The sequence below is a fragment of the Eurytemora carolleeae genome, unplaced genomic scaffold, assembly GCF_000591075.1.
Source record: "Eurytemora carolleeae unplaced genomic scaffold, Eaff_2.0 scaffold65, whole genome shotgun sequence".
In the NCBI taxonomy this organism is placed as follows: Eukaryota; Metazoa; Arthropoda; class Copepoda; order Calanoida; family Temoridae; genus Eurytemora; species Eurytemora carolleeae.
Genome location: NW_019396032.1, coordinates 451,620 through 523,708, shown reverse-complemented (window position 1 = coordinate 523,708; position 72,089 = coordinate 451,620). Strand labels below are relative to the sequence as shown.

Below are 72,089 nucleotides of genomic sequence, written 5' to 3'. Positions count from 1 at the left end.
CAAGATTGGGATGGCTACAGGAGCTAACTGAAAAGGCCACTCGAACCTGTGGTTCCCGAATTGTAGAGGAATAACACGAGAACCCAAGCATGAGAGAGATGAACCATCTGCAGTCAGTAGTTTTACTCCTGAAGAGCTGGATGAAGATCTTGGAGCAGGAAAAACGGATACAGAGGCACCAGAGTTGATGAAAAACCTCCTTGAACTCAGAGAATCCTGTAGGTAAATTAAAGGAGACAAGGTCCAGCAGGTAGAGTAAGAACATCCTCCTGCCGGTGAACAAGTTTCCCGACCAGGAACAAGGAGCTCTGCATTTCTTGGCTTTGGAACTATAAGTACGATGGTAATAACACATAGTAGGAGACAAGGACCTGTTATCCTGGCGTCCGCCGTCGTGAGGAGTACCTGAACGGCGGGGACGGTTGCCAGCTGGGGATCTAACGGTGTTGACAGAAACCTCTGGAGTGCTGGAAACAGCATAAACAGGTGAAGAGGAAACTCTGCTCTTATAGATTTTGTCTGCCTTCAGGGCTAAGGATATAGGATCAGAAAAATCATCCCTGAGTAGATGTGCTCGAACATCGGTGGGCAATCTCTTGAGGAACGATCCATGGAGAAAAAAACATGGTTTGTGATCGACAGGCAGCAGAGCTAGCATGCTTGACATGAGCTTAGACGGTTTCATGTCACCGGAGAGAGGGAGGTTAGAAATTGCTTTGTACCTCTGATAGTCATCAAGAGCAAACAGCTTCAATAACCGGTTCTTCAAAGCTTCGTAGGGTTCAGAGGACGGAGGAGATTTGATAAGATCTAGAACCTGGTTAGCAGTCTCCTGATTGAATGATGAGACGCAGTAGTAGAACTTGGTGAGGCTGGCAGTCACTCCCTTGAGGGCGAACTGGGCCTCAACTTGAACGAACCAGGTCTCCACAGAATCAGGCCAAAAGGCTGGAACCTTCACAGAAACTGTGTTTAATAGGTCCAGCGAGCTGGGTTCAGCTTGGACTCGGACATTATCACTGTCCTTAGGCATTATCACGTGAGCGTGTATCCTTTAAAGTTAATAACAGACAAAGAGTTCTTTTAAAGTTTATAACGGACAAAAAGTAACTTGGAAGCCTATAGTGTTCAAAACTCTGGGCACCAATTTGGATACGCTCAGATTTAAACAATGACGGTTTAAATAATTACTTTATTAACTAACTTATTTTACTTTATCAATTTAAGAAATCAAAAATATGTCTATTCATGGTGACGTGGCAGATCTGTGTTCCTCTTGCCGCGTCTCTCTATCTGGCTTAGACTTGGATCATCTTCTGCCACAACATCATTGGAAAGCTCTTGTGCTCTACTTTTAAAATCTGCAAAAAGAATTGCAAATTTGCAAAAATTAAATTTTTGATCGCAAAATCCAGTTACATAGTAAAAATGTTTGCAAAAAAAATTTGTCCAAAAAATAAAAAATTATAAATTTTTGAAAAGCCCTTGACCATGCCATTTCAACTTTACAAAAATTTTTGAAAATTTTAAATAACCTGATTTTTGATGAAGAAAAACTACAAATGTGCTAATTTACTTTGACAGGTTGTTTGCAAAAAATTTGCAATTTTTTTTCGCAAAACTTGTGCAATACATTTCTTATGTCAAAGTCTTTCCAAAAAGCTAAATTTGATCAAAATATGACAAGTGGAAGTGGGTTAAAACAAAGATTTAGTTTGTTACAGGAAAAAGCTGTCAACCAGGCAGTGTGCCTGAGGACTCGGGCAGTTAGTATTAAAGGCCTAAAGGGAGGGTTTTGGGTATGTAGGAAAAGTCAGAAAATTTCAACAGCCTCAGACCAATACTTTTTGAGTTATGTAAAAAAAACTACAGGGGGGGAGGTCAAATTGACCCCCCTATGGAAAATGCAAATCAAACCAAGCTAAAACCAATAATTTGATATACATAATGATATTTTTCTAGGGGGGGAGGGGGTAAAAAAAAATTCTGGAGGGGGTTTAATAAAAATTCTGCGCGCTTCGCGCGCCTAATTAAAAAAATTTACTCCCCCTACAGAATCCTTATTTACGCCCCTGCCCTCAGCCTAATCCAACTCTACTGTTCTGTTAGGAAACAAACCCTGCGAGCACACTGTTAAATATTAGAAGTCTTATAAGTGTCATCAAAAGGCTGAGTTGATACTTAGACTGAAAGAACCTGTCAAATCTTTCCCTGGGATGTTTAGAAAGATGAAAATTTCCCTGTATGATAATTGAAGGACTGCAGTGTGGATTTGGTGAATTATATTGACGTACTAAGCCCAGGGGTGGCAGAAATGATTTTTTTTGCATTTTTTAAAGTTTAATTTAATAAAACTTTTTGTTCTGGATGATTGCAAATATCTATCTAAAACTTTCTTAAACCGGCATATGTTTTCTATATTCATTTAGTTCAGAGTTAGAGTTAAAATAAGTATTAATAAATATTGCTTTATATCGAGTAGATATCCATAAGCACCCCACAGTACTCCAAAGAACCTCACAGTACCCAACAGTACCCTGCAGATATGGGGATTACAAAATGGCGTTGTTGCCATCCCTCCCTTTATTAAGTGATCAGCTGATTAGTATTAAACTACCTTTTTTTGTCCATGAAAATAGTGCAAAACTATAAACAAAATATGCTTAGAAGTGCTTCTGACTCTACTTATATATTTTTATTAAAAATAAAAAATTCTGCTTGGTTTCTGTATCCCCTCCCCCCAGTATACCCCAGTAAAGCCTAGTACTTTGCAGTATATTGTAGTACCCTGTACCCTGAAGCACTCCGTATTCCCTGTTACAATCACTTTCCATTAAATGGTTTTCGAATTACAAATTGATGTTTTATATATATATATATATATATGGATATATGGATATATGGATTATATGGATATATGGATATATGGATATATGAATATATAGATATATGTATATATGAATAAATGTATATATGTATATATGGATATATGGATATATGGATAGATAGATATATGGATATATGGATATATGGATATATGGATATATGGATACATGGATATAAGAATATATGGACATATGGATAAATGGATATATGGATATTTGAATATATGGATATATGGAAATATGGATATACGGAAATATGGATAAATGGATATATGGATATATGGATATATGGATATATGAATATATGTATATATGGAAATATGGATTTATGGATAATTGGAAATATGGATTTATGGATAATGGAAATATGGACATATGGATATATGGATATATGGATACATGGATATATGGATATATGAATATATGGTTATATGGATATATGAATATATGAATATATGGAAATATGGATATATGGTATATGGAAATATGGATAACTGAATATATGGATTAATGAATATATTGATATATGGATATATGAATATATGGATATATGGAAATATGGATGTATGGAAATATGGATATATTGATATATGGATATATGAATATACAGATTTATGGATATATGGATATATGGAAATATGGATATATGGAAATGTGGATATATGGATATATGGATATATGATTAGATGGAAATATGGATTTATAGATATATGGATATATGAATATATGGATATATGGATATATGGATATATGGATATATGGATATATGAATATATGGATATATGGATTTATGGATATATGGATAGATTGTTTACCATTAGAAATTTTTTAGGTTCCATCATGTTAAAATGACATGTTCAGGGCATTAAACTCTAATCTTATCAGTAAAATCATATTTTAAGAGAAACTAGAGATAAACATCGTGCTTGTTAATCAACTAAAAATTTCAAAACAAACTAAATATTTTGTGAATGGTGGTGTTGTTTAGAAAAAAAAATGAACCATGAAGAAAATTTAATTTTTTTGGATAACTTTATTTGTAAAACAGACCGGCTCATATGTAAACTTGATTGAGTGCATCTTTTTTTATGCTTAGATAGATCTCGAAAAGTTGACAAACATATTCAAATTTGTATTGAACGAATTGAAAAAAGCCAATTCCATCCATCTCTAATAGAAACAAGTGTATACAAAATATTAATTAAACTTAAAGAATAATTGTTGATATTAAATATCGATTTACTTTGGTTCAATTATTGAATTATTTCCGACAATTAAGAGAATTTAGGTTAATTTGTCAATAGTACATTTTTTTTTTGTACAAAGATATACTTTTGAAATAAAAATATATAGAGTTAACAATCACAAAATGTCCCTAGTCTAAGCATTTCCAAAATTTGGTCTGCCTTTTTTGTTCTTTTAATATTAACGGAGACGTAAAAGACTTTTGTTCGGATTTTGATAATTTTGATTTTATTTAATAAATTAAAATCTGAACGAAATTCTTAATATCAACAATAATATTAGCACCACAAATAAGGCAGACCACACTTTGGAAATGCCAGGACTAGGGGAAAAATTGTAAAACTCGACTTTTTCTCTCCAGAAGTGGAGTTTTAATAGAGTTTAAAAGTGGAGTTTTCACCGGCTATAGTCGTGCCATACAAGGATTAAAACTCGACTTTTCACCAAGATGATATCGGGATGATTTCTGGATGATATCTGGATGGTTTCTGCATGATTTCTGGATGATTTCTGGATGATATCTGGATGATTTCTGGATGATTTCTGGATGACTTCTGGATGATTTTTGGATGATTTCTGGATGATATCTGGATGATGAGGAGTTGAGTTTTTATCGAGTTTAAATGTGGAGTTTTCACCGGCAATAGTCGTGCCATAAAAGGGTTAAAACTCGACTTTTCACCAATTTGGGGGGTGGTAAAATATGAGATTTGGACAAAATATGGACGATATCTGGATGAAATGTGGATGATATGCGGGTGATATCTGGATGATATATGGATGATATCTGGATAATATGTGGGTGATATCTGGATGAAATGTGGGTGATATGTGGATAATATCTGGATGATATATGGGGGATATATTCATGATATCTGGATGAAATGTGGATGATATGTGGATGATATCTGGTCGATATGTGGATGATATGATATTGATATATGGGTGATATCTGGATGATATTTTGGTGATGTTAATTTACTGTTAAACCAGTTACAAGACTGTCTAAGTGGAACTTCTATTTATCAAAATATCAAGAATTTACTGACATTGACTCTAATGAAAACATTGATTTACTACAAAATTATATAAATTTTGAAACATTCTATTTACCTAAATAGTTGCATAAAATTTCTTACATAACAATTCTTTTGAGAAATCATCAAAAAATTATTAAATTCTCACTTAAAAATACATTTTTGTGAAGTTGAGATTTCGTTAATATTGACACAGAAATTGGGATTCAAAAAGTCTAGTTTAAGTCGAGGTTATTCACCCAGATTTTACCCAGTTGGTGAAATCTGGGTGATTTAAAAGTGGAGTTAAAGTCGAGCTTAAGTGGAGTTTTGAAGTGGAGTTTAGAACAACTACTTGACATCTAGTTGTATCATCCACTTCTGTTTTCTGGGACTTGACGTCACATGTGTCAAATAAAACAAGGAAAGCAAAATTTTCTCACATTAGTTGACATGTTTTCTGAGATTAAATAAAGAAAGTGTAAAAACTGAAAATAGAGAACACATAAAATTGCACTTATTTTTCTGTAAAAAAAATCGCTATTATAAAAATTTTTGTCGCTCCAGATCCACCATCTTAGAGTCTCAATCCTAGAAATGGTGTCTAAACATGGACGATTTCTGATTGAGATCGGAGAGTCCTTTTACATTCAACAGTTTGAGACTGAGAGTTATGTAAACTGTGTATTTATTTTTACACTGCAATTAATTTTTTTTATAAGAAATGTGTTGTCCTAAATCTAGTGCAGATCCATGTTTTGAATTTCTAGTTAAAACTAGTATTACATCCTGTCTTAAGATAAAGAAGTACCTTTCTCCCCCCCCCTTTTTAATTTCATATCCATCCTTCCGACTCAATCAAAACAACCACCCCCCCACCCTCACCCTACACCTTATTTCATATCGATTTACAATGTTTACAAATCTAATCAGTTGACCAATGTCTCCGCAACCTATAGGTAAAAATTTAAATTGTTATAAATTGTAAACATGTTTTTTTCTTTAAACAATTTTGTAATTATTTGATATTGTTTATGTTTTAGTTCTGATGAGGACATCATAGAAATGTCAAAATATATTTACTGAAAAAGTGGTCTCCATCGTTTATTTCTAATCTGGTTTGATTCAACCTTCCACCAACTATATCTCACAAAAACTGTAATGAAACTTGTGACGTCAGAATACAGCTGTACTGAGAGTTCACTAATTCTACGTTTCCATCAGAGAAAAGGAATAGGTTTCCATCTATTGTACTAGAATCTATTTGGTGAAAATGAATTGTGAAGTGTACAAAAACCAAATAACTTAACAAATAGATGTTTAAACATACTGGTAAAAATATTTGCTTCATATTTCATATTTTTATTCAACTACAAATCACGAGATAATAAAAATAAAAAAATCACAATTTACTATGTAGTTTGGACCCGCCTAACCAGAATAGGTTGTTTTAATTGGTTGGCCCACTATAAACGAATGAGAATTGCAGATAAAAACAATGTACATTGTACATTTTAAACATAAGAATGATAATAAATCAGGTAAAAGGTAAGTAAGAGGTAAGGGAGTATAAGGGAAAGGGAGGATACTTTTTTATTATTTCCGTTGATAACTTGCTATTGCTTGAATATCATGTTCATATTTTACAGTTTTATATTCAATGATTACATGATTAACCACGACATGATTTAACACTTGTGCATATTCTTCAGACCAGTAGTCCAATCCAAAAATCATTTTGTAGGAAATTACCCATTTTCAATTCGCTTTAAACCTATGTTGTATTCCAGATTGTTTGATATATGAGTAAACAGTCCCTTGAATCCAACAGGAAGCCAGATGGATCAGTACATCCCGGACCGCTGCAGAGTAGACACAAGTCTCCCTGCACATAGCCGTCCTGGGACTTGTGCTACGTACCGTGCACAGATAGCATACAGAGAGAACCTCTACGAACGAGAACTATTTGGAAGGAGATGAACCGGGTTCCTGTTATAGTGAGGAACCCTGCCTTTGTTGAGGAGCTGGAACCAGATGGAGATGAGATTGATCCAGCAGACCTGATACAAGATCCAGAAGATGATGACGAGGAGGAGAAGATGGATAACCTCCTCGAGGAGTTGGAGAGTAGGCATGTAGAAGCTGAGGAGCTCCTGAAGGAGATGAGAGACCTCATATCCTCCCTCCCGGAAGGTACAGGCTCTAAGCAGCCTACTGTTGTCCCTAACGTTGATGTATGGGACACAGGGAAGGTTATAGAGCAGGAGTACAGGCTGTACCCCGACCCCACGATGAAGGAGGTCAGGGACAGGCTCTCCAACCAGGTTTGGGATCTGCTCCAGATATTACAGGAGCGGGTTTACCAGCATACCTACGATAGTAAAGATATTGAGTTGATATCAGGACTTAAAACAATATTAGTTCTGAATTCTAGACTCAGTGTCATAACTGAAACAGTACTTAAACGTTAAGCTGAGAAACCTTGTAGTTAACAGCTAATGTTATAGTTTGATATTCATATGATTATGTATGCATTTGTAACATGTTATTAGATGTATCAATAAACATAATTATGTGTAGACAAAGCTTTATTTATTATTATGGGATTATTTAGTACGTGCATTCAGACAGTATCCAGTTATCTCAACAGATGGAGATAGTTGAAATATTGTAATGCCAGGTTACACAAATGATAGATATAAACAGGTTTAAGTACTTGTATAAATCTCATTAAGTGTAGATTTTTAGATACCAATTAATTGCACGTTTTGTGGTTCCACAATACCACACCTATTTTTGTTTATTTTTTATAACCATTAAATTTGCTTTATTTCAAGATCTCTCTTTAACTTGTCTAGAGCGCAATATAGAAATCCATTGGCAAATGCAAATTGATACTTATTCTTTTTACAACTGAGACAAAGTTCCCAACCTGTGAATATAAGATATACTTTTTGATAATTATGTATTCCTAATTTCTTTTAATTTGTGTATTAGTGGTCTATTTTAAAGTGAATCCTTGAATGGATCCTGTAAACCCCGCAATATATTTAGGTCTTGTCTTTGTAACAACAAGAGAAAATAACAGAGAAAAAAAACCAACCAAACCAAAAATGTTCAAATTAATTTTGGTGGCTCATCAATAAAGAGATTTTTTAAACTATACTTTCATTTACACATTTGTCTTCTGTGTTTGTGTGTTTATACTTGAGAAATTTTTGGATATTCTAATTTTTTAGAGGGTCATGAAAAAAAGTCGACATTTATTACTTTTGATAATGTACCAATTTAAACAAAAAAAGAAACACAAATTTTAAAACAATTTTTAATGGGGATTTTCAGGACAACATGCAACTAATAAAGGCTGGGGGGCTAAATCTATGCACGCCCCTCCCCCTAAAAAAGGCCTTAGAGAATAGGTATTGGGTTAAAATGTATATTCATAGACCAATTTGTCAAAGTCAGCTCATTGAAAAAAATTAGTCTGATAACTTTAATTTTTTGGGTGCTAGGGAAGGTTGAAAAAAGGCCAAAAAAATGTAAAAATGTGATTTTTTAAACAATTGTAACACATAATTTAGATTCAATTTTTTAAGGGCTTTTCAAAAATATAATTATTAGATCTGTAGCTTTAGTCACAAAAAAATTATGGACATTTTTAGATTTTTTTTACAAAGACCAGAATTTTTACTGCCCTGTACCCTACCCTATGCATTAAAAAAATTGACATGAAAAATCCTTTAGATTAACTATTCATTAAAAGTCACAAAATTGCACGGTATAACAGTTACAAAGATGAAAGTGCTAGGACAAAAAAACTATAGGGCCGGCCAAGCCTGTTTAGGGTTAAAAGCTAAAACAGTTAATGGAAGAAGTCTAGTTTTTATTAAACTTCTTTAAATAAATTAGTGAAAAAAATACTCTACAGATTGACCCCGAGAAGTAAAACGTATTCAATGATCTTTTCAAATGACGAGTTCATGATGTACAAGGGGTTGTACCATTTTCAGCTGTACAGTCTGCATTAGCGATCTATATTCTTGTATATCTATGGGATGTATTAAATTAAGCAGAAATGAAGGGGGGGATATTGTATGTATGTATGTCAATTCTTAGATATCAAGGTGGTCAATATGTAAGATTTTCTTTTCTTTATATCTTCCTGAAGTAGTCAGAAAGATCTGGACCCAAAGGTAGATAAATGTGACATCCTAGATCACATTATTCAGAGATTGTTTGTTCATAAAGACAAGAAAACCCACAGGGCTCTTCTGTATCAAGGGATATAGTTGTGTGATCTACGGATTTCAGATCTGGTATTGAATCAGAAGCCATGGACAGCGTTTGATGACTCAAAATCTACTGGACTGTATAGTAGGATAGAGGACTGACATCAATCGACAATAAATCTTCCCTCTCTGACCAAACCATTTCATTTTCTCCATTAACTTCATTTATCTTATTATCTTCCCTGTCTACTCCATTTTATCCATTACACGTCATATTTTCTGTAAAAATATTATCTGTTAATAGCTCAGAATATATATAAAATAGAATAACAGGTGGCACCTGTATTGTTAAGACAATGTAAACATGTATTGGTATGTTATTGTGTACATGTATTATACTGTTCTTAGGGGAATTTGTTTTGATCAGTTACATGATTTCTCAGTATAAACAAGCATGAGGTATTGTTCAGTGTTAAATTGTAACACGGATCAAACGTATAAGATAAGATTTCATTCTTTTCCTAAAGATGAAAAGTTAAAAAAAACGTGACAAATTTAGTGTTGTATGTGCAAAACATTTTGAAAACAAATACGTTTCCTCCCCACCATCCACATCAACAGGAACACCTTATAGATAATGGAGAGGGTGAGTCTTGACTTATTTACAGAGGCAGATACTGGATTTAAGTGAGGGGCGGTGATAGATTTATTTCAGAACAAAAACATTTAATAAATCTAGTTCCTGAGATTGCGTGACTGTTAGTCTAAATCAGTCTCTCTGGCTCTACCTCTAGCTAAAACTCAAGGCTCTATACACGTCCATTAAAATCAACGTTTCATACATTACTACTTTATTAATACAGGTAAATAGGACTGACCGGAATCGCCGGTCAGGGTCAACATGAACACAGATAAAAAAGATAACGAAACATAGATAGTAAAGATTGTACTAATCATGGTAGCATATTACATTACAAATGCCCCAAGGAAAAGTGATGAGAGTTATAGTTCTGTGACAATCATAACTATCTCACATTCATTCAAACATCCCCAGTACTTGACATCAGGCGCTCTAGTTGGATCGGATCCGTTCTAGGCTTCTTATTTTTTAGACGAACCCAATTTAGGGTGAGTCTCGTGATCAACACCCCAACGTGGCTGTGACACCGTACAACACGAAACTAATCATGACAGAGATCACCAGCATGCTGTATTTGATGAGTAGGAGTAGGGCTGGGCGCGTTAACGGTGGAACGATCGTTCTTTCCCGAGAACGAACGGAACGATCAAGAACGATCCCATCGTTCCGAAAAAAAAACGAACGCTTAGAACGCGTTCTTAAAAATTTTGGAACGATTAGTAAAAGAACGGAACGGAACGGAACGGGAATTGCTTGAAAAGAACGGTTAAAATCGTTAACGCGTTATTATTTTCAAGAACGCGTTCTAAGTTGGGAACGCATTTTACATCAGGAATGTGTTTCCAGTTCAGATTTTCTCTGTCATGTATAATGAACCGAAATTGAAAGATTGAATTATTGTAAATGACATTAGACACAATATTAATATAGGAAAGTAAGGAGGGGGGGGGTAAAAGGGAAAAAATACGGTTATAAAAGGGTAAGAATATAATTTTGCGTAAGTATTGCGTAAGTATGTGTTGCTAGGTAAAAGTACAAGCGAACCCGTCCGTTAGATGTAGTGTAGCATTGCTATGTGCCTGTCAGCTGTAGAGTATGGTGTAGCTCTGCCCGCCTCTGGCGCGGGCCAATAAGCCGGGGCACGGGTCTTTACCGGCTGTTTTGGCGCGGCCCGCCCTCGGTTGGTTGAAAGAAAGTGTTTTCTATAATTTATTTCTATTTATTTTTGATATTATTGAAATATTGATTTTGAAAATTAAATATTTTTCAAAAATCTACAAATTGTACACCCCCTTTTTTATAGGTAACCTGGATATAGTAATCGTTCTATACTAAGAACGGAATGGGGGGATGGAAACGTTCTTTGATTAAGAACGGTATGAGAGGGATGGAACCGTTCTTCAAATAAGGAACGCCAAGAACGGAACGGAACGGGGAGACCGTTTTTCTACTCAGAACGGAACGGAACGGGACGAAACGGAACGAGAACGGAACGAAACGGAACGAGAACGGAACGAAACGGAACGAGAACGGAACGATTTAAAAAAAACGGAACGAGAACGGAACGATTTAGCTGAAGGCCCTCGTTCTAGAACGGAACGGAACGATTTCAAAAAAGTCGGAACGTGCCCAGCCCTAAGTAGGAGTGTACTAGGAAAGGTCTTCACGTACTCCACTTCACGGATGATGGGCCCAAAACCAGGTTTACAATTTACTCTTTTTCCGGAATACCTTGGAGTCTCGGGCATCTAGATCAGGTTCATAGGATATCCCACTACTGCCACCACTTTTGTAATAAATCGAGTTCCCAAGATTACGTGACTCTTAGTTCATTTAAGTCAACGTTTCATACATTACTACTTTATGAAATAGGTAAATAGGACTGACCGGAATGGCCGGTCAGGGTCAACATGAACACAGATAAAAAAGATAACGAAACATAGATAATAAAGATCGTACTAATCATGGTAGCATATTAAATTACAAACATTCAGGTTTAGGAATACAAGTTTTTTTAAGAAAGATATTTTTCCTGTTTTGCACTGGGTTTTCCTTCCCTGAAGTGCTTTTGAGGAGCTATTCTGAAATCTCAGGAGGGGGGCGGGATATGCCCCCCCTGAATCCGTCAGGGGGTGCCAAGGTCCTGCCGCCCCCCCCCTGTATCCGCCCCTGTTCATTTAGTTAATATTGTTCTAATGAATAATTTAATATAAATGTAATTTCATGCAACCCTATAGAAGAGCTGGCTGCTTTAAATTTATTAAGGGTCTAGTTGGGGGCAACCCGCCCTACCCCTCCCCCACCCCCCTTAAAAAGGCCTGAAGTATGTTAAAAATAACATTTTTGTTGTTGTTGACAAACAATAACATGAGATAACTGATTTTTGTTTTTTACTTATCAATAACTTTTCCGAAATGTAACTTTTATATACAGTGAAAACCAGAAAACAATGAAATAGAAAGACGACACGATTATGTATTTGATCATGTTACAAAGCAAATAGTTCTACCAGACACTTAAAAATTACTTTTTTTGTTAAATGTGTTTGTTTACACTGCACAATTGCTGTGTTTCATGGTTAATGAACTTTTTAAAGTTAAAACTTGATCCTCAAAATCGTCTTACTATTTCTGAGTCCTCGCAAAGCCCTCCCTGCACTTAGGAGTTATCACGATTCTAATACTTTTAAATTAAAAGATATTTAAATTATTTGGTTCGTAAACGAATTTTTCCACAGAACAGCGGGGTACTCAATATCTCAATATCATTGGGAGGGTTTCAAATGAAATTAGTTTAAAAATGTATTTTATTATTTCATTCATATTTTTTTAGACATTCTTCTGAATCATGAACAGACTTCCCCTCGGAGTAATTCTGCTCTCCCTCAGAGAAGTTCTGTTCTCCCTCAGAGGTGTTCTGTTCTACCTCAGGGGTGTTCTGTTCTACCTCAGGGGATTTCTGTTCTACCTCAGGGGAGTTCTGTTCCACCTCAGGGGAGTTCTGTTCTACCTCAGGGGAGTTCTGTTCTCCTACAGTCGAGTTGTGATATACCTCAGAGTAGCTCTTTTCATCCTGAGCCAGGTATTACTAGAAATTCATTAAAACGTTTGTTAAATTGTAAAAGAATTTTTATCCCGTATTTTTACTCACAATTTCATGATTTTTGGTATAAGCGTGCAAAATTATATCTTAGTATTTTTTGACAATTAAAATTTGTGCTGAATTTTGCTAAGTTTAGACATTGCAATTTTTTTGTTTCAGCCAAGAACAAGAGAAAATTTGAAGAACAGACAACAGAAGAATTTTACACCTCTAGCTTTGAAGAAATTCCAGAAAATGGATCAATTGCTGACGCAATTATCCAGCAATAGAAAAAAGAAGAATTAAGTTGTCTAACTACAGAAATGAATGAACAGCTTTGAGTTGATAAAATTTTCTTTATCTCTTCAAGGATATTCAAGAAAAGCTTACAACCAAAGAGAATAGAATATGTATTAGAGGGGAATTTAGAGAATCTCTCGGTATGATTTTTTTCAGTCCCTTTTAGCCTGAAAAGGAGTTCAAAGTGTACAAATCATGTAAATGTTCACAAATTATATGCACTAGAGTACATTAATACAGTATGTTCCCTAGACTTTCCATTTCAATTTTGAATTTTTTAAAGCTGTTAAATAAACTGAAGAATGAATTAAGTGAATAAAAGACATCATTTGATTTATAGTTATAACGGAAAATCATCGTTTGTAAAGTAAAAGGCATAGAGCCTATGTGAAATGATCATTGGTCAATGATGAAACCAGCCTATTTTATAATTTGGTTTTCTTTTGATATTAATTTTAGATTTTCTTTAAAATGATGTTCCCGGGCCCAAAAGGTTATATAGCACAAATATGTGAAGTACACCTGCAGTATGGAAACAGTACAACAAAATGGCCGTTTTACACTTTTTTCTAGTAAATTCCCCTCTAATATATATTCTATATTCTCTTTGCTTACAACTAACTATGTCAGAGAAAGCAATTCTGGAATCAGGCAGAATCATGCACAAAAATACTAACCTAATTTTGTTTAAAAATGAATAACTTTCAAATTATCCATTAATTAGCTAATGAAATAAATAATTGAACAAATTTTACTAAATTTTTTGCTATGAAAAGTTTGGTAAATTCTTATAGACGGGGCTGCCCCCCCCCCCCTCCTGGATATTGCATTTTTAGAAGAAAGGAACATGGATGTTTATAGGAACTAAGACTTACGAGAGAAAACGAGTTAAAAGTTTTATAAAAAAGGTTTAAAATTTAAATGGACAGGCTTGTTGGCCAAGCGCTGTGGCCAATTAATATGCACATTTTATTTTGCATGTTATGGTCAGTACTGTGAAAAAATACATTTCTGTATTTTGTTGTAGGTAATTATTTGAGGTTACACAGTTTGGCCTTGCTTGGGCCCGAAGGGAGGAGTGGGAGGTGCTGAAAAGTTACCCCAGGTATTTCCATTTTGTTTTGGTTTTCTGTTTCACATTTTGAAAGGAAGAAAACTATTTTAAACGGTTTTGAAAATAAATGTTTGATTAATTGAAGTAAAGATAAAAAGATAGCAAGAGAAAGTTTGGAAAGTGAATCCTCAAAATCCCCCCCCCCCAAGATTACTGAACATCTGGATATTTATGTATTGTACTGCATAACCTCCACAGTCCAACACTTCCCAAACCAAATGCTGCCACCTGTTATTCTATATAAAATATTAAGTTTCTATGGGCATGCCTTTAACTTAAAACTTGAATAACATTCTTGTTTCAAACATTTTTATTCTTTCTTCTCATCAACTCTTCTGGTGCACGCCTATTATTCTGTAAACAAACAAATTCAAACTGTTTCTGAAGTACTGAAAAGAACACAAACTGGATGGGTAGTTAAAAAATGATAAACAAATGAACTGAAAAAAACGATGCGCACTCATCTTTAATTATGACTTCTTTTTTAAATTATGTTAAATATTAAAATATTTTAAATTAAACAATAAATTAAATACATTTTTATACTCATCTAAAGTTGAGAGCAATGATGTTGCATTTTTCTTTAAACTTGGTTCTATCCCCTGACTAATATCTCCTTCTTTAAAATGGTTCGAGCAAATACAACTTGAGAGATATATGGTGGAGTCTCAGTCTCCCAACCTTAAAAGGTCTAGCCATGCACAAATTTGGTATTTTGAAAAAACTCACATTTTTACAAGAAGAATTGTTTGTGCTCTCTTTCACGATGCAAAATTTGGTCATACTTTTATTAAAATAAACAAACAACAACTGAACTAGAATGTACTGCAGTATACAATCCTGTGTTTACAATCCATATTAAGTGTCTAATGTTCAATCTAAATTTGCTAATTATTTAATTATCAATACTAATTTTCAATTATCTACGTTTTACCACCCCAGAGAAATACTATAGATACATTAAAAACTGACCACTCTATTAATTATTTAATAGAGAGTTCAGTCGTGTACATCTTTGGTAAGCTTTACGTCTCTGTTTTATTACTCTATGGTTAGAATACTCAGAGAGCAAAAGGTTTTATGTTAAAAATATCTGGTTCTCATTAACGCAGTATTTTGTATAAAAACAAAATGTTAAAAATAACTAGCTATACAGTAGGCATAGCATTTTAAAATAGTAAATTATAATAAATAGATATATAGAGTTAGGATCTCCTAAATTGTTTCTTAAAAAACAATATAGCTGAAGAACCATAATCTCACAAATAATGAAAGCAAGAACTTAACTGAACAATTGTTTGCCATTTTAATTTCTTTGTTTAAAAACCTCTCAGAAATTTTTAGAATAATTTTTTTTTAAATAATCCATTATTTATTATACTTTTTATTTTCTGTTTAAAAATGTCACTTGTTTTACTGAAAATTAGTATATATTAGTATAAATTAGTATAATTAGTATAATTAGTCCAGGACTAGGATCGTCTAGCCTTGGATTTTGTAAAACAGTTGGACAATAAACAAATATTTTTCTTTAATAATAGCTGCCCTATATTGAATCAGTTTTTATTTAAAAAATATCATGGCAAACTTCTCTTAAAAGCCATAAAAAAATGTGCGCTAGTTTACGGGCCATCAACTTGATCAAGATTTATGGGATTATAAAATATTACAGGTCCTTTACTGCCCTTCAACAAATGAAAATTTGGTTTTTATGTTTATGTTTTAGGTCTATTGTTAGTTTATTGAAAAAAAAATCTGCATTTTGATGCTAGGATTCAAATCCTACAAACTAGAGATTATTTTTCTAGATTTTAGCTTTCGTTAATAAAGTGTTCATCAACAATGCATTTCAGTGCAAAGAATATTTTTTGTTAACTTTACGTTTTATCTTAACTTTTCCAATATAAACTCTTTTAATTATGTTTAGAAATTTTACAAAAATGCACCTTTTCTTACGTTACGATTCATCGAAACGTTTATTTGAAAACTTTTTTTGTTACACTTTTTTTTACAACTGGCAATCAAAACTATTTATTCTTTTCATTTCTAAGAAAGATTTAATATTTATTCTAAAAGTAAGTATGAAAAGATTTTTACGTGATAATTACATTCCTACTTTAGTTTATTTCATCCTAAAACATGAACCGTGCAAAAAAAATGGTGTTGTTAATCCCTTTTTTATTCACCCTGCATGTTGCTGTTGCATTGTTAACCTATTAGAGAATGTGTAGAAGAATATGCAATATAAAGATGTTGTAATATTATTATTTTTAACGGTTTTAAAATTTGTGAATGAAAGTTTATAGCATTTTACTATCGTCTCAAGGGTGTGTCTTAAAGGGACTAGAGACATAATTTCAAGTCACCTTTCATTTATGGAGTGGCATGTCCAGCATACATTTAGAAGATAGGAAAACGCTGCTATTTTTATATCATCAATCAGATAAAGGAATACATGTTACCATTGGGAATTGAGCATGGCCTTCTTTAAATGGAGGATGAATTATCATCGTGTTTTTGACATGGGGTTGTGAATCATTTTTTGTTTCGTTTTTCATTCGTTTTCAAAACGATAGTTTCGTTTTCGGAAAAAACTATCATTTTTAAAAACGACCCACTCATTTCGAACTTTTAGCAAACGAATAACGATTGGTTTTGAAAACGATCGTTTTTATAAAAACGATTTGAGACCGTTTTTTAATATGAATGTTTTTTTTAAAACGATCGCTTTTGAGAAAATGATTGTTTTTGAAAAACATTGACAATTATATCGACGATCGTTAACATGTGTTGTTGTTAACGATCATTAACGAAAAGACAAAATTTAATAAAAACGGTCGTTTTTGGAAAAATGATCTTTTTTGAAAAAAAAAATTACATGCAACTTTATTGAATGTCATTATACATGAAGTTAAACAGTTGTGGGGGAGCTAAAACTTCTTGATATTTTTTTAAAAACTACTCAATGATAAATACAGATGCCTTTCAGGTCGGTTTTCTCTCTTTGTTAAAAATCGTTAACTAAGGGTCGTCGTTAACGATCATTAACAAAGGGTCGTCATTAACAATCATTTAGGAAGGGTCGTCGTTAACGATCGTTAAAAATGGTCGTCGTTAACGATTTTTAACGAAACGACGAGTTTTATAAAAACGATCGTTTTGAAAAACGATCGTTTTTAACAACGATAATTTTTAAAAACGATCGTTTTAAAAACGACTATTTTTAAAAAACGAACTTTTTAAAAAAAACTATCGTTTTTATAAATTATTGTTTCGTTTCGATTTTTTGTCATCTTTTTCATAATGAAACAATCTTTTTTCAAAAAAATGAAAACATTAACATCCCTAATTTGACGAGCTTAAAAAAATAGACATGTTTTGAGACACTTCATAAAATGAATTAAAATTCGGCAAGGCAAACCACTATTACAAAGATTACAATTTATTAATAAGTAATTATAATTTGTGGCAAATTTTAAGTTCATTTGTGTTTTGTTATGTTACTTACAATGTAAGTAAATAAGCATCATTAGCGTCAGTTTACAAACCACAATGAAAATTTTTTCAGGGTTCATGTTTGCGGTTAAAAAATTTCAAATAAAGTAAGACAAATCCTAAATATTTTTTTAACACAAACAACGAGAAATAAATTTTATAGCATTTTTTTCTTTTTTTAACAAATCAATTAAAAATCAGATCAAGCTCAACTGTAACTGCCGCAACAACTGAAGCTACTACAACAACAACAACAACAAAGAAGAATAGAAATTTTAAAATTTGTTATTTCATTTAAAATGACTTGTTAACAACATTTTGATGTTTTGATCACTTAGCAAAATTGGCATACTTATAAACGTTTAGATAACTTTTTGTAACATTTTTAATAAGTTTTTTTATTATTATTTTTTATTATTCTTCCAATAAGTTAATAATTTGTACAGGATTTAATTTAAGTATAACAACAAATTTTCCAACAACGACTACAAATCCAACAACAACTAATCCCACAAAACCAAAAGTCCAAAAGCAACAATTTGTCTCATAACAACAATTTATCCCATAACAACAACTGATCAACTGATCATCTACTAACATTTACTTTTCCTACATCAACTTTTGCCCTGTAGCAGATGAAGCCATAACTACTACTAACAACACTAGAATGGCAACTACAATTGGAGATGCTCAAGATTCCTAACAGTTTAAGTGAATAAAAAGTGAAATTAGTTTTTCTGCAGTGGTCCCAAGTCAATACAATGCAATCAATAAAATGCAAAAATATCTAAACATCAAATGCCAAATGATCAAATGCCTAATTATGCAGTACAAACGCAGTACGTTTGAATTAGGTCAACAACGCCGACTACACAAAGACTGTTCATACACTCTGCCTGGATAGGCTGAGCAGGCCTATAGTGCCCAGGCACGCCATGCTACGGTTTTTTGGCTGACATCTGACGGCCAATCGTTGCATTCAAGGGTTAAGTTTTACACCTTTTACAGAAATACTCCTATTTTAAACACATAACGTTGATGAATATCATCCATTTTTAAAGATTTTGCATTTCCAATTTAAAGGATCCTTAAATATTCCTGAATACAGATGTCTCCTGATAGGTTGTGTACAGTACTTGTACACAATAGAACATGCTGTGGAAAATATCGCACATTATAAGTGTTAATCGATCTCTGTAACTATCTTATCTCTGGTCTAAAGCTAGAAATGAAAACAAATCAGAGAAAAATCATAACAACGGGGCATACTGAATTGTTCATCTCAAAACAAAATAGAGAAAACAAAGAGGAGACGATAAAAGATAAGGGAAGGGAAGAAAAGAGGGAACAGAAGAGTAAAGAAGAGAAGAAAAGAAAAGATAAGAAAAAAGAGAAGAAAAATAAAAGAAAAAAAGAAGAAAAGAAAAGATAAGAAAAAAGAGAGAAAAAATAGATGAAAAAAACGAAGAAAAGAGAAGAGAAGAAAGGAAGAAAATAGAAGAGAAAGAAGAAAAAATAGATTGCGTGAAAGAGAGACCTTGCATTTTTCAGACGTTTTCTCATAAAAATATGTTTAAGAATATCTTAAACGTTAAAATTAACTTTATTATAAAATTATATGATATTATTGAAAAAAATATTTGTCCTAACTGTTTAGCATACATTTTTTGGATCATTTAAAGATTTTTGATCATTTGGCATTTAATATTCTGATATTTTTGCAATAAATTTAAATAGATATCCCATACCCATAATTGTTAAACATTTTTCAAAAATTTTATATTTTAAGCTAAAGATTTTTTCTTTTTAACATTTTTTTAAAGAAAAATGAGTAAATGCAACTGAGCAGTAGTCAACATTACGTTGCCAGATGTTCTGGACTATATAAATAGCTGCACAACTGTTTATATTTCAGTTCGTCTGGGCCTACATCTTCTTGTTATTCTTGTCCTTCTTGTTCTTGTTGTTCTTGTTCTTGTTCTTGTTCTTGTTCTTGTTATTGTTCTTTTTCTTCTTCTTCTTCTTCTTCTTCTTCTTCTTCTTCTTCTTCTTCTTTTTCTTCTTCTTCTTCTTCTTCTTCTTCTTCTTCTTCTTCTTCCTCTTCTTCTTCTTCTTCTTCTTTTTCTTCTAATACTGTACTTATATCCTTATTTCAGATGATAATGGCTGTTTTTCAAAGACGCTTCTTAATGCCAGCATTGTTTTTAATTATTTTATTTTGCTTGTCTTTTGTAAGTCATTTTTTAGTTTTAATAATTTTGTTTTGGTATTTATGATTTCGAAAAAAAAATATTTTCAGTGGTTGGTCAATACTGATTTGGATCTAAAATTTATTCAGGTAAAACTATGATTTAAAAATTGAATTTACAACCCAATACATAGCTAGGGTTGTTAATCGTTTTGGAAACGATCGTTAAACAATCCTTTTTTTTGTTTTCCTACAGTTTTTTTGTTTCGTTTTTCGATCATTTTGAAAACAATCGTTTTAAAAACTTTTTTAAAAAACGATTGTTTTTAAAACGATAGGAAAACGAAAAAAAAACTATCGTTTTTCAAAAAAATGAAAACGTTAACATCCCTACACATAGCACAGAACTTATAACTTAACATGTAACATATAACATTAAATTTTTTTTAATTACAAAAGTGTTGCTGAAAATGGCAGGAAAAGACAAAAAATGGCATATTGGTGAAAGTCATTTTAAATGACACAATTTCGTACCTAAGCTGGTTTTACCATAACACTCTACAGGGGCTGGGGGGGGGGGGGTGTTACAGGGGGGGTTACATAATCTAGACTAGGTAAATACCTGTTTATTTTAGGTTCCTGACACAGTTAATTATGATGGGAATTTAGATCTGTTTAGCCTGGAGCAGGATGACCAGAGACTGGTCGAATATGTCAAACATCATTTTTTATTCAAAACTGGAACAAAAGGGGGAAAAGTAAGCGTTTTTAAAAACTTTTAAAGCATCTAAGTCTTTGCCATAAACTCAGATTTTTGAATCCCTTTAACTTTGCAATCTGATGTTTCAAACCTTTGATATTTCAACTATTTTATCTAACAGAATTCATAATTTAGAATATTGAAGGTCTGTGACATCGGGCTGCAAAGATATAGAAATTGAAAAATTAGAGTCTGAGGCAAAACTGATTTCCTTTACAAATATGTTCCTACTCTCCTATATATCATGGCAAACTAACACAAATTGAAAGTAAGATTGAAATCTTACACATTTTCAATAATATCTTTTAGAGATATCGACAAGAACAAAAATGTTTTGAATTTCATGTGAATTCAGTTCCAGGATATTATGCAAAAGCATTTGTTGATCTTTTCTTCTCTGCCCCTAAAGTTAAAAAAATTAAACACTGAACACATGCATACTATTATTTTTGGTAAAAGGGTAGTATATGAATACAGGATTTGCAGCAGGGTTAGAGCTTCTGACTACAGGAGGGGGTGGGGGGAGATCAGCTGATAGAGGTTACAGAATACACATATGCACGATCTTTCAATCTATCTATAACGTTGACATATTTACAATTGGTTAACTCTCTACCTCTCTGTCTATCTTTTTTTCTGTTTCTCTCTCCTTCTCTCTATATACTTTAAATATAAATCAAAAATGTTAATGTTACATGTGTATCTTTGATTAAATCACAGACTGCCTGGAACTTGTTAACTCCAGATGGAATTCTTTCTTTGAAGATGAATTCATCAATGTAGAATTGTAGAAGATTTCTTGGAGCTCCACACATTGCCTTAAGAGGTCTTTTGTGTTTTGACCAGTAGCCCTCCATCTGCTTTGTATGTACCCCTGTTATTGGGCCCTTAAAAGGGAAATCTTTGTTGCTATGATTCACAGTTCCATGGGTAAATTTTTTGTTAGCAATCGTGGAAATATGATTATAAGATGCCCAACAATCACTATGAATAACTGATCCTGCTCTAATCCGATAGAGGATGACAGCCTCCAGGGTCACTCTAGTTCTATCCTCGACTATTTCCATATAACCCATCCCATCCTCATCCACAGCTCCAAACACTCACAAAGGTTTCTGATGAAGTGCTGCTTCTCTGTGATATTTAGCCTTGGTGCTAAACACAGACTCATCTATCTGAACTATGATACCAGGACCTCCAAGTTGGATAGGATGCATTTGAAAATGCTGGCTGGTCAGATTTCTAAACTTTTGGAAGAAGTTTTCTGGTTTATTTTGAGGAGCCTGGAGGCCTTTTGGTTGCTAATGGTTTCACTCCAAAACAGTACCAGCAGTACTTGTTGCTTCAAAGTAAGTTTAGAACCAGAGAAAAAAGACTGGATTCTCACACTAACATTATGGTTCCTCTTGTCACAACCATAATTAAGACACCTCCAACCCATCAATTGTCTCTGTCGTTGATAGCTGTGTCAGGAAACTTCCACAAACTATGCACTGTATATTTCGTTTTAATAATCCTTTATTCTGCAACCACTGTACTATTTCCTGGTCCCCCATTTCCATCATCATCTTCATGTCCATATTAGTTGTTTTCCCAAGTTTGACTACCTCCGTGTAGTGTATTCTCGGAGTCATCCTCCCCCCCTCTCCAAATCAGCTGATTCCCCGGAGTCAACCCGCCCCCCACTCCCTCTCTAGTCGGCATCCCCAAGTAGTGAAATCCTGTTTTCATATACTACCCTTTTCTTTGTTTCCTTAACGATTGTTAACAATAAACCTTCGTTAAATATCGAGAGGAAAGAGAGGAACCCGACATAAAGGGCATCTGTACATATCATTGAGTAGTTTTTAAAGAAAATATCAAGAAGTTTTAACTCACCCACAACTGTATAACTTCATGTCAGACAGACAACTTAATTCAATAAAATTGCATGTCATTTTTTTCAAAAGCGATTGTTTTTCCAAAAACGTCTGATTTTATAACGTTGTTCGTCTTTTTGTTAATGATTGTTAACGACAACCTTTTGTTAGCGATCATTAATGACAACCCTTCATTAATGATCGTTAATATAATTGTCAATATTTTTTTTCAAAACAATCGTTTTTTCAAAAGCAATAGTTTTTTAAAAAACAATCGTATAAAAAACGGTCGCAAATTGTTTTGTATAAAAACGATTGTTTTCAAAACTGATCGTTATTCATTTCAAAACAAGTGAGTTGTTTTTAAAATCAATTGTTTTTTTCCGAAAATGAAACAATCATTTCTGAAAACGATTGAAAAACAAAACAAAAAACAATCGTTTTCAAAAATGATTAACAAACCAAGCCGCTATTGTCCCAACTTCTTTGGCAAGTGCAAAACTTTTTTTCATAATGATAGCGGGAAAAAACCTTTCTGGAGATAAAATTACTAATATGTACAGACCTGTGAAATTGAAAGTTATTAAACTTTTAATGGTGCATTGATTTTGGTCCCTCATTTTTCAGACTTTGGGTGTATACTTTTCATTTCACAGGTCTCCATCTATCAGTTATTTTTTATCATAAGTAAATTCTTTTTTCCGCCCCATCAAAAAAAATTTTTTCAATTTTTATTTTTTTTTAGAATTTTAAACTACTTGGTTCATTTTCAAGCTAGTTCACTTCAAAGTTTTTTTTTCTGTTTTATGATGATTCTTTTAGAATTTGAGACTGGTGGGTTCCTAGGTTCATTCACAAGTTTTTTAATGAATATGTTAAGAACTTGAGACTGGTGGGTTCCTATTCACTCTAAATTAAAAAGTCGTTACTATAGCGATAAAAAGTCGCCAAATCGGGTGAAAAAGTTGGATGGCACTCGATTAGGAGACAAAAAATCGCTTAACCTAAATCGCTTATTTTTTTAAAAATTGTTTTGTTTCAACAAAAAAATCGCTTATATTGCAGAAGAAGTTGGTGACTGCCAAATAAGCGACACAAAATCGTTTATTTTCAACAAAAAATCGCTTATTTTTAGCTCAAAAAACGCTCATTTTAACGAAATTGCTTTTTTTCAAATAAAAAATCTTTTTAATTCAAAGATCTCATATATTAAAAAAATCTTGTTTATTTTTAACAAGTAAAAACGACTCAAAGAAGTTCGTAGGAAGATTTCGATTCTACTGGAGACCACCGGAGGGATTTTATTTTCACTGGAGGGGTTTGAAAAAATGCTTTTTTACAATTTAAAACTTTACGCAGAGTGATTTACATTCCACTGGAGGGATTCCGTTATCTTTCCAGGGGGGTTATAGTCTAAAATATGATAAAATTTCTAAGCAACTACTCATTTGAATAATATTCCGAGGGACGGTTTACAATTTATTTTACTTTATACAAACATTTATGAGAGAAAAATACTATACAATCGATAAGCAAATAAGAGGCAGTATTTGGTTGAAGAATGATCAGATTAGTCTTCCACCTCACATCGAAATGGTTCGTAGCGAACTGACTCTGATAGCATTTGTTAGACCCGCCATTCCCCCGCCAGGGTTCTATCCCTAGCACCCTGACTCGGTGGGTCAATACCCCTGGCCCTATGCTACCCTGAAATAAGGGATAGTGTCGCTTGGTCTATAAATAGAAACAGCTTGGCTTGATCTAATCTTAGCTTCAAGCAAACAACATATTTAACTCTTTTCAAAAAAAAATTGTTTATATTTAACTCTTTAAATGTTCTAAATTATCTAAATCCTATATCTTTGCAAGCTAAGGATGAAACCTTTGACATCTCAGGCTTAGAATTATTGATCTAACAGAATTCATTGTGTGAAATATCTTAAGTCTTCAACATGGGATTGCAAAAATATAGGGTTTAGAAAATCAGAGTTTGTGATAAAATCTCGGTTCCATTTTTAAGTGTCCTTATAACTTGTCAGGATAAAAAGGAAAAATAAATCCTGGGGCTTTATTACCAATGTTATCATCAGTGCTTAGGATCCGTTGGATCCACAAGATTTTGGCTTCCTGGATCTGGATCCGGATTCGCAAAAATATGTGGATCCAAGGACCGGATCTAAGGGGTAAAAAAAACTTGTTTACTCCTAAAACCCAAATCTGAACTATTGAAAAAAGAGATTATAAAAATTTCCTGATTTCTTAATGGGTCATCAAGTTTTAGCATGAAAATAAGCGAAAAAAATAAAACAAAAACTTAGAAATTCTGCTTTAGTAAAAAATCATTAAGTGACTGGGATCCGGAACAATTTTTTCCTTGTTCGGATCCAGATCCGGATTGCCATGAAAATTTAATTGATCCTTAACACTGCCTCAAATCCTACTAAAACAAATATGCTATGATAGCCAGGGCTATAGGATCCATTTAATTTTGATGCTGATCTGGATCCTAGATCTGCACAGGAAAAAAAATCCGGATCCAGGTCATTAACTGAACTTAAAAAAAATGTCAGATTTTTTGTTTTATCTTTTTCGCTTATTTTTATCCTAAAACTAGCCTGTCCTAGCCTGTTTTAGCCGCAGTGCTCGGCCCAGAAATTGTCTTAACCTAACCTAAATCAAATTTAATCAATCCTAACCTAACTGAACCCTAAAATAATAAAAAAATAATAATAATAATTTTGCTGAAATCATACAAAATATCACATATCAGCCCCAATGCTTTTGATNGAACTATATGAGAACTCAATTTTTTTTTACTTCACAAATAACGATTTAAAATCATTTCAAATGCAACTAAAATCGTTTATTAAGCGACTTTTTGTCCATAATTTCACTATTTTGAGATTTAATTAAGCGTTTAGGCTGGTTCATTTATAAGTTTTAATGATTTTTTTAGAATTTGAGACTGCTGGGTTCCTATAGGCTGATTTATTTATAAATTTTGAAATTAATTTTTTAGAATTTGAGACTGCTGGGTTCCTATAGGATGGTTTATTTATAAATTTTGAAATTAATTTTTTTGAATTTGAGACTGCTGGGTTTCTATAGGCTGGTTTATTTATAAGTTTTGAAATTAATTTTTTAGAATTTGAAACTGCTGGGTTCCTATAGGCTGGTTTATTTATAAATTTTGAAATTAATTTTTTTGAATTTGAGACTGCTGGGTTCCTATAGGCTGGTTTATTTATAAGTTTTGAAATTAATTTTTTTGAATTTGAGACTGCTGGGTTCCTATAGGCTGGTTTATTTATAAATTTTGAAATTAATTTTTTTGAATTTGAAACTGCTGGGTTCCTATAGGCTGGTTTATTTATAAGTTTTGAAATTAATTTTTTAGAATTTGAGGCTGCTGAGTTCCCATTTCCAAAGCTAGTTTTTTTATAATTTAAACATTTTTTTATGAAATTTTTAGAATTTGAGACTTGCAAACAATCCTCCCAAACTGGCCGGCCAGTTTAATCAACCTTTGGAAGTGGATAAAATTTATAACAGGTTTTTGTTTAAAACTTTAAATACTTAACAATGAGAAATTAGGAAAAGGAATACGACTTTTAGACTCCAGGTTTGATTTCAAATAGTTAAATGAGCATGATACACTGCAATTTTGAGTAATTCAATTAATAGATAATTCTTAAGCTGCTATTGACATTTTTTTATGGATCTCATTAATGTACAAGAAAGTAAAAATAAGAAGAGGAACGTTTTGACACAAATGTCATTAATTGTAAATGGCTAGTGTTGTTAATCATTTTGGTACATTTTCGCTTAGGGTCAAAATACAGGTATTAAACGTAAATGTAAAATTTATTCTAAACCTTTGCTTTTCTTGCATTATGCTAAATTTTATAAAAATTTTTAAAATTTTATAAAAAAACAACTTTTAAAACAATCGTTTTTGTTCGTATTAGAAAACAAAAATGAGGCAAATTCAAATAGAAAACAGTTTTTTAAAAGTTTTTTTTAAACGAACCAAAACAATTGACAATACTTTATATAGCCGGTACCAAACTACGTTAAAAGATTTTAAAATTGTAAAAGTCCGTTAAGCATAATATTTAATAATATATTTTCTAATATTGGTCAGATTCTACAAAAGTGTAGAAGTGTGTACAAAAAAACGATAATAGATTTTGAAATCTCATCAAAGGATTTGAGACGTTGCCACAAACTCTGATTTTTAAATCCATATATCTTTGAAACCCATTGTTGTAAATCTTAGATATTTCAATTAATCTAAGTTTAAAATATCAATGGTTTATATAACCAGCAGATTGTGAAGATAAGGGCCCTTATCTTCACAATCCTAGGGGATTAGAAAATTTGAGTTTGTGGCAAAGACTCAATGTCTAAACTCATTTAACAAGATAGAATGTTTATATTGAAATCAGGGGGTCAAAATTAAAAGATCTTTGAAAATACTATTTCAATATGGATGTCATTTTACCACAATTATGTTTGACCCATTTTCTTTAAGTTCTTTGTTCAACGGATTCTTCATTGAAGCTGGGGCCTTTGATGGGGAGAAACTTAGTAATTCACTCTTATTTGGTAAATAAACAAAATTACACTTTTTTTAAATATATTTTTTACCTTTTTATTTTGATGAAAGAAATGGAACGCAATTGGACCGGACTACTGGTTGAAGCAAACTCAAATTTAGTTAAAACAATTGAAGGTTAGTTATACAATATCTTAAAGGGACTGTCATTGTTATGTCACCTTCCGATTAATAAGGTACCCTTTAACCCTTTATATGAACAATCCTGTGGGAAATATCGTAGCTCGAAATATGTTCAATTTTCACATTTTCCTTCATTGTTTGTGAAGCATAATTCCACAATTTACTTTTATATAGAAACCACAATGAAAAAAAAAATAATTTTCAAAGCTAAAAACAATATATCTCATTCATGCTTGATCATATACAAAAATTTTAAGTTACTGAATCGGACATACCACTCTATAATTGGAGGGACAACATTTCATTAAAATCAGAGTTATTTTAAACATATGAAGCTTCTGAAATATTAGGGACGATATTTCAACGCAGAGTTGTTTTAAATAGTTTAAGGCTGTTTACAATTTCTAAAATCAGAATTATTTTATACAATACAAGGTTATTTACAATGTTTTGAGATCAGATGTATGCCAAAAACCAAAAATAATTAAAGACCCAAAAGAATTTTGAAGATATTTCACGCACCGCTGACCCTTTAGAAAATGTAAATTCAATAGGACTGCGTCAACCTTGTAGCACCAGCTAGTCCTATTGAGTGTCTGCTTTATTTACCCAATAGCTGGGCGATACAGTACAAACTGGGACCGAAAAGGTTGACCTAGCTCGGAAATTCAAATTTACGACGGCTGCCCGTGATTTACATATCTAGAAAAAAATGTTAATCTACAATAATTACCTAAATTTTACAGGGGCCGATTTATTAGATATTTTGGCCTTTTTATGAGAAGCATCCTATTTTTATACAGGAAGCAAAAGCTGATACATATAGAGAATAGATCATTGTTTTTGTTATATCGAGCAAAAAGTTAGTTTTTTCAACATTTTCTCGGTGTACTCGAAATTACGAACAAAATTATTTATTGATATCTTCTGTTACTTTGTTTAGGTAAAAACAGAAATGTCTGGATATCTCCCACATGTTTATCAATAGAAATGAAACCTATCTTTGCAGGCAGAATAAAATAACAACATTTGAAATTATAAAATATCGAGATTCAGTTTACCTTATTCTAATTTCATGGGAAAATTCATGGAGCCTAAAATCTTTCAGATTCCAAAAGGTGGGGAGCGATAAACAATTTCTCTATATTACTATAAATAGGAATTGATTATCAGCTACAAGGAACTATAGATATTATCCAGTACTTGATGCTCTATATTTGGAAGATATTGTGAAATTAATTTTTTTTTCATTGTTTTATCTCTATCCAAAGCTGGTTTTAGACCTATTGGAAAAGTCAGAAAATTTCAACAGCCTCAGACCAATACTTTTGAAACATGTCATACTGAAGTGGGTTCACAAGAAGTTTGAATCATTGGAAAACTGATCCTTATTGACAAAACCTTGAGTCGTATTGATCTGTGATTGGTCCTTAAGGCATATTGTATCTAAGTTTTTAGTTGAGTTGGTAACTACTAATAACTTTATTTTATATATTTTCTCTTTAATTAGATTTAGCAGCATTTTTACTCTCACTGTAATATGCCACCAACATTAAAGGGACCATTCACCGTAATTTGAGGGTAAACTAAATAGTCTATTTAGCTATTCATTGTTATTAGTCTTATTTTTCTGAGCTGAGAAAAAGCCGATTATTATTAAAAAATTCATTGCAATCATATGATGCCTTTGCAAAGACATTATTTCATTCTTTTTGTCATGGAAAGGGATGTTAACGTTTTCATTTTTTGAAAAACGATCACTTTTTTAAAAGTTTGTTTTCTAAAAATGGTCGTTTTTAAAACGATCATTTTTCAAAACGCTTGTTTTACAAAACGATCGTTTTTATAAAATTTGTCGTTTTGTTAACGATTATTAATGACAACCCTTCGTTAACGACAACCTTCATTATTGATTGTTAACGATGACCCTTCATTAACAACGACCCCTTCATTGACGATTGTTAACGAAGAGAGGAAACCAACCTGAAGGGAATCTGTACTTATCATTGAGTAGTTTTTAAGAAAATATCAAGAAGTTTTAACTCCCCCACTACTGTTAAACTACATTCAATAAAGTTGCATGTATTTTTTTTCAAAAAACGACCATTTTTATAAAGTGTGTTGTTTCGTTAAAGATCGTTAACGAAGGGATGGCAACCCTTTGTTAACAATCGTTAACAAAAACCCTTTGTTAACGATTGTTAACAACAACCCTTCGTTAACGATCGTTACCATAATTGTCAATAAATTTTTTTAAAGTTCAAAACGAGTGGGTCGTTTTTAAAAACGATTTTGTTTTCCAAAAACGAAACAATTGTTTTTGAAAAGGAAACAAAAAACGATTAACAACCCTAGAATCATGGAATCAAAAATTTTTTCAAAAAATAAATTAAATTGTAGTATCTATTAGTTTATTGTAGATATCTTTAATTAGTTTTAAAATTATTTTAAAATTGTCTTTTTCAAAATATAACTTTGTCAACCTTAAACAATAAGTTACTCTGTTGTAAAGTCGTCTTTGACTAAGATTTTCTCCGGCAGCCAAACTAAACATTGCCTCCGATGAACAGTATAAACAATTTTCACATGTAGTACCCTCGCTTCAAAAAAGTTTAAAAAATAACACTTAAAAAATAGTGATTTTAATTTGAAATCAATTGCCATTTTATTTCAGAAGACAAAAAGTTGTTTTAGTACTGTTCAATAACCGGACTATAACTCTTTACCCCCATTATAATAAAAACATTACATTTATACTCTGTAAAAGTTTGTTAATTAAATGTATTTTTCAGGAACGAACAAAATTGAATACCATTTATTATTGACTTTTGGGTAAAATAGAGGATAGGAAGGATATTCTGTGAATGCTTGAATGTTATGAAAGCTTGAGAATCCATTTAACCGGGACTGTTGATTTGGATAATATATACCCCTTTGCTTTGTCCCTTGGAGGTTGCTGCCGTAGTTCTCACAACATATATCAAGATCTAACTACTCCCCACCTTTCAACTCAACAAACTTTTTTAAAACATTTGAGGGTTTGATGCGTTTTCTCTATTTTCCCCAGAAATCCCCGTGATTTATTGAGGAGTTTGAATCCAGGAGCTGTTTTGAATGAGAATCAAAAGTTTTTATATTTTATCATATACTTGTTGTCATTAGGGCTGGGCGTTTTCCTGGTGGAACGATTGTTCTTTCCCGAGAACGAACGGAACGATCAAGAACGATCCCATTGTTCCAAAAAAACGAACGCTTGAAACGCGTTCTTAAAAATTTTGGAACAATTAGTAATAGAACAGAACGGAACGGAACGGGAATTGCTTGAAAAGAACAGTTAAAATCGTTAACGCTCTCTTATTTTCAAGAACACATTCTAAGTTGGGAAAGCATTTAAAATCAGGAATGTGTTTCCAGTTCAGATTTTCTCTGTAAGTAGTGAAATGAAATTGAAAGATAGAATTATTGTAAATGACATTAGACACAATATTAATATAGGAAAGTAAAGATGGTATAATTTTTTTTCTACTTCATTTTAATATTATTGAAATATTGATTATGAAAATTAAATATTTTTCAAAAATCTACAAATTGTACACCCCGTAATTGTAACCCGGTTTTAGTAATCGTTCTATACTAAGAACGGAACGGGGGGATGGAAACGTTCTTTGATTAAGAACGGAACAAGAGGGATGGAACCATTCTTTAAATAAGAACGCCAAGAACGGAACGGAACGGGCGGAACGGAACGCAAAGGAACAATACAAAAAAGGAACAAGAACGGAATGATTTAGCTAAAGGCCCTCGTTCTAGAACTAAACGGAACAATTTCTAAAAAGTCGGAACATGCCCAGCCCTAGTTGTCATGGAAGTATGATCATTTTCGATTTAATTAAGTTGTTGTAAATTAAAAGACATTTAAAAAGTGTCTCTGAAAAGTTATTATACCTTTCTGCTGGAATTCTTAACGACAAATCAGGTTTTTCTCCCGTCATATATATCTTTGAAAAGTAAGACAAGTACCAGTAAAAAGGCTCATTAGTTTACCATAAGATTATAAAATACCAGTAGGTTAAACTGCCTTTTTAAATTAGAAGATTTAAGTCTGATGGAAGCAAAATCTTTAAGAAGCAATTTACGAAAAATCCTTTGAGTTTATTATCTTTTATCTTCTACTCGAAAAAAAAACTAAGTTTTAATAAATTACAATTTTAAATAATATACATCTCAGACTTTCATAAAATCTCCTGATAACCTAAAAATTTTTAACATTTAAAACACTTTGCCAACTCCATCTGCCATTGTCTGAAATGAATAGTATTTAAATCATTGTGTTGAATTTAATACCAATTCTGTTTAGGCACATGGAGGATCATATATGGAACAGGTCCAGTAAAAAAATTTTATTCACAAATTGTTTATTTATTTTGTTTATATTTTTCCTTATGGAGGAAAAACTAGGTAGCTTGTAATTTACTTGTGGTTTCAAAATATACTAGTTTTCTGTTGAGGTTTTTGTAACCTTGAACACCAATTGAATTATATACGATAAATATATTAATTCAAATCAAAGAATATTGTAGTAAGATTTTGATTCTACTGGAAACCAGCTGAGGGATTTCATTTTCATTATAAACCCCCTGTAAATCAAATAGGTTGTCAAGTACAATAGATGGCAACACAGAATACGTACACTTTCAATACAGCTGTTTAAACGTCATAAGTGTCAACTCAAATTTTCTGTCTGACGAAACTATAAATAAAAGTGACATTTTTAGACTAAAGTGCTTATCTTTTAGTGAAATTAGTGCAATTTTATATGTTCTTTGTTTCTATTTTTACACTTTTTCATTTAACGTTCTATAGACTGAATAATGTGGGGTTGAAACTGATTTTGTACATAACCCTTTAACATTGTAATTCGAATTAGTATAACATTAAAACATATTTCATGTTAATGATAAACACCAAGATCCTTGGGAAATACAGGCAACAAGAAACGGTAATTTTTCTAATGAAATGTCGTCTTCTAAGGATATTTATTTTTTTCTCAAATGTCGTATTTTACTATTTTTGGGAACACGTAAGAAATATATAGAAATTTTCAAAAATTCTTTAATTATGAAATTATTGGAAAGTTTATGTAGATATATATATATTATAAACAGGGTGACCCAAACAAAAATTTGGAGTAGGGGTATTGGGTACTGAGGCAACAATTTTAATTAAATGTTCATTCTTTTTATATTACAAGCACTTCTTTAATTATGGATCATGAGCTTAAAAATCAATTTCCCAGATTTTTCAAATTTAGATTTTTTACATTTATTCATTTGTTCATAAATGACAAAAAAATTCACAAATTTTCGTACATTTTATGTAAGTTATCTGTTGCAGCCAAAATTTTGTATCTGCAAAGTGTTTGTGAGATAACATGTATATTATATTTAATTTGTTTTGATAAAAAAGACAGATTTAAAAATAAAATTTTTTAATCCATCAAGGTGTGGGGGGGGTACTTTAATGGTATACTATGAACATATACTAGGTCAGCATTACATTATTATGAATTAAATGATATTTTTTTAACTATATTGATTATATTTTTTATTTAGGGAGCAGGCGAACAACTTGTTTTGAGCCTGGATGCCGTCCACCCCCTGGGACAACCAGTTTTAAATTTCCAAATAACAAAAATAAGCAGGAATTGTGGCTGAATTCTTTGAAAATTGACGACACTAATGAAATCGGAGATAGAAGAGTGTGTGCTCTTTATTTTGCTAAGTCTGATTTTAATCCAAATTTGAGCACTTTTTCGAAACTTCCAGAAATCTCCCCTTCAAGGAAAAGGCATCTAAATGTTTTAATAAACAAACAAGGTCATCACATGATACAAAAAGGCCAATTTATGTTTTAATTAATAGTTAAAAACATTTTTGTATTTTATTATTGTTTTTGTTGTTGTTATATATGATGATATAAATGTATACTTCAGTCATTGTTTAACCCACCAAAACTTTGTCACTTTTAAAACAAGGTAATCCAAATGATTTTTTGTAAAATTCTTATAAAGTATGAGTGTTTCAAAAGTTAGAAGTCTAAATTAAAAAAAAATAGCTGGCTTTAGAAATTGAACAGTAAACCTATGATAACCCTAGAAATATTTACTTTAATGCTACTTAGAGGGCTGGGGCCTGGACGCCCCCCCCCCTCCCTCAGACTATTTAGCTTACATAGATATACAGTGGGAAAACAATTTGCCACCAAACAACAGTAAAAATACTCTATCTAATTTTGAGTTGTAACTATTTTTTTACGTATTCCTACAAAGACGACATTTATCTCCACCGAATCTTTGAAATCATACCAACTAATTAGAGGACATGTCGTCTTTCTTTTTTCATTTGAAACATAACGTTGTGCGCAGTTGGTCGATTTTTCTGTTGCCATCTATTGTACTTGACAATCTATTTGCTGTAAATATGTCTAATTCACTCCAGATATTTGAATTCCTCCAGTGGAATGTAAATCACCCTGCGTAAAGTTTTAAATAGTAAATCGTCATTTTCAAACCCCACCAGTGAAAATGAAATTCCTCAGGTGGGGTCCACTGGAGTCAAAATAGCTATAAACTTCCATGACTGTATTATTTTGATCCTAAAATTGTAAAATCACATAGTCCTCATCAGCTTACAAAGGTTTTAAGATAAATATTATGTTTTCATAAACATTAACTTAAAAAGTCAAATGGGTATTTAACTGTTTTTCTAGTTCATTGGACTATTTGAAATCAACACTCACAGGGACTGTAAGCGTAGTTTCAAGTGATCCTTCAAATTCATTTAATACCCTTGAAGCAATTGCCTAAAGTACAGAGATCATTCCAAACCCTGTGTTCAGTGTAGGGTTTCCATTCGCAAAACTTTTGCGCAATTTTTGCGGAACGCAACGAAAAATTTTTCTTTCTTTGCGCATCAGTTTTGCACGAAAAAAACAATAATTTGCGCATTCATTCGCAAAAGTCATTTCGCGCAAAATTGCCCTACTCCTCTTTTGCGAAACTCAAGTTTTGCGCAATTCTGCAATTTCGTACCAAAATCCGAAACAGATTGTCCAGTAAAAGTCTCGATAATTTTAGTTTTGGACATGCATATTTCCTAAAAGTGTATTCTTCAGGCATTGGTTACTTTCTTGCATTATTTTATATGAGATAAAAAAGATTTCAGAAATTTGATTAAAAGAATTTAAGAATATAATTCATACTTGATTAGGCAAAGCTTTTAAGGGTCACTTGAAATTATTTAATAGGATTAAAATATTGCCAAGTTTCACACTCTCTAATTTCTATTTTATTAATTTTGGTCCCTTAATTTAAACTTTTTGTTATTGGAAGCAACCAATTGAGTGTAGTATAATCGTTATCATACTGGTATGTTAATATTTTTTTATGTATGGAATAAATCTTCAGTTGTTTAATTCTAAGCTTAGAATATCAATTTTTGAAAATTTGCCAAAAAAGTTAAATTTTGCGTAAAACTTGCGGTTTTGCGCAAAACTAAAATTTTGGTTCATGCGCAACAATATGCTCAAAAAATATTTCCGGTTTTGCGCAAAAATAGCTCAAAAGTTCGCAAAAAAAAAATTGCGCAAAAGATTTAGCCATTTCGTAGAAACCCTAGTTCAGTGTGAACTGATCCTGAATCTATGGGATGCCCTGCCCCCTAGAAAAAGGTGTTATGGTTAAAATGCATGGTATTGGTGATGACCCATTTTTTCAAGGCCAGCTTATTGAAGAAAAAAATCAAACTGATAACTTTAATAGTTTGTTTGCTAGGGAGTTAAAAAAATACCAAAAAAGGGTCATTAAAATGTAAAATATAAGTTTTTTGTCTTATCAAATCAGGATTTGACACATGTTTCTATATCCAGTAGATTAACTAGGATATATCTGTCATCCTTGATCAGTCAAAGGTTTAATAGGGCACTGTTGTGAACCAGGAATAGCCTCTTTCAATGAAAGGTGAAATTAAATGGCTCATACAGTCACTTTAAATCTTAACGCTGTGTTCTTATCTAACAGTTTTATAGATACCACTATATTGTATTATTTGTTTAGAAAACTTGTATTCCTCTTTATACATTACTTCTTGCTCTTGGTAATCCTACAGTTCATTACTTTTCACTGGACATAGAGGGGGCAGAATTAAAGGTTTATAATTTTTTAAGGTGTTATGATATTTCATAGAAGTTCAATTTGTTAATGGACATATCATTTTCATAAAAAAATTATAAATAGAAAATTTCATATATGGGACATTTTACAGACATTGTAGATTTTTCATAAAAAGGACAATTTATATGATTGAGCCGATTTTTTATAAAAAAAATATAAAACAATTTTAGAAATGAGAACAGTTACTAAACTGACTAAACTTGGAGGGTACCTCTGAAAATTGGACAGCCCCCTCTATCTAACACTCTATCTATAAATCTAGGTTTTGAAAGCTATACCATGGCATCTGGTGGATATATGGCTGGTAGGAATAGAGACAAATCATATTGGAGAATTTGACAAAACAGAGACAAGGTTTAGAACTTTAATATGTATATTTGTCTTTGTTTTGAGGTGGGAGGGGGGTTGGGGCTTGTTCGTATGCAATCACTAGCCAAATAAAGGTTTTTGAACTTGATCTTAAAAATAAGTATACGCTGTAATCTGTGATGATACAGAAAAAGATTCAATTAACAATTTTCTCCTTATAGATAGAAGCGATCATAAGCGATTATTTTTAAGAGTTTTCTTCTCCTGTTAAGATATAGGAAGCTTAAAATTTTGTTTTGATATTTTTTGAAGCAAAAGAGAAAATAATCAAATAAATTGAAAAGTTTTGTATGTGAAAAAGCTCAAGAAAACAACAACACTATATACTTTTTTTCTTAGATTAAGACTTAAAACCCTGAAACCATATGTTTCACAAGAAAATGTCAAAATGAAAAACCTACAGAGTGAAAACAGTAAAATCTGGCAAAAAATTTATTGTTGTAATTAAAAAATTGTTGAAAGGCTTACAGAGTGTTATTATGATAGATCAGCAACTAGATGATTTTATTACTATTATCAATCCTTGTAAACTATGCCATTTGATTGGATTATCATGTTACTGAAATGTTTGTTTGATTAATTCATTATTTTTAAAATGTTCAGACGAGATTTACTGAATTATATGATTAGCCAGGGGTACAAGCATATTGGTACTATTGGCATAGATGATATTTTAATCAAACCTGATAAGGTAAAAATAAAAAACATTTACAGAAATATTTAGATATATCATTTACTTCCAGAAAAGATATTAAATTATTGCCGCAAACTTTGATTTTTTACTCCCAATAACTTTGCAAACCAATGTTGTTGACAGCTTTGATATTTTAAATCATAAATTTTGTTACAATAAAAAGCCTTTGTATATGAAGTTTTTCACCGTCAGAAGTTTATGGAATATCAAATTCACTTCAAATAAATATCAGTCTGAAAATTTTGCCAAACAAAGTTAAAATGTTTACATGTAATTATAATGTGGAAGAGGAAGACGACTGTTAGTCTCAATTTATTATTTTTAATATGTTCATTGATAATCAAATATATTTGAGTTAATAACTTTGAACTGTAAACCAAGTAAAAAAAAGCGATTTCTAACAACCTGTTTATTTGTATAAATCTGCAAATAGAACATTCGTTATCATATTTTAAAAGGTTTCAAGGGGTTCGAACAGGATTCTGGGGTTTGAACAGGGTTCTGCTAACTAACTGGATTCAAACAGGATATTGCGGGTTTCATGGCCGCATGGCCCTCCTCTCCACCCTAGCCAATCTTTCCAAGGCCTGCTCATAATAAAATTATACTTCCATCTTCAATGATTAGAGTGCACGGGAAGACTTTAAAAAGTTCAAAAAGTATGTCTGAAAAATGTTAAAAATAAAAATTTGTACCTTCAAAAATATTAATATATTACATTACACTTGTTATTACATTCTTTTTTCAAAGGATTTTTAAGTTATTTAGAAAAAAAAACGGGAGGGGGGACACCCCCTCCACCCCATTGTGATAAGGACAAGGTTCTCTTTGTATTATTTATAATATTTCAGGTTAATGTAAGTGATGAGATGATTACCTACTTAGTTTCACTGCAGAATAAAAGTCAATATCAGAATGACTCACAACTTTAAACATTTCTTTAAATAATCGTTTTTGTTTGTTTATTTTCTTGTGGTTTTTAACGTTGATTTTGATGGTTATTATAACGTGAGAACTGACAAGGGTCATCCTAGACCAAAATACATTTTCATTAAAATGTGGAACTAACATCAACATAAACAAATTTTGATTCAATTTGAAAGTATTTAAATTATCCAATCAGATTGCACATATCCTTACACATATTTTCCCGATATATTCATTTCTGAGAATTAATATGTACTTACGGAATGGTTTTGTATTACGTAATTTCATGTAATTACATCTTAATTACGCGAAACTATAAGACTTTCTTTTGTAAATGTAATTAGCACGTAATTTCAAGTAATGCTCCTCTGTTAGTGAAAGAAAGTGTTACGCTTAATTATGTGTAATTACGTGTAACGTAAAAACGACTGGAAACACTAGTACAGGGCGGGAAAAAAGTCTAGTCTGTGAGAAAAAAATCTAAAATGGCCGAAAACTTTTTTTTGTGACTAAAGCTACAGATCTTGAAACTATAATTTAATTTTTAGTTAGTTGAGGTTATAACATTATATCATTCATGACATACAACATAATGCAAGTTTACAAAATATCATGTATACCCGCTTTTTGCTACATACCAATATCAAAAATAAATGTAAAAAATAAACTTTTTAATGATGCTTCTAAATTGTTTACAAAAATCACATGAATTTTATGAATTTTTTCAGATTAACCATGCGAAAGAAGCATTCTATGGTTTATTTGGTACTCCTCAGCACATTCTTTGTTGTAAGCATGTTTTTTCACGTTTACCACATCTCATTTTTCTGAAAATGCAGAGATCTTTCATTCAAAAATGTTGTATCTTTAATTGGTAATTTTATGTAATTGCTTTTTTACCAATTTAATTAGTTAATAAATTTCAGGGTATTGGATTTATTCTGAATTATACAATTCAAGTTTACAGTTTTCACAAAGGATTTTTGGAATCTTATGGTTCCTGGAATGCTTTGCAGGTCATTTTTTTTCAATTCTTATCTAAACCTTTTGTTTGGATAGTGCTAAGCCACATTGACTTAACTGGAAATCCATTACGTAAATTTTAAGGATATTTTCATGAATTTCTCTTATAATCCCAGAATTTAAATTAAATCCTTTAATTAAAAAATTTACCCTGTTCAGATTTTAATTAAAAAAGTTTTGACTTCAGGATATTGATACAGAAACATTTCTTATGATACAAAAAGATTTCTGTTTAGAACAAGGTCTCATTTTTCCGGCCAAAACCTCAAAGACGTCCATTAGGTAATAATTCTAAAACAAACTGTAAACATTATTTCATTTCTGTTTTGTTTTTTATTTGTGTTTTACTCAAACAAACTTGCAAAATACTTTTTAAGAAACTATGAGAAATCATCAGAATTAATCACATTTCAAGATTAGGACTTGCCCCTCTACACCTTACAATTCTAATCAGGTGGACGGTTTGATACTATTCTTGAGATATGTGGCGAGCTTTGTGATCTAACAAAGGAAATACAGAAAAATCCTGAAGATGTCATGGGAACTGTTACAGCAAAGGTAAATCAAGAATTGGAACTGTTACAGCTAAGTTAATTCAAGATCTGTTACAGCTAAAGTAACTTTAAAAATTGAAACAGTTACAACTAAGGTAATCTAAGAATTGGAACAGTTACAACTAAGGTAATCTAAGAACTGGAACTGTTACAACTAAGGTAATCTAAGAACTGGAACTGTTACAACTAAGGTAATCTAAGAACTGGAACTGTTACAACTAAGGTAATCTAAGAATTGGAACAGTTACAACTAAGGTAATCTAAGAACTGGAACTGTTTCAACTAAGGTAATCTAAGAACTGAAACTGTTACAATTAAGGTAATTTAAGAACTGGAACTGTTACAACTAAGGTAATCTGTTACAACTAAGGTAATCTAAGAACTGGAACTGCTACAACTAAGGTAATCTAAGAACTGGAACAGTTACAACTAAGGTAATCTAAGAACTGGATCTGTTACAACTAAGGTATTCTAAGAACTGGAACTGTTTAACTAAGGTAATCTAAGATTTGGAACAGTTACATCTAAGGTAATCTAAGATTGGGAAACATTACAGCCAGGATTCAAGATTCGGAACAGTTACAGCTAAGGTAATCTAAGAATGGGAAAGATTACAGTTAAGGTAACCTTTAAATGGGAACTGCTACAATACAGCTTATGTAACCTTGCTGTTACAGCTCAGGTATCTTATGCTTGGAAACTGTTAGAGCTTAGGTAACCTAAGAATGGGAATTGTTACAGCATAGCTTGTGTAATTTGAGAATGAGAACTGTTACAGCTAAGGTAACTTATGATTGGGAACCATTACAGAAAAGGTAACCCAAGAATGGAAACTATTACAGCTAAGGTAACCAAATAATTGAAAATATAAAAAAGGTAACCTAAGAATGGGAACTGTAAGAGCTAAGGTAACTCAAGAATGGTAACTATAACAGCTAAGGTAACCAAAGAATGGAAAATCTATATATAAATTTGGCTTGTCTGTTTGTCTGTCTGTATCCAATAAACGTCAAAACGGCTGAACCAATCGGGCCCAAATTTTTTGTGGGACTGAGCCCAGGGAAGGTTTATGAATCATCAAAATTTCAAATATTTGTCTCTATCAAAATTCGATCGTCATTAAATTTTTTAAAATTTTGAAAATCCGCGAAATTTTTTGTAAAAATCCGCGAATTATTTTTGTTTAGTTTTACGATGTACACAAAGAGAACATGTTTACAATTAATTTAGAAGATGGGCGCGAAGCGCCCTCTAAGGCTAGAAAGAAGGGCGCGAAGCGCCTTGAATTTCTAGTATTATAAATTTCAACAGCCTCCAACTAATTCTTCTTGAGTAAAAAATCTTCAGGGAAATCAAGTTTTTCAATCCCATGATGTAATGAGAGATCACAAACACCATATAACGCAAGTCAGTTGGATATATAAATGTATATTAAATTCAAGTTCTACAAAAGAAAGTTGGATATACAAATGTATTAAATTCAAGTTCTACAAAATGTGACTTACTTGCCTTGGATCAAATAAGAAACTTGTTTTATTCAAGTTCATAAAATTGCTGAATTTAAATTTTCTCATAATTGAATGGATAATATTATTTAGGTAGATTGTGCTGGCATCTTTGCTAGCGAGGAGATTGATAAGCCTAGTGGACACAGTGCCATGCATTGGGATATGATCCCAGAACATATTCAGGTGTGATACAATTATTAAATGGAATGTAAGCGTAATTCTACCTTCCACGCAAAGATGACAATGTCTGATTCACTACAGTACCCTTAAAACCTTTATCTGATCATTAATTTAAAAGTTTTTTTTAGATTTAAAAGTGTTCATTTCTAATAATTTTAAATAATTTTGCATGCAGTAAAAATTATAATTATGATTTTTAATTCATACTTGATCAGGGTACCATAAAGAGTACCATCTTAAATCTGACTTTGCAGTGTTTTTCAAAATAATGAATAAAGTATGCCATAATTAGTATAATTAAAATGTTTAAAGAAACTGATTACTCGCCTCAAATCCTATTTCCTATTTTCTATTTTTTAACATATGCACTTTCAAACTATGATCTAACAGATTTATTTTTGCAAATATCTAGAGTTGAGGAGAGTGATCAAATCAACAAAAAAGAACGTTATAATTTTTCGGATTTTTAATGGCCTCAAAAATATACAAATCATCAACTTTTAGTGAGTTGTTTTAGTCCCCCTATTTTATGTTTCTCTGAATACTTTAAGCCTGAACAATTTTTATCCACTGCATAAAAGAAATGATTAAAAAGTTTTACTATTTTGCGATTTCTTAGTTTTAAATTCCTTAAATTTGTGATTAAAGATATCAACTATTTCACCAAGTTTTACTATTGTTTCTTTACATGTGTTTAATAAACAAAATTTATAAAAAGAAAAAATCTCTATTATCCTTTAATTTTGTTTAGAATGAGTTTACTCACAATGGAAAAATATCAGTTAATTCCTGGTTTATTGGTAATTGTTAGATTTAATTTTAGTTCTAAGCTGAAAAGTTAGATTACCTTAGATAAATTTTGCAAAAATTTCTAATTTCCCAACTTCTAATACACCACTCTAATTGGTATAACTTTAAACAATGATCTGGTTTTCAAACTAAAGAATGTATTAATCTTGAGAATAATGAAAAGAGGTGAGTTGCTTCCTGCTCTCAGTGGGCAAGGAACCTCTGCCATAGTAGCTCTCAGCGCAACAGTCCTGAAGAGTTTTGCATAGAGTCGCTCATGACTCATCTTTCAGGGGAGTAGAGAAACATAAGATTAAGTAAACAAGAACTCTTGAAATAATTAAGACACAGCAACTCCTGCAAATTCTCCTAATCTCTTTTTATCACAATATCTGGGACCTGGAGATTATGCAGTATGCTGCAGGATCTTATACAGGATTGATGTTAGAGGTTTGCTCTGTTTATCCCCCTTATCTCCATTGACAGCTCTCAGGATGACCAGAGTAGTATCCAGCAAACAAAAACTCAAGTTAAACTCAAGTAAAACTTGACTTTTGCTTTCAGAAGTGGAGTTTTAATCAAATTTAAAAGTGGAGTTTTCACTGGCTATAGTCATGCCATACAAGGATTAAAGCTCAACTTTTCACCAAGATGATATTTGGATGATTTCTGGATGATATCTGGATGATATCTAGATGATTTCTGTATGATTTCTGGATGATTTCTGGATGATATTTGGGTAATATCTGGATGATGAGAACTGGAGTTTTAATCAAGTTTAAAAGTGGAGTTTTCACAGGCAATAGTTGTGCCATATAAGGGTTAAAACTCGACTTTTCACCAAGTTGGGGGGTTGTAAAAAATATTGACCAGGTAATATTTGGACAATATATGGGTCATATATGGACGACATGTGGGTGATATCTGGATGATATGTGGATGATATCTGGATGATATGTGGGTGATATATGGATGATATGCAGATGATATGTGGGTGATATCTGGATGATATATGGATGATATCTGGATGATATGTAAGTGATATCTGGATGATATGTGGATGATATCTGGATAATATCTGGATGAAATGTGGATGATATGTGGATGATATCTGGATGATATGTGGGTGATATTTAGATGATATCTAGTAGATATCATCCACATATCATCCAGATATCACCAATCCAATCCAGTATTCTTCTTCACAAATTCACCCATTCATCAATCATCATTTCTCCATCTGTAATAATCTAAATTAACACTCATACATACATACATATGTTAAACTGCATCAACTTTCCATTATACCTGTTGCAAGATTGTTTAAGTGGAACTTCTATTTATCTAAAAATCAAGAATTTACTGACATTGATTTATCCCAAAATGATAGAAATTTTGAAACATTGTATTTTCAAAATACTTGCATAAAATTTCTTACATATCAATTCTTTTGAAAAATCATCAAATAATATTAAATTCTGGTTTAAAAATGCATTTTTGTGCAGTTGAGGTTAAGTGAATATATCAACACAGAAACTGGGATTCAAAAAGTCGAGTTAAAGTAGAGTTTTAAAGTGGATATTTGAACTCCCAGTTTTCACCCCGACTTGGTAAAAACTGGGATTCAAAAAGTTGAGTTGAAGTCAAGTTTATGCATCCATATTTCATTCAGTTGATAAGTGGATTTCAACAGTGGAGTTTAAGTCAAGTTAAAGTGGACTTTTAAAGTGGATATTTGAACTCCCAGTTTTCACCCTGTCTTGGAAAAAACTGGGATTCAAAATGTCTAGTTTAAGTCAAATTTATGCACCCAGATTTCTCCCAGTTGATGACTGGGAAAATATTGGATTAAAAAAGTCGAGTTTATTCACCCAGTTGATAAGTGGATTTCAACAGTGGAGTTTAAGTCGAGTTAAAGTGGAGTTTTAAAGTGGATATTTGAACTCCCAGTTTTCACCCTGACTTGGTAAAAACTGGGATTCAAAAAGTCAAGTTTAAGTCGAGTTAATTCAACCAGATTTCACCCAGTTGATGACTGGGAAAATATTGGAATCAAAAAGTTGAGTTTAAGTTGAGTTTATTCATCCAGATTTCACCCAGTTGATAAGTGGATTTCAACGGTGGAGTTTAAGTTGAGTTAAAGTGGAGTTTTAAAGTGGATATTTGAACTCCCAGTTTTCACCCAGACTAAAAAAAACTGGGATTCAAAAAGTTGAGTTTAAGTTGAGTTTATGTACCCATATTTCAACCAGTTGGTGACTTGAATTCAAAAGTGGAGTTAAAGTTGAGTTTAAGTGGAGTTTTGAAGTGGATTTTAGAACAACTAGTTGATATCTAGTTGTATCATCCACTTTTGTTTCCTGGGTAAGGAGGATGCCAGACTTCTTTCCATCCTTCAAAATGAATACACATCCTTGTAACCTTCAGCATCACTAAGGATATCATTCTCCAGTTGGAGCTATCAACAGATTTACTGGGACCTGTGAGCAGTAGAGGTGTTTGTAAGCAGAAACATTATGATCTTGAGTTGGTTTATGTAATAGGGACACTCCAGGACTTCTAGGATATCCAGGACACATAGGAGAACTAGGATATCCAGGATTCAGAGAATGGAGACACGTCTCATTGTGGAACAGCTCTTTACAGATATAATAAGGAAAACAATAATGATAACCATGATGATAACAATGATGATAACAATGACAATAACAATGATGATAACAATATTGATAAAAATGATGATAACAATGATGATACAAATGATAATAACAATAATGATAACAATGAGTATAACAACGATGATAACAATGAGGAATAGAAGAAGCTACTTGGACAGATCCTGGACAGTCGAATATCTAAAGGAACTTATTATACATGAATAAACATTACAGATGTATTTAGTAAATAAACCATGAAACTGATTAATCCCAATTCATTGATAATCTGAGATATATGTACAAAGAGGTTGTTAAAGGGATTAATACTTAAACAAGAGTAAGGGGATCTAGAATGAAATATTTGCATAAGCTCTTAACCACAGGTGCACTTGATGGATCTCACAACTCCCTAGGATTTACATTTAGCTTGTAATTGAAGACAATATTCATTATTACACTCCATCTTCACCATATCTTGGCTCAATATCTCAGCTGTAAGAAGTAACACAGAAACCCCTGATAGGTATAGAAGCCATGCACAATTATACAGGTTGTTTACTTAACCACCTGTGAGGATAGGACTACTGTGGAAGATTCCACCTAAGGGGGAGTTTTAGGGCTTTCCCATTTTGCATAAGTGGTGCAGAGTTATGGGTTTCCCTTAATTCCAATTAAGTTGAAAAGACTTTAACATGAAGGAAAGCAGGGATCTTCTACTGAAATCCTATATACCCTTCCTCCTCCAAACCTCCTAGTCTCCTTCCTGTCTGCTCCACAACTCAGTGTCACAAGGATTATTTTGAGAGGACTCAAAACATAAAAAATGCCCTTGTAAGGAAAGAGCTGCAACTTAAAGTAAGAAATTACAAGCAACATAAAGAAAGAGTAAAGTTGAATAGGCACACTGGAACAGAATATGAGGCTTGGAGACTTCCTCCCCCCCCCCAAACCTACACTTACCTTGAATTCAAAATATTTGGAATATTTGTTTGAATTTGAACATAGCTGACACTGATCTAATGTAAGTAAATAAAATAGGAAAGCATGAGCCTCTTTACGTATAGTTCCCTAATTTAGCAGCTTTGCAACTGCTATGATGTCACAAAAATCAAGCATTAATCTCCATATCTACAATTCTGAAGTTTTCAGCTTTAATTTACGTACTGGTTTATATAGGAATTCTGCCTAAAAATTAAAAACTCTATATGCATAAATTTATTATTCTTAATTTTTTAAATAAGAAAAATAATTGAATTTTCAATGTTTTAGATAACACATCCAAAGGAAATACCAAAACTGTAGGAGTGCATAGTAAAGCAAAAATCCAAAAATATAGTAAGTAATACTTTAGTTATTTTTATTATAAGAGAGAAGACATTTTTTTATAGTATATAATTGCCTTCTAAGATCTCAAATTCAATGTTTAAAATTTGCCTGACTAGCCATTTTGTAAGCTTGAGTTCATAACTTGATTTTTAAAATCATATGATTGCTCTTTCTTAGCAATTATACACCGTACAAATGTCTTAAATGATCTGAAAAAAATGTCATTTCAATACTGCAATCTCATGGAGCTCTTGAAACCCTTCATGGGCATGGTTAATTATCGTCAAATGTATGTATGACAAACATGCATTTCTTTACAAAAGCTGGTTTTTTGGTATGCAACAGTTTTCATTTAATCTCGCCCCTATTAAAAATAATAATAAATAATAAAAATAATTTGTAATTTTATACAAAGGAATGTCACTTACTCTCAGACAAATTTCCATTGATTCTAATTTGTCTGAGATAAAATGATACATTGTTCAAGTAATACTGTGGTAATTGGTGTTACCAATACAATGAAGACAAATTTGAATCAATTTTTCATACAAATTACTCTGTTAAAAAGCATGGTTACACAAAAACATTGAAGTCGATAGAATTTATCAATCAAAAAAAGCTTCTTTTTGATTTCTTGTAAATTTGTTATTTGAAAAAAGCTTATTAACAATCAAACATATATAATAAAGTTGTCGTCATTGTAGTGATATAATTGCATACCACTGTATGCACCCCTGATGTGGAGATGGTGCAGGGGTATAACAGTTACTAACATAAAATAATAAAAGTGAAGCCATGTACAGAAACTGTTAACCCCACACTTAACAGCTAGGGCAGGGATATAAGGTGGAGCAAGGAACAAGGCACATGCAAATAGGGATGTTTTAGTTTTCATTTTTCAGAAAAACGATCGTTTCGATATGAAAACGACGACGAAAAATCGAAGACAAAACGATCGTTTTTTTAAAAAGTTTGTTTTTCAAAAATGATTGTTATTAAAACCATAGTTTTGTTAACCATTGTTAACAACAACCCTTCGTTAACGATCGTTGATGACAAACCTTTGTTAACGATCATTAATGACGACCCTTTGTTAACAATCCTTAACAACGAACCTTCGTTAACGATGACACATCGTTAACAACAACCATTTGTTAACGATCCTTCGTTAACAATCGTTAATGACAAACCTTTGTTAACGATCGTTAACGAACAACCCATTGTTAACAACAACCCTTTGTTAACGATCCTTTGTTAACAATCGCTTATGACGAACCTTGGTTAACAATTGTTAACAACGACCCTTTGTTGACGATCGTTAACAACAACCCTTCATTAACAATCGTTAACGACAACCCTTTGTAAATGATTGTTAACAAAAACCCCTTCGTTAACGATTGTTAACAAAGGGAGGAAACTGACCTGAAGGTCATCTGCACATATCATTGAGTAGTTTTTAAGAAAATATCAAGGAGTTTTAACTCCCCCATTCAATAAAGTTGCATGTAATTTTTTTCCAAAATAGAGTTTTTTTAAATAGAGTTTGCTGTTTTGTCGACAACCCTTCGTTAACGATTGTTAATGACAACCCTTGGTTAACGATCTTTAACGACTACCCTTTGTTAAAGATTGTTAACAAAATTTTCAAAAAAATTTTTTTTTAAACGATCGTTCTTTAAAAACAATCGTATTAAAAAACGGTCGCAAATCATTTTAATAAAAACGATCAAAAACGATCGCTGTTTGTATTCTAAAAGTTCAAAACAAGTGGGTCGTTTTTAAAAACGATCGTTTTTTTTCAAAAATGAAATGATCGTTTTTGAAAATGAAAAAAAACGATCAATTAGAGATCTTTTAACGATCCTTTACTAAAAGGATTAACAATCCTACATGCAAAGCTGAGCAATGATTTTCTTATACAAACCGAGGAGGAGAAATCCGCCATATTGTATATAGAGACAGTCAGTTTCAAATGATTTTAAGGAGGAGTTCATTAACAGAACATTAGCTGTTGGAGGTGGATGCAGGATTAATCTGCTTTACATGCTTGAATTGTAAATATATCAATTTCTCTAATAATGTGTAATTATGTATTTCAGCATAAGTTTTACTAAGCCCAACTGTTTTGTTTAATTTCACATTCTTGTTGTGTTTGCGTTTCAATTCAACCTACTCAAAAAACAATTAAAGCTGTACATGTGCACCATTAGAAAGATAAAATATCTGCTTTGAATCTATTTTTACACAATTTTCTGTTCAATTTTGATAGTTACTGTACATTGAAAAGGTAGTTTTATGGAAGACGTCGTGTCAAGATCCAGTAATTAAAAATATTATGTACTTCCCAGAGTGGGTAAGTTGTTTTGACTTTGACCTTGTAAGGAATTATATTCTTGATAAATTAGGGACTGTACAGACAGCACAACCATGATATTGTTAAACAAGACTTGATTTGTTTTGTTATTTAAAACTAATACTGGCTGACCTAAACATCCCTGATCTGGAAATGCCAAGGACAGTGGTTTTCCCCCATGGTTCAACCTGTGTGGTTCCAAACACAAGCATTACCTCTAGCCCCTACTATACTGGCATAAAAAAGTCTCAAGATACAGGAGGCTCTGACAACAGTAAATGTCCCTATCGCTGAGACCTTCAGGAAACAGGGTGTTGCTGCATATCCAACCCAACCTCAAACTGCTGGAATGAGAGCCTATGTTAATTCAATGAAAGGCCAGCTTCAAGTAGGGATCAGAGTTTAAGCATAGTATCCTGAAATGCCCTGGGCTAAAGTTGTAATCAAAGAAACAGCTGCAAATCATATTAAAGTCATGTAGTAGGATACTGGAGTATTTACCTGTGTGCTGAGCACTCAACTGCATCATTCTTTGATGGTGTTGTCAACATCAGGTACAAATACTATTGTAAATTGTCCAAAAAGTGTTGTCAATGCCAGTCCTGTCTAAAATTGCAATTTTAGAAAAAAATATTTTCAACATTTGGGGAGGGGGGGGAACTGAGTAGATTAAGTCCATTGAGTATGCTGTCAGCATACAGAGCGACAGCAAACAATGATGGAGATATGGGGACATGTTAGCACTAAAGTTAGCATTGGTAAGATTAATCTTATTTTCTCAGGGAGAGCAATTATTCTAAAAAATGTATCCCTACCAATTTTTTTAAGGATCAATGTTCTTAAGCCCATTCTTATCCAATAATTCAGCTAAGTTAGTTTACCTGCAAACAAAATATGATTGCCAATGTTATAATAAATCAATTTGAATTGGCAGAAGAATTATCTAAGCAGGTTTTCATCATGGGAGAAGTAGAGGCTCTCATTCTCCTGGTTCCTTCAATCAACTGAGTTTGTATACCTGCTACAACTGAGTCTGGAGTGGAGGTCTCCATCCCTCTCAACTTCTCCAGTCACCAGTCAATGAGTCTGACCTTGATGGTGTAATTGCAAGAGTGTACAGACTCAAGACACAAGAAAAAGCTAAGTATTTAACCATTTTGTAATTGAAGCATTTGAAGAATTGTGTTATCCTGACACCTGGAGAAATAATTACTCACGGTTCAATGTGTTCCTTTGGAAAAATTGATAAAATTAATGCAATTAAATCAAATGTGAATAGCAAATCAGTCCCTAAAAAATTGTGGAAGATTTTAAATCAAAGTTCACATACATATTCACCTACATATTCCAGAAATTATTAAAATCTATATTCAATGTTGAATGAGTAACCAGGATGTTTTTACTCACAAAGATTGTCTTGTGGGCAATATTTCTTAGGATACAATCAAATTGACCTCTTGCCCGGATCGAGGCCAGTTCCTAAACAATTTAGACCACTAGTCCTCCCTCTCCAGAAATATTTCAAATTACAATTGCAAGATTTGTTAAAAGATAAAGTTATAGAACCTTCTCAGTCAATATGGTCATCTTCTTTAATACCTGTCATGCTAAAGAAATCTGGGCATGTAAAATGGTGTGCTGTTCAGCCTATGGGCTCTTTCATATCTGCAGGATTCCCTGTGGCATGAAAAATGCTGGGGCAGCCTAATGTAGACATGTTCAATGGATGATTGACATGTTGGGGGTAGAAGGAGGTGGACGATCTTCTAAGTCATCTCAGGATGCTCAGACTCATCTTAATTTGCTTTAATTAGTTTTTCAGGCACACATAGAAGCTGGAATCATATTGAATGCGGATAAACATTTCTTTTTAGGACAGAGGTCAGGTATTAAGGCCATCTTGTTTCACAAGATCAAATTAAATTGTTACCCTCTTCTGTGCAGAAAATTGTGGAATTCTGTTTCCAGTACTGTCTACTAGAAAAGACTTATCTGCATTGCTAGGTTTTGCTGGGTAATACAGAGAGTTTTTAACTGGTTTTGCCGAGAAAACAGCAAATTTAAAAGTTAAAAATAAGAGAACCTTGACATGGGACTCAGATATGACTTATAATTTTGAAACACTAAAGAGGATGTCTGTATCAGAGCTGTGCCAAACCCCAACCATTGTTGCTCCAGATGCTACACCATTCATTTTAACCATTGATTTCTGTAAAGCTGCAGTTTGAGCATAAACTGAATGGAGTAGAATAATATTTAGGAGTTAAGGGCAGAAAATGCAAATCCTATGAAGTTAATTAACTTCGAAGGGTAAAATGTTAGCATTGGTTTGCCTAAATATTTTCATATTCTTAGAATGGCTAAATTTGTGGTCATACCAGATTCTAACACAGTTCTGCATTGGAGCACCATGAAAATTAGTGTGGGGACCCTGCCCAGATGGCTCATCTTTATACAACAATTCAACTCTACGTTCACACCGTGCATGAAAGTATAACATAAATGCAGATCCAATTTCTAGGGCTAAACTGTGGATAACCCAAAACTGTCAGAAATGGATTCTATATTTCAAGGTAAAGAAGACATATATATACCTGTTACCTTGATCTACGGCAATAATCCTTCAGAATATACTCTCCTGTAAAGGTAGAATTTGCATGATCAGAGCTCCCAAGGCACTTACCTACAACAAATGGAATTGAAGGCAGAGGTCCCCCCCATATTGGGGCTATACAAGATAAAATAGTACTAGATCAAGCTGATTTAGAAAAAGCTCAACATGATGTTGGAAAGTTAAACCAGGTGAGAACTTGTTTGTTGAAAATACAGTTATAAGTTTTGACAGGAAAATCGACAAAGAAGAATTTGACAGTGTACATACAGATGTGTTACAACTGTACTAGGTAAGAAAACAGCTCAGACTAAAAGATAACAATGCAACAAAAAATTCCAGATTAATACACTTAATTGAAGATGAATTTGAATCAGAACCCATTATGAGAAGTGCAGTCCAACCCTTGCACAGGGACTTTTAGCATTACATGCTCATGAATTGGGGAGTACAACATACAACACAACAGGTGAGAAGAACAGTGTTTAACTGGCCAGGATGGCACAAAGACACCAGCCTATTTGTCACAGAATGTGCAGGTTGTCTTCATAGAGAACAATTTTCAAAATGTGGAACCATTCTTGGACTGTGCAAAAAATATCAATGACATCTTGTGCATGGACCTTGTAAGTCCCACAACATAGACCTCAAATCCTTTGTGGGATGGGGTGGGGAGTGTGTGACACCAGTTCTTGTTAGCTCTCTGAAGTTAAGCATACTTGTCTTAAGCCAGTAACTGGAATGGTGTCCAGACTGGTGTTCACTGGTTCGATTCCCATACTCCACTCAAACCTGTGGTTTCACAAACATCTGAAGCCAACATTTGGTTAAGCAGTTATAACCACCTGACAGATGTAGGAGGACAGAGGGGCGGCTGTCAACAACTCGCACAGCGTTAGGGTGCGTGCTTTCTACTCAATAAGAAACTTTAAGCGAATTGATCCAAGTGAATGATGATGAAGAGAGGAAAGGTGGACAAGCAGGGAGAGTCTATGATTGCCAGCTACAGGTACCTGTAGGTATCCAATCCGGGCTTACAAATGATTGGGAGCAATAAGTGTAATGTTTCCTGTCATTAGGCACTAATATATCAGAAGAATTCCTGCACTCTTCTTTTCTCAGGCCTAAGAAACCCTTTGGCAGCTGGAATCTTGTCAACCCTCTTCTCAGTAAAAATGATGCGTGGAAGGATGCATGTTCTGCCATATTACAACCCCTGGTAGATCAATATAAACCCAAACAAAACCAAACTTTCACCTAAGACAAATTTCGAGATTTGATTGTAACAACCACATCATGTCATGGGAAAAAAAATAAACAAATTATCCTCAAATAGAGATAAGTATTTTTTAATCATGATTGGTCAATTTAGTTGTCAATGTACAGCATTGCCTATCCTTGACAAATCAGCAAAGACAGTTCTTAAGCAACAATAAAGAACTAGATTGGATTGTATGGGACACCAAATAAATCCAGGATAGATGCAGGACTGGAATTTAATAACAGTACAATTAGTCAAAGCTGGGACAAGCCACAACCGCCAAAGCAACCCTGTTGAAAGATGATATAAAACATAGTGTGTGTCAATATTTTCACAATTCCTCTATCTTTCAAATCCAACCTTTAACATGACGCATCTACTGTATACGCAAACTACCCAGCCTTACGCAAAATATTGTTGCCAAAATACTATTCGCAATACCCTCCGCTGTCTGGTTGCAATCATATAAATACTTTGTAAACTAGTAAAAGACTCTCTGTTAAAAAGTTACCATGATCAGTGAATAAACGTCCATTACTCAAACTACTCTTTCAAGTAAGTCATCTTTTTTCATAGAAGTGTTAATGAGAATGAAAAAGAGGTTTTTTTAGTCTTTTATTGAAGTACGTTTGTGAAGTTACTCAAATCTGGCGAGCGTTGGTCCACTTTCGAACCTTTTTTATGATAAAGAACAATTTCAGTTAATTAAACCAATTTTTTATTTTTATTTCTTTTTTGTTCTGATTAACACTTTTTGTACATTTTGTTGGTAAAATCGCTATTTTATTAAGGTGATCTATATATTTTTCCAATTTTTTCAGCATTTGGGTTTTTTTGGGTTTTTTGCAATTTGGTTTTTGTCTAAAATTAACAGAGTACAAGGAGCGGCGGATGCCATCTTTTTAAGATATCCTGTTGTACGTTGTGTATACACTGTTAGTTGAAGATTTAAACTTTTTGATTTTTGGTCTTTTAGGGGACTTGTTAAGCTTAATTTTTATCTTTAGTTTTTGTCCAAAATTAACAGAGTACAAGGAGCGGCGGATGCCATCTTTTTAAGATATCCTGTTGTACGTTGTGTATACACTGTTAGTTGAAGATTTAAACTTTTTGATTTTTGGTATTTTAGGGGCTGAGTAAAGAATGATACCTTCTAAAATGTTTAAACCAAGATCAAAGTCGATTGGCCGTAGTCCCAGTAGATCGTTTAGCTCAGAAAGAAAGGAACAATTGGAAAAATATAACACATCGGATGACCTTAGTAATGAAAATGATGACAGTCCTTTACTGGATGAAACAGATAAGCTTGAAAGGATTGGTATCTTGAGTGATTTTACAAATGAATTGGACAAAAAATCCATTTGCGGTAATAATCTAGATATTATAGTTAAAAATATGTTTGACAAATATAACACAAATAGTAAATCTAATACCGCTTCTCAGATATTTTTGAGCTTAAATAAATGCCGAGACCGTGTTAATATTTCTCCACCAAAAAACTTGAGTTCTACAAAAAAGAAAATTGACATTGATCGTCTATCAAAATATCAGAGAATCTTTAATGCAATTCCTATTTTTGATAATACACAGGAATTCTCAATTCGTGATTTATTATGCAATCTCAATCAAATTTGTGAAGGCCTTGGTTTTGAAGTAAATAGAAATGAATTCGAAATTCTTTTAAATCAAAAACTGTCCGCTAAAGTTAAAACAGCAATAAGATCATATAATATCTCTAGTTTAGAAGATTTTTACAATACCTTGATAAATATTTATGACCGGGATTACACGAAACGTGAGGCTTTCAGTGCATTGATGAATAATAAAAAATCCTATAGTAACATTAAAGATTTTACTGAAGAAACATTAAAATTATTAACATTAAGTCAGAAGGACATTGAGGAACAGGCAAAAATATTTGTTCATGCTTGTGAAAATGTGGTTCCAATAAGGATTTTTGAAAAAATTGTTGATTACGTAGATACTTTTGAATCTTTAAACGAAGGGAAACACCCACTTTTACCTAACATTATTGACATTCTTTATAAGCACAAAATCGAGATTGATGCTTACTTAGGAAAAACCCATAAATCTAAAGCAAATACTTTTAATATGCTTCAAACCACAGAAGACGGCAGTGTAAATCAGGAACGTTTTTGCACAATATGTGAAAAACCTGGCCATGAAAATAATAATTGTTTTAAAACTAAAACATGCCAAAATTGTTTTAAACAAGGACATATTGATAAATACTGTAAAAAAGAAAAATTTTGCTCGTCTTGCAATAGGAAAGGCCATATAGCAACTTCCTGCTTTACACGCTGTCGATTGTGCAATGAACAATCTCATCAATCAGTTCAGTGCCCAAAATATAAGGGACAGGAACCATCCCAGGAACCATGCAGTAAATGTCTTAACTCAATGTTTATTAAACTCTACCATCCAAGTTCAAAATGTAAAAGTTTTTCTTCAAAAAACTAGTTTCTGTCCCAAATTTAATGAAAAATATAACAAAAACTGAAAAATTACAAAAAAATTCATTAGTTGATAAGAATAGAATTAAGGATAGTATAATATCATTAGAAAATAAGGAAAAAATTGTAGAGAACCTAAATGTTTCAATTAGTGAAAATAATATTAAACTGGAAAATCAAGATAAAAGTTTTACAAAAAATTTTCAACACTTTAATGTTTTGCGATCTATAAATGAAAGGTCATTTATTTCAGAGGTTACTATACCCATTTTAATTAATAATATAGAATTTTTGGCACTTTGTGATTCTGGTTCAGAAAGTAGCATTATAGGTCTTAACTATATCAACAAATATTTTCCAAATTGGAGAACTTTTGAAGATGGTGTTAATAAACCAGAATATGGAATAGGGGTTGATGGTAGTACATTCTCCATATTAGGGGCTAAGCTCTTTACTATAAAAATAGGAAAAACAGTTCTTAAGGCTCAATTATCTATTCCTGAAAAATCGAATGAACTTATTTTAGGATTGGATTTACTAAAAAATTTTCAAATGAAAATAAACTTTACTAAACCTATTGAGATTCTTTGTAATAATTCTTTTGTTCCATCAACATTTGTAACTAACAAACAAAATTGTATTCGAATTAATACAAAAACAACATTGTATCCAAAACAAGCGAAATTTTTGTTGTTACAACACGAACGGTTTATCAATGATTGCACATATTTAAGTTTTTCCAACATGGACAGCAGCTCAATCGTTATTCCTTCTATAGGAATAGCTACAAACGGTTCCATACAGGTGTTAGTAAGGAATGATTCTCACAAAAAGGTGTCGTTTAAGCCAAAAACTTTAACAATAAATGTAGAACTAGTAAATGAAGAAGATATTTTTTCTTTACAGAATCCAGAAGGGCGAAAAATAATCTTAGATTCAAAAACATGTCCACTTCCATTTTATAATAAATCCTGTGATTTTAACCAATCATATTACAATATACAAAGAGAAGGTGTTACACGTCTTATGTTTTTAAATAGTGTATTTGAGGAAAATTCTGATGATTCTGAAAATTCTGAAAAATCAACGTTGGAAAAATTGGCCGAGTTGCCTGGACTTTCATTGCCTAAACTACATTTTCCAATTAAGAAACCGCATGAAATAGTAGAATGCAGCTTGAAGGAATCATATACAAAAGAACAAAGGGATTTCTTAATTGCTGAATTTACAAAATTCCCAAATTTAGTATCACAATTTTCATACGATGTGGGTCAAATAAAAGATGTAAATGGGTTACCAATCCTGATGGACATACCCTTAATTAAAGAACTGCCAAAAATGACAAAAGCCTATAGTTTATCTAAAGAAGAAAATGAGTCGTTAAATGACATCCTAGATTTTCTGATCTTTTTTGGATTAGCTGAAAATGCAAAATTGGATAATATTACGGGATCCCCTTGTTTTTTAGTAAGCCGTCCAGATTCTTCAAGGGCCCATAGACTTATTATAGATACAAGATTGGTAAATTCTTATATAAGGCAACCTGTATCAACTTTTTCAGACTCAGTCACAGAACCTCTAAAAAATATAATGTCTAAATATGATTATTTGAGTAAGGTAGATTTGACCAACGCGTACTATTCGTTGAGATGTAGTCAAAAAACTTTAGATTCTAATATAACCCAAGTTTACACCCCTGAACGTTGTGTAAGATTTTTAGCTCCAATTACAGGTTTGAGTAATATACCTTTGTTTTGGAGTACTGTTGTGAATCAGCAACTAAATATGGATGATAATGGACTCTTTGACCCACTCTCAACAAATAATACGAATTTCAAATTTTGGATTGATGACTTCTTAATAAGCTCAGTAGGAACATTACAGAAACATATGATAGACGTAGACAAATTTTTATATCGTTTAAATCGCCTTGGTTTAAAAATAAATATACCTAAAAGTGAATTTTTCATTAAAGTAAAAGAAGATAATTTTAAGTTGTTAGGATATGAAGTAGACAAAGGAAGAATAATACCTAATAAAAATAAATTAAATATTTTAAAAGATTTTAAAACACCGAATTCAATTACAGAGTTACAGCGTTTTCTTGGCTATTTGACCTTCATAAGGCATTTAATTCCTTTGAAGGTGATAGATTTAGTGTCTGTTCTTAACCCATTGTCATCAAATAAAAGTAAATTCAATTGGACATCCGAACATGATAATGCATTTAATAAAATTAAAGAGATTTTAAATTTGGATTTGAGTTATCAAGAGCCGGACTCAGAAGATTCTATAAAAATAATTTACAGTGACGCATCGGAATCGACATTAGGCGCCATTCTATTTTCATATGATATAAGTCATTATCGTCTAAATCCTCCAGATTTCTTATCAGACAACATTCCTGAAGCCTACAAAAATCATATTATGTTCTACAAAATATCTTGTAAAATCATTATCTCTCAAGAACACGATTCAATGTTTGAAAATTTTATTCATTTACTTACATATTCTCAAAATTTTCATGAAATTTATGACTATAATGAACACAATATTTCTTTTTTTTTAAATATGATCTTTGGTTACATTTTGAAAATTAGACGACTATTTGATTCTTCGAAGAAACTCAATGATTTTTTGCAAATAATTTTTTTTGAGAAAATATCAAATGAATTTTTTCTATCAAATTTTGATCATTTTTTGGCAATAGCGGGGATTGTGTTCAAATGTAATATTAAATTAATTTTTGGAAATGATAAAATACAAAAACGACCATATTTTTGTTTGATTGACGGGTTTAAAACTGATGTAATCTTGGGATATGAAGAGGGTGTTAATAAGTTTACTTTATTTTATATCCTGGATAAGATTGATCTGGATAATTTCAAATTGGAAACAAATAATAAAATGCGTATTGATAAAGTAGATCCAAAATTAATTTTAGAGCAGTTTAAAAAATCTTTAGATAACAATGATGCAAGACAAAACATAAAATTAATATCACAATTTTCTAAGGCCATTGCAAAAAATGAATTACATCATGCTATCTATTTGAAAGAATCTAGTGCACTGCTTTACGCCCTAGATTCCTTTAAAACTGAGATAATTGGGTCGCCTCTTACTTTGGTTTGCACTGATTCCAGAACTAGTTTTTTTATGTTTAATCCAGAAACTCAAAATAGTAGTAAAAAACTAATTAGATGGTCTTTAAAAATTGCTTTATCATATAAAAATGTAAGAATTCTTAATATCTCAGGGAAACAAAATATTTCCGATTTTCTATCTCGATTGGGTCTCCCAAAATCTACATTTTTCTCAAGAAGTCTAACTCCTTTATCAATAAACCATGAAGTAAGAAAAAAACTCCCTGAATATCTGACCTGGTCGTCAATTATGGATTTTTGTAAAAAATACCCTAACTTAATTAATTTTTCGGAAAATAAAGTAGATGTAAAAATACAAAACCAATATTTTTTAGATATTAAACCAATTGAAGAAAATTTTCATATTAAAACAAATACATTAAAAATATTTATGGAACAAAGAAATATACTCGATAAATTTTTAACAAGAGCAGAAATTATCATACATCAAAATAAAATCGCCCTTCCCTCAAAAGCCGTAGAATTAAATGGTCTCATGTTTATAGATGACAAATGTGTTTTACCTCCTAGTTTATACATTTTTGCTGTTTTACGTGAACATTTACTTGGATTGCATCAGGGAATAAATGCTTTAGTTTCAGCTTGCAAAAATTTATATTTTATTGAACAACCAAAACTTCTTAAAGGGATTGCAGAAAAAACATCAAAATCATGCCTTGCATGTGTCTTAATAAAATCTCAAATGGATAAACAAAAACATGGAATATTTCCAGTAAAAAAATCAAATCTAATGGTCTTTATGGACTTTATAGAAGGCCTACCATGAAAAAATGCATTTTTATTAGTTTTTGTGGACCTTTATAGTCGATTTATAAGTACATATGTATTGAAAGATAAAAAAAGTAGTAGTGTTACCAATTGTATTCGCAATTATCTTTCAACAAATGGCGTGATAAAATACTTGATATGTGATAATTACAGTGGCTTTCGTTCCCTTGAATTTGTGAAATTTTTAAATACACATTCTATTATTCAACCAGTTTCAAGTCCATATCGATCTAGAGCCCGATCAATTGTAGAAATCTATAACCAGATTATACAAAGGGGTCTTAAAACACTTACATTACATGATAGGGAAAAATGGGAGGACTTAATTCCAATTACTACTTTTATAATTAATAATAGAAGATTTTATAATGAAAAATTAACACCCACCCAACTTCATTATGGAATAAAATTTTTGAGACATGATTTTTTGAGACCAGAACAGGAACAACTTTTTAAAAATGTAATCCCTCCAAAATTTTGGGAAGAATCAGACAAATATCATAGTTTACTCGATAAAATTGAGACTGAATTTACTGAACGCAAATCTGTTAGAATTAACAAATAAAATTGAGTCACACCTTCAAACAGTTTTAAGCACTAGACCTGATTATGATGCAAAACTATCAGAACTATCTTTAAAATTAAATGAATTAAAACTTTCTGACAAAACTACAGATAACTCCGTAGTAAATTTAAAAATTGAAGAATTAGAAAAAAGTATATTCAATATTTTGAATTCTAATGTACAAAAAAGTGATGAACATAATTCCGATTTGTTAACATTAAAAAATAGCATTGCAGAGATAAAATATTCTCTTTCAAAGAATATTCAACAACTAAATGAAGATAAAACACATTTACTTTCAATTGTTTCTCCCTTGCGAAACTTACAATCGGAAATTGATTCTTTAAAGATAAAAATTGAAACCATGAACCAAGGATCTTCAATTACCAAGATAAATTCTGAACAAAAAATACCTTTGTCTAATGAACAAGATTTACTTGATCTTTTAAATAACGCAATTTTTGACTGCAGAAATATTAAAACTTTACTTTCAAATTCAAAATCATCAATTTTCTTACCCTCCATCTTGGATGATAAACACATAAGATCTTTGAGCATTAGTGCTTTACAACCCAACAGTTTTTTTCTACAGTGGGATTATTATGATGATTTACTTTACGAAAACCTAATAATTCCATTGCCAATTTGTGATGAAAACAGATGTTATTACTTTTCGAAAAATGGATTTGGAAATGAAACTGGATTCTATGATTCAGGAAGGTGTACATATATCGTTGAAAATGAATATTACTGTAACTTCAAAAAAGAAAAAATGTCTTGTGCTGAATACGAACGAGATTGTGAAATTGTCAAAAGCACAATGATATTTCATGATCCATTAGTCCTTAATGATACACACACTTTACTGTTTACAAGGAATCCTACAGTTATAAAAAATGATTTATTTATTGAAAGGCTTGATTTGTTGACTAATTATATAGTATCTTTTCATCTGAATACAACGTTTTTTGTTAACAACATGGAATACGATGCTGATGGTTTTGATCAAAAAGAACAAATAAAGTTGACTAAACTTATGATGATGGAAAAACATTTTTGGACTTTAAACATGTACAATATAATTGCCGGAATTGCAATCTTTATTCTTGCAAGTCTAATAATTTTATTTACAACAATCCTGGCTGTCAAAAAATGTAAAAAACAAAATGAAAACACTGCAATACGAATTAACAGATCTAGAATATATTACAGTGCGTCTAGACAGCAAACTTCTTCGCTATAATTTTAAATGTATGTAATCTGTAATATTTAGTTATATTTTTAAACATATTTTTGGGACATCTTTGTTGTAAATAATAAGAATTTTATATATATATATATCACAATAAAGGCTTACACTTATAAACACAAAAAACAAAAATAATAATAATTTTGATAAGGAAAAAGAAAACATATAAAACTGGGTAATAAATGTAATAAATTTTTTTTTTGTTAATCTTAAGTTGTATAAAGTAGTAAACATTTATTCTCCATTTTTCTTTCTTTTTTGAGTATGATGGGTTTATATCTCTGTTTGATTTATTTCTTTTACTCATTTTCTTTACAAAGAAAATTAACCTTAACTTTTTAGAAACTTTAGACCAGGATCTTTGTTTCAACCTAGGGTTCTCTGATTATAATGAAAACTTCTGTAGATAAGTATTGGTATACAGGTAAAGTATTATAAATATAATAAATAAATAATGATAAATATAAAAATATATCAATCATTCCAAAACCAAAATAACTCCTTTCTACCTTGCAAATTCATTGAATTCACAAAATTAAAATACATGTAAAATCACCTATACTTTACTGTAAACTTTGTGTAATTAAACAATAAAAATAAAAATAAATAAACCACTAATAAATAAATTTATTAAAAAAATTCTTTAAAATCTTTTCTAATGATAGTCTTTGATTTAGATGAGATTTGATAATAAATCTGCTGGACTCAAGAATTAGAAGAGGAAGACAGAAGAAAAGTTTTACCCTTATATAGTTGTGAATAGAAAAAACAGGATGTATTTCCACTGACCTAGAGTCAGGTTTTTCTATAGCTGTATAGCACACAACTTCAGTTTTAACCTTATATAGTTGTGAATAGAGAAAACAGGATGTATTTCCACTGACCTAAAGTCAGGTTTCTCTATAGCTGTATAGCACACAACTTATATAGTTGTGAATAGAGAAAACAGGATGTATTTCCACTGACCTAAAGTCAGGTTTCTCTATAGCTGTATAGCACACAACTTTTATATTCTTTCTTAACTATTATAAAATAATTTGTAAGCACCTTTCAGCGGAACTTAAATTTTCATTTGTTTTGTTTTTTTTATTATTTCTCTTTGATTTTTTTTTCTCTTACTTTGCTGGCAACATTTTTTCCAACTTATAAAGGTTTAGAGATTTGAAATAAAAAAAAAAAAAAAAAGTTCAATAGAACAAACCCTTTCCCGAAAAATAAGAAAAGTTGGTCACCAGTTTATAAAGATTAAGCGTAAATGACCGTAAAAAAGATTTTTTTTCTTGTACAATGTACTTAACCTTAAAGGATGTTATCAGTTCTAAAAAAGTTTGAATGTTATTAATATCCTGAATTAAAATCATATTTTTTCTTTTCTTACTCAGTAAACATAACAAGTCAAATCTTTACTGAATCTATTTTACAAAAAGAAGGGGGAAATTTGTGTCAATATTTTCACAAATCTTCTATCTTTCAAATCCAACCTTTAACATGACGCATCTACTGTATACGCAAACTACCCAGCCTTACGCAAAATATTGTTGCCAAAATATTATTCGCAATACCTTCCGCTGTCTGGTTGCAATCATATAAATACCTTGTAAACTAGTAAAACCCTGGCTGTTATAAAGTAACTCTGTGCGTGAATAAACGTATCTATACTCAAACTACTCTTTTCAAGTAAGTCATTTTTTTCATAGAAGTGTTAATAAGAATGAAAAAGAGGTTTTTTTAGTCTTTTATTGAAGTACGTTTTTGAAGTTACTCACATGATAATAAAAATAACAATTTATGTAAAAATTTGTCAAAATTCACTTTGAATTACTCTAAAGTCGACTTGGGCTAAATGAATTGAGTCTTTGTCACAAACTCTGCTTTTCTAACCCCCCCGTATCTTATTAAGCCAATGTCGTTATAGACCTAAGATATTTCAAATTATGAATTTTGTTGGATCAAATAATTAGAAAATTAGAGTTTGTGGCGAAGACCGAATTTCTTTCCATGCATAATTTTCATTACTGTTCCAAAGGACTAAATTTAATGAATTTGAACTGCCTACTGCCGGTTCAAATTTGAATTACCGATTCAAATCCTTCCTTAATCTTTAACTTTGATTCGGTGGTTCAAATTTGAACCAGAAGTAGGTAGTTACCTGCGACGTAGCTCAAATTCATTAAATTTGGTCCCAATAATATTTTTACCTGAGTAAGTTTTCACTCTGCATCTTCCCCTTGAGACAAGTTATATATCTGTTACAGAAATCTTTACACAGTTCTTGAACCTTCTCTAGTTCTAGCAGATGGATTCGGAGAACCTGGATACCACGGATCATCTGAAATTAAAATTATAAATTTATATACGTTGTACTTTAAACGACGATTATTTGGCCGCTAGGTGTCTCACTTGGTGCTCTTGATATTTGATGGATTTCAATTGGGAGAGACACCTAGCGGCCAAAAAACCGGAATATACCTGGATCATCTGAATAAAAAATATTAAATGTAAAAAAAATGGTTAAAAAAAAACAAAAACAATACAAATTTAGATAGATTCATATTGTCGTTGTTTTTTTCAGTTATATTTCCATCTTTGAGAATATCCAAAAATTACTCAAGATCAATATATTGAGCAAATTCAAACAAATTAAATTGATGTCTAAAATGTTTAAAGATAAAAAGAGTTTATTTTATTCAATTTAATGATTAAATCAAAGACGACAAATTACTGACCAGGTCATTGACCTCCTCGTCTTGAGTAAAGAAAGGTTTATTGTCCCTCTGGTGGTGAGAGATAAAAGTATGAATATCCTTTTCAAACAATCCTGTCAAAACGTCGTACTTAATACAAAAAAACAATGAATTTGGAAAAAAACACATTAATTTTCTTGCCAAGGTTAAACAAATATATTATTAGCAATTGCTTTGAAATATGTGCATTGCATTGGCCAAACAGATTAGAATAATTATCACCAGAAGCCATAACTTAAAAATTTGGCCGAAAAAATAGCGGGTTTTAGTGATGAGTGAGCTGCCATTCAGACTAGAAGTCCTAATTTTTTTGGGGCTAATAATTCTTAGAGTTGAGTTTTATTCTCACGCCAAAATATAGTAAATTGAAAGTTATATTGAAATACGTTTTCTATCAAGACTTGTACAATTATTGAAGAACAAAAGGTTAAAATTTCAGTTGACAAAACTCACAAAGTTGGGTCAGCTTTGAACATTAGCGTTTAGGCTTGATACTCAAAACAAAGCTTTATAATCTCGGCCTCTGGTTAAACTTAGCAATATTACATATAAAAAGGTTTACATTAAGAAGAAAAAATAGAACTAAATCTTTTTTGATGAATGCAATATGTTTATCTATAACACTATGTTTGCAGATTGTTCCTGGTTGAATGAATCGCTTGAAGGGCAGTCTGGAGATTGCGTCGCTAGCTCGCACTTTTCAAACAATAACGCCAACAGGGGAAACAGCGGGTGCTTGTAAATATTCCTTTTATCCTGGAAAAAAGTAAAGTTAAAGGGACTGTGAGCGTAATTTCATTTAAAGAAGGGTATTCCCGATTCACAACAGTACCCTTTCAACCTTTTCCTTATTCATCTACAGAAACTCTTTGTTTAGAACCTATTTTTATATTTTTAGTTTTCTAAAGTTGGCAAAATGTGAATTTTGATTGTATACACTGCGTTCTCGATGTCCTTGATGATTAGTCAAGGGTTCAAAGGGTACCGTTGTAAATCGGGGATGTCTCTCTTTAAAAAAAATATCACTTTAAATACGCTTACAGTCCCTTTAGGGAAGCTCAACATCATTTATTTAAAACAAAGAATTAATATATAACGAAGGATGTTGAATTTATCAAATAAGATGTATGTAAGGTTTTAAAACTATATTTGAGAACTCATAGGTTTAAAGTAAAGAACATAAGATTTATAAGAAAAAGGAGAGATATGGTGTATCAAATCGATGTCCTCCCCCTGTCTTCTCAATCTATATATAAACTTTGCTTGTCTGTCTGTCGTTTGTATCCAATAAACGTCAAAACGGCTGAACTGATCAAGTTCAAATTTTGTGTGGGACCTCACGTGACCCCAGGAAAGATTTTCGAATGAAAAAATTTCCAAAAATTAGTCTCTCACAAAATCCGCAAACTTATTTTTGTTTTTGACAAAGTATACAAAGAATAAATGTTTACAATTGAAATTGAAGATTTGCGCAGGGCGCCCTGAAAGCCTAGTACTGTAAAGGGAGTTAAACCTGTTCATGTCTAGATCTTGGTTCTTCAACCCGTCCCCCTCCTCCTCCTCCTCTCTCAACCTATTCACAAAACAAATTCAAATCTATCTATCTATCTATATATATATCTTTGCTTGTTTGTTATTCTGTCTGTTTGTTTGTTAGAATCCACTAAACGTCAAAACGACTTAACCGATCTGGCCCAAATTTTGTGTGGGACCTGACATGAACCCAGGGCCGGAAGGTTTATGGGGAAGCTAAGAATTCCACAAATTTGTCACAACATTTTTTTTTTAATATTTGTTAGTTTCTATCTCAGATATTATAAAAATAATAGTTGGTTCAGCCGTTTCTAAGATCTAGATATATGTAAACCCCGGACACCGCGCCGGGCCGATTTTTAACCAGCTAGAGCATGCTGTACAGTACAATTACATTGGCAGAGTACGCCAAACAAATTATCCCCTTCTAGTGAAATGTATGTGAAAATTGTTGTTGTTTGTGTATTGTACTCCACTTCTACATCAGGACAAGATATATTCCATGCCTGTGTTTTTTTTTGTGTATTGTACTGCAGTTATACATCAGGACTAGATATACTCTATACATGTGTTGATATTGTTTGTGTATTGCACTGCAGTTGTACATCAGGACTAGGTATATTCATTACCTGTGTTGATATTGTTTGTGTATTGTACTGCAGTTGTACATCAGGACTAGTCATATTCATTACCTGTGTTGATATTGTTTGTGTATTATACTGCAGTTGTACATCAGGACTAGTCATATTCATTACCTGTGTTGATATTGTTTGTGTATTGTACTGCAATTGTACATAAAGATTAGATATTATATACCTGTGTTGTTGTTGTTGTTTGTGTATCGTAATGCAGCTGTTCTTCAGGAAGTGGTACCGGTTTTGTTCCTGGTTCGAACCCAACCTTCATAGTGTACATAGTGTACATAGTGTACATAGTGTACATAGTGTACATAGTGTACATAGTGTACATAGTGTACATAGTGTACATATAATTTTTAAAAATCGTCTTATTTTCAAACACTTTTTACCCCAAGCATGTAAATTGTAAACAGACATACATCAAATTCATTTTATCGAAATCCTTAAAGAAAGAGTTGAAAAGTTAAATATTTTATAAAATAAACAAATCGCTCAATGCTGGAAATTGATCAAAAAGCAGTATGCACAAAAATTAAAAAGCACTATGCACATGAATTAAAAAGTTAAAAAGTAAACTATGTAATCCTAATAACACCACTCGTACATTTTTCATATTATATATTATATATTATATATTATATTATATATATTATATCATGAAATTATTGGGTTTTCCTTTAAAATTTCATATCACGTGTCAAAACAATGAATTGTGAAAATACAAAGCACTTTAATTACAATTTTTTTGGGTTTAATGAAGTAATAATTGTGATGATAATGATAACATTATCATAGTTGAAGCATGATGAAATAGGAGCAAAATTAGAACTTGAAGAATACAATATATCTTAGTTTCTGATTAATTCTAACCATCACTGCATGAGCCCAAAACTTAAGACAGGGTATCGTTTAGGAAACCGGGTTTCACAAATGTGTGAGGCAATTTTGTAGATATCTCAATATTTTTGTTAAAAATATTATCTTGTATTGTTAGTTATATATTTTATTTTCATATTCTTTTTATTAACGTTAATCTACACAAATGTGAATACTCTGCAAAAAGTAAACTCATTTAACGATACTCTTTAAAATTTCTTGCTCACATCATACATGTGGTGTACGGTGTAGAGTGTACACTGTATTCTGTTCTGTGTCAAATCAAAACGCGTTTTATTTAGTACATTCATTTTTACATTCTTGGGGTCAGGAATTATTGGTAGATGTCGAAGAAAAAGTTCACAAAATATTCATAAATTGATCAATTATGTTTGATTTTATTGTCCTTATTTTTCTTAAAATCTCAAACTATATTTCTGACTCACTATAATATAAACCGTCCTTCAAAACACCAGAACACAATGTATATAGTTTATATATATATATATATATGGTTTATATATTTTTCACAAAATAATATTACCCTTGACGGTTTCCTATCATTCCCCGATGTCATCATATTGGGACATTTCTAACTACTGGAGACAGGAATCCATAAACCAAGTATATCCATATTTTAGCGCCGCCAATACCCCCCTCCCCCCCCTACACACCTTAGTACGTACACGCTCCGCTCGGTGTAGCGCTAAACTTCCCCTATCATCGCCCCCCCCCCCTGCTCCTGTAAAAAGCTATGTCTCCGACAATTGTATTCCCATTAGTATAAGGACGGAAATCAATCCAGAGTTTTTGTTTCTCCGGGTTCACATAAACACTACACGCTACTCTCCCATCCAACCCTGATATGATTACAGTCTCTGCCCACCTCAAATCCTTCTTTATTCACGCAAATACCAGCAAAAAACCCCATCCCATTCTTATATTCTCAGAAATCATAATTTCTAATGATTCCTGAGCCACGATTAAAAAGTCTATAGATATTCCTGATGGTGTAAAGTTGAAATAAAATATTAAACATCTTTTCTTTAGAAAATTTACAAATGTAAGACTTTTTTGATTTAAACTCTTTTTTTATTTGTTTGTAATATTTTTTTCAATGCCAAAATATTCTTTTGATAGTTTGACCCTAAATTTTTGAAATAAATAAGCTTTTAGCGGAAAATGAGAACATATCCTTAATCCCGATTACTTAATCCAATGGACACACTTTTGATTTTCTTCTTAAACCATTCTTTCTTGGATATAGTAGAGAAAAATCAAAAACCAGTTTTTTTAAATTAGAGAGTTCCTCCCATTCCTGTATATTAATCTTAAATGGCGAGCAAAACTTTTAATTTTTTCTGCTTCATAAGTTCATATACGCGACTCTGAGTGGTTGAATTTTATAAACTTTTCAGGATACAAGTACAAGATTATGTTAGTCTCGATATTAAGAAAAAGAGAGGATCAAGCATTAAACTCGATATCCACAATTCTAAAGTTTTCAGCTCTGATATCTAAGGCCTTTGATGTTTTTAACTGTAAGTTTGGCAAAATCAAAAGGTCAAAGTTTGAAATATGCTACTTCTATGCAAACAGGTTGCAAAGATTTAGGAAAATTTCAGTTTGAGGCAATTGTTCAATTACTTCAAAAAAATATACATATTTACAGCGCCAATTTATCTTTAATTAACATTGTGTTGGACCAAAGGAATAGAGTCTTTTCCAAAAACTTTGATTTTCCAATCTCTATATCTTTGCAAACCAATGTCGTAGACCTAAGATATTTTAAACTATGAATTTTGTAAGAGAAACTAGTTTAAGATTTAAGATTCAGGTTACAAAGTAATAATGATTAGACAATTTAAGTTTCTGACAAAAACTCAATTCCTTTAATAAATATCCAGAATTAGTTAAACTATCTAGAAATAGTTGAACCATCTCTGTTCAGAAGCGAGTTTTATTTGAAGAGAGTGGCTCGATGCTTTGTCAATATAGTTCAGCTATTTCTCGTTATTCATTATATTTGGGCCGAGCAATTATGTGGTTATTTGATCATATCAATATTGAATTTATTATTAATAGTATTTTTATAATAAAAGAAATTGAGTTTTTGCCACAAACTCTAATCCCAATATCTTTGCAATCCAATGGCGTTGATCAAATAGTCTATAGTCTGAAAGGTTCACATCTCCAGATTGCAAAGATATAGGGATTAGAAAATTTGAGCTTGTGGCAAAAACTCATTTTCTTTCAAAATGTGTCCAATCTAAATGATTTTTCACAGGCCCATGCATGTTTATTATCAATTTGCAGATTTACCATGATTTATCATTATAGAATTAAATTCGCTAAATTCCACACAGTTAATGGTGTTGAAAATACCAATTTAGAATAATATCATAATTTTCCAGGAAATCCATGAAAATTGCAGATTCATGCTAAAACTTATATCATTTCTAAAAATTGTTTGTAAAATTTTGTAATTTTGTTTTTTAAACAAATACAAATTTGGAAACTCATTAAAAATAAAAAATTTAGCGGCCAATTATATTCAAATATTGAACACTGTTTAGGGTCAATTTTGTCAATTTGCCATTTCGAATATAAATATTTATCAAACAAAATTTAAATCGCTAAAAATAAATGAAAATTGTGTACTTTAAGAAAAAGTTCAATTTTCCCCGTCTCTTATACAAAAGGGGCATGAAGCGTACTCAATTTACTGAATTCATTTATCATGTTTAATGAAGAAGAAACACCCTGTATAAAGTATAAAGGCAGAGTGCATATATAATATATATTATACAGATATTGCGTGTCTTTTCATAATTAACAATTCTAATTATCATCAGAGAAGATACTACTGGCATGTAAACACAAACATACAATAGTATACACAGACATACAGTTAGTATACACAAACATACAGTAGTATACACAAACATTCAGTAGTATACACAAACATACAGTAGCATACACAAACATACAGTAGTATACACAGACATACAGTAGCATACACATACATACAGTAGTATACACAAACATATAGTAGTATGCATACTATACACAGACATACATTAGTATACACAGACATACAGTAGCATACACAAACATACAGTAGCATACACATACATACAGTAGCATACACAGACATACAGTGGCATACACAGACATACAGTAGTATTCGCAAACATACAGTAGTATACACAAACATACAGTAGCATACACAAACAGTAGTATACACAGACATACAGTAGTATACACAGACATGCAGTAGTATACACAGACATAAAGTAGTATACACAGACATACAGTAGAATACACAGACATACAGTAGTATACAAAAACATACAGTAGTATACACAAACATACAATAGCATACACAAACATACAGTAGTATACACAAACATACAGTTGTATACACAAACATATAGTAGTATACACAAACATACAGTAGCATACACAAACATACAGTAGCATACACAGACATAAAGTAGTATACACAGACATATATACAGTAGTATACACAAACATACAATAGCATACACAAACATACAGTAGTATACACAAACATACAATAGCATACACAAACATACAGTAGCATACACAAACATACAGTAGCATACACAGACATACAGTAGTATACACAAACATACAGTAGTATACACAAACATACAGTAGCATACACAGACATACAGTATATACAGACATACAGTAGCATACAAAAACATACAGTAATATACACAAACATACAGTAGCATACACAGACATACAGTAGTATACACAAACATACAGTAGTATACACAAACATACAGTAGCATACACAGACATACAGTAGTATATACAGACATACAGTAGCATACAAAAACATACAGTAATATACACAAACATACAGTAGCATACACAAACATACAGTAGTATACACAGACATACAGTAGTGTACACAGACATACAGTAGTATACACAAACATACAATGGCATACACAAACATACAGTAGCATACACAGACATACAGTAGTATACACAGACATACAGTAGCATACACAAACATACAGTAATATACACAAACATACAGTAGCATACACAGACATACAGTGGTATACACAGACATACAGTAGGATAAACAGACAAATAGCAGCTTAAGATGGTTGGAGAAAATTCTCCACCCCCACTTAGAAATTTGATGAATGTTCAAGAGAAAATTTTGGTTTTATTTTGGTGTTCTATAATTCCAAAAGGGAAACCGAATAATAAAAATAATTTTATTTTTCACAATTCAAACGTTATCTTGAACTTTTTAAGTCGAGAAAAAGAAACATAAGAACTAAAAAGTTGGGAAAAGCGGAAGAAAACGTATACAAAATAAAAACTACAATACAATGTGAGAGAATTAATAATCGAGGTTTCGCGATTTTATTTGAATCAAGGTTTCGCGATTTTAGAAATAAATAAATTATCCACCGAACTCCACGAACCAAGGAAAAAATACGTTAAGACCAAACCAAACCATATTCATTACAACGAATATTGGCTCACGGTGTTTTTGCGGCAAACATTGCGCTTTTTCACTCGATTGAGGGGGACAAAAACAAGTTTTGGAGGAAATAATAAATTATTGTGGTGGAGCTCAGCGCTGTAATTATTCCAATTCTATAATTCCATTTCCGTCATCCTCCATACACTAATATAATCCTTCAAATTTCGCAAGATTCCTTTTTTCTGTTATTATTGGTTTGCATTACATATATTATTACTATTATTGTTATTATTATTATCTTTGTTATTAAAATCATTACTATTATTACTATTATTGTTATTATTATTATCTTTGTTATTATAATATTATTTTAACTAATACATTTAAATATAAGTTTGATAATAATTATATTTATGCTAGTTTCCAAATTTGTTGACATAAAGAATTAAAAGTTTGCAAGTTATAAATATCTACATTTAAAATATATAAACTTTTTATATTTTTTATTTTGTTTTGTGTATTAAAGCTGTTAAACTAATATGTAGGTATCAAGTAACAAAAAATATGTCATAAATATGATGTTTGATAAATAATGATTTTTTGTAATCTGAATATATCTGAATGTATTGTATAAGACAAGATAAATATAAGTTTATCTTTTTTAATTTGATTATTATAAATACACTGTACACATTAACAGTTAAGTTATAATCTGAAAACGAAATCTAAGGCAATACCTGCTTCCGCAATGTTTGGCTTCACATTACCAAGGTTCCTCTTTTGATTCTTCAAAACTAGAGGATCTAAATTATATGGTTTCATATTAGAAATTCAAAATATATTGTTCTTCTGAAGAGTTAGCTCTAAGAGGAGTTATTATTGAAAACGTAAAAGGTAAAAGTCTTTAGTGAAATTTAGCTTAGTTTGACGTGGCTATTGATGCAATATTGTGCTTGCAGGTGGCAGTCTGTAGTTTGACGGGGCAATGATGCAATATTGTGCTTGCAGGTGGCAGTCTGTAGTTTGACGGGGCAATGATGCACTATTGTACTTGCAGGTGGCAGTCTGTAGTTTGACGGGGTAATGATGCAATATTGTACTTACAGGTGGCGGTCTGTAGTTTGACGCGGGTAATGATGCAATATTGTGCTTGCAGGTGGCGGTCTATAGTTTGACGCGGGTAATGATGCAATATTGTGCTTGCAGGTGGCAGTCTGTAGTTTGACGTGGGCAATGATGCAATATTGTACTTGCAGGTGGCAGTCTGTAGTTTGACGGGGCAATGATGCACTATTGTACTTACAGGTGGCGGTCTGTAGTTTGACGCGGGTAATGATGCAATATTGTGCTTACAGGTGGCAGTCTGTGTACTAAGGGTGAAATATTTTCATGAAACACAAATCAAGAAGTAAATACTACTGTGCTTTCTCAATTTTAAGCAGTATTTATTTAAAGCATTTTTCGATAAAATCAAAACAGACCATCGAAAATGGCTATTTGTGGCCGAAAACCCGGTTATACCAGTGATTTTTTAATGTTTTTTTTAAATATGTCGATATGGGT

The 72,089-nt window shown here is 31.9% G+C and overlaps 4 protein-coding genes across 5 annotated transcripts; 3 read left to right on the top strand and 1 right to left on the bottom strand.

Moving 5' to 3' along the window:
* The first annotated feature begins 20,165 nt into the window (after positions 1-20,165).
* Positions 20,166-28,576, top strand: LOC111697276 (uncharacterized). The gene is made up of 7 exons (XM_023467211.1): positions 20,166-20,236; positions 20,305-20,343; positions 20,829-20,951; positions 26,285-26,364; positions 27,347-27,420; positions 27,482-27,547; positions 28,497-28,576. Exons 1-7 carry the CDS (start codon positions 20,168-20,170, stop codon positions 28,574-28,576), a joined length of 531 nt encoding a protein of 176 aa, XP_023322979.1. The 5' UTR covers positions 20,166-20,167.
* Positions 28,577-31,914: 3,338 nt separating this feature from the next.
* On the top strand, positions 31,915-37,826 carry LOC111696979 (uncharacterized). Its single transcript, XM_023466830.1, has 5 exons — positions 31,915-31,937; positions 35,667-35,759; positions 36,046-36,137; positions 36,756-36,843; positions 37,698-37,826. The coding sequence occupies exons 1-5, from the start codon at positions 31,929-31,931 to the stop codon at positions 37,776-37,778; spliced, it is 363 nt and encodes a 120-aa protein (XP_023322598.1). The 5' UTR covers positions 31,915-31,928; the 3' UTR covers positions 37,779-37,826.
* A 679-nt stretch (positions 37,827-38,505) lies between these two features.
* LOC111697268 (uncharacterized) lies at positions 38,506-45,827 on the top strand. Its single transcript, XM_023467199.1, has 7 exons — positions 38,506-38,562; positions 38,700-38,789; positions 39,033-39,078; positions 39,251-39,354; positions 40,949-41,041; positions 41,790-41,838; positions 45,754-45,827. The coding sequence occupies exons 1-7, from the start codon at positions 38,509-38,511 to the stop codon at positions 45,825-45,827; spliced, it is 510 nt and encodes a 169-aa protein (XP_023322967.1). The 5' UTR covers positions 38,506-38,508.
* A 7,104-nt stretch (positions 45,828-52,931) lies between these two features.
* Positions 52,932-66,671, bottom strand: LOC111697222 (homeobox protein PKNOX2). Of its 2 annotated transcripts, XM_023467135.1 has the most exons (8): positions 66,591-66,671; positions 65,349-65,432; positions 64,513-64,572; positions 63,642-63,755; positions 62,982-63,059; positions 62,454-62,584; positions 56,053-56,087; positions 52,932-53,292 (listed from the first exon to the last, which is right to left on the bottom strand). In XM_023467135.1, the coding sequence occupies exons 1-8, from the start codon at positions 66,624-66,626 to the stop codon at positions 53,243-53,245; spliced, it is 588 nt and encodes a 195-aa protein (XP_023322903.1). In that variant the 5' UTR covers positions 66,627-66,671; the 3' UTR covers positions 52,932-53,242. The 2 variants fall into 2 exon arrangements, with proteins under 2 accessions (XP_023322903.1, XP_023322911.1); XM_023467143.1 differs by lacking the exons at positions 65,349-65,432; positions 66,591-66,671 and adding an exon at positions 65,162-65,230 and having other exon boundaries at positions 52,934-53,292.
* Positions 66,672-72,089: the final 5,418 nt, after the last annotated feature.

Coding starts and splice junctions, on each gene's coding strand:
- LOC111697276 (XM_023467211.1), top strand. CDS start 20,168: ATGGCTGTTTTTCAAAGACGCTTCTTAATGCCAGCATTGTTTTTAATT. Junction 26,365..27,346: donor GTGGATAAAATTTATAACAG/GTTTTTGTTTAA, acceptor ATTTTCTTTAAG/TTCTTTGTTCAACGGATTCT. Junction 27,421..27,481: donor TAGTAATTCACTCTTATTTG/GTAAATAAACAA, acceptor TTTTGATGAAAG/AAATGGAACGCAATTGGACC.
- LOC111697268 (XM_023467199.1), top strand. CDS start 38,509: ATGCGAAAGAAGCATTCTATGGTTTATTTGGTACTCCTCAGCACATTC. Junction 39,355..40,948: donor TGGGAACTGTTACAGCAAAG/GTAAATCAAGAA, acceptor AATATTATTTAG/GTAGATTGTGCTGGCATCTT. Junction 41,042..41,789: donor TGATCCCAGAACATATTCAG/GTGTGATACAAT, acceptor AATTTTGTTTAG/AATGAGTTTACTCACAATGG.
- LOC111696979 (XM_023466830.1), top strand. Junction 35,760..36,045: donor TAGAGGGGGCAGAATTAAAG/GTTTATAATTTT, acceptor CTATAAATCTAG/GTTTTGAAAGCTATACCATG. Junction 36,844..37,697: donor TTTTAATCAAACCTGATAAG/GTAAAAATAAAA, acceptor ATAATATTTCAG/GTTAATGTAAGTGATGAGAT.
- LOC111697222 (XM_023467135.1), bottom strand. CDS start 66,626: ATGATGACATCGGGGAATGATAGGAAACCGTCAAGG. Junction 56,088..62,453: donor CAGAGTGAAAACTTACTCAG/GTAAAAATATTA, acceptor TATATTTTTTAG/AGGTTCTGTGACTGAGTCTG. Junction 53,293..56,052: donor GTCTGAAAAAGTTGATACAG/GTTGCCTTATAT, acceptor TTCATTACTAAG/GTCATCCGATGTGTTATATT.